This window comes from Chrysoperla carnea, chromosome 4 (assembly GCF_905475395.1).
Source record: "Chrysoperla carnea chromosome 4, inChrCarn1.1, whole genome shotgun sequence".
Taxonomy (NCBI): domain Eukaryota; kingdom Metazoa; phylum Arthropoda; class Insecta; order Neuroptera; family Chrysopidae; genus Chrysoperla; species Chrysoperla carnea.
In genome coordinates this window covers 13,530,831-13,602,919 of record NC_058340.1, presented here as the reverse complement: position 1 = coordinate 13,602,919, position 72,089 = coordinate 13,530,831, and positions in this window count along the sequence as shown.

Below are 72,089 nucleotides of genomic sequence, written 5' to 3'. Positions count from 1 at the left end.
TGTTCTCCTATCTTTTTTCAGTAAGAAAAATTAGTTGAGATTAAACTAATCTTGAAGGGCAAGCTCTAATCCAAGGTGTATAAAATGCTCCAGCCTCCTTAACACGAACAAAATGACGTTTCTTAAACATGCATCTGTATCGGATAAGAAAAACCTCAATAAAGAATGGCTAGGAATGTGGCTACATGGACATACAGTATATCTATTCTGGGACATACTGTGTATGCATGTAGCATAATTATTATAAGCACAATACATAATGTTTATATTTTTACAAACATGTATGTAATATTGACTTACCCTTTGGTGACTGAATTCGCTATCTACGTAAAGTAAATATTTCTACAGAGTATTAAAAAGCCTAGAACAAAAACCGTTAGTCTAATTCTATGAATATGGCTACATTCTTATTTTGATAAGCAGATAGCTACCTAAATTCAAAAAGTTAAATTCGGTGGTTTAGCCAGCACAGTACGCAAGCCAGCATGTCAGTAAACCATCTCACACAATGTCAACAAAATTGATTTGACTGTCAGTAAGCTAATACAAAAACAAGATGCTAGGGTAAAATGCAGAGTAAAATTAAACGAGTTACTTCCGTGCCCTTCTACTAAAGTTATACTTAAACAATTAGAGTGTAGATTGGGGAATAATTATTCAGTATAATTACCTAATGCATAAATAACAATCAGCCGACCTATTTTTTTTAACCCGTCAGCAAAATATTTTGCACGTTAAATATTCTTTAATTCATGAATTTGACGACTACAAATTTGATGATTTTATATAGAAAATAAGTACACTGATAGTTTAAGTACCTGTAAGAATCCTTTCAATAAAAATTATATTATGAATAAATCATAAAAAAAATTACTTACAACTTAATTAAAATTTTTTATTTAATATCACAATTAATATCACTAAAATTATTAAACACTAATAAATATTATGACAGTCCAATATATTTGACAAGGAAGTTTCAATGATACATACCCCACAGACCCGAAAATCCGCAAACATACGAAAATACACAAACAGGTCCGAAAATTTTCGTACGTAATAATTTTTTGCTTACATTTTTAGACTCGTGACGAGAAAAATTCTCATAATTAATAATTCAAAACAGATAAAATTATATTAAAATAGAAAAAGTGTCAACCACGTATACCACTTGAAAAATAAAAGTTATTTATGTTTTAAATCGAGCCTGAGAAAATGTTCTAAGCGAGAGTTCTGAATACAATATTGAATGTATTCACAAATTTGGCTATGTTAATAAACATTGCCAGAGCAAACAATGAAAAATCTAAAAGGTTTTTCAAAGACAATCAGCTCTTGCTACTCATAAAAAATTAAAAGTGTATAAAAGTTATTTGGAAAATAATTTAAATTTATTCTCAAGTATTTTTAGAAACATTTAAATTTTAATGAACCTTGAATAAAATACACATAATATACAAAATGGCCCGCGTAAAATAATAAAAATTAGTCAGAAAATCCTATTCATGAAGTATGTTTTTAACCCCTGAACTACAAAAAGGGGTGTTTATAAGTTTGACCGCTATGTATGTGTGCCTGTGTGTGTGTCTGTCTGTAGCATCGTAACGCCAAAATGGATGAGCCGATTTTAATTGTTTTGGTTTCGTTTGAAAGGTAATTTAACGGGGTTATAAGTTCATGAATGTAGTCGAAAAATAAGAATACATTTTTTCGATAATTCATTAAGGTTTCGTCTTTAATTTACATAGTTTTTATTTTTTTTTATTTTCGACCAACAAGTTTTGAAGTAATCTATGAAAATATATCATCCATCTCCCGTTTTCCCATCAGACCAATGTTAATAAGGCCTACTTTCTAAGTCATTTATTTATTTAAATAATCGGACAACCCCTCTAAAATTTGGATAGTACAACTTCATTTAAAATAAATCAAGCCTTTTATCCAAAATTGCCCTGGTACTCGTACATCCTTCAGATAGAAAAATACACCAAATTCGTGTGAGTAAATTATGACTTATAATTTATTATACTGTAGCGGGCTTAACGTAGTTAAATTCGTGTAATGAAAAAAATGAACTGTCTATACTCAAACAATTATACGAATTTTTATTGTTAAGCTTTACTAAATACAAATATAATTCACAACAATGTTATTATGATGGATGAGTTCTTTACTTCACTCGTTTTGTATTTGAATTTAAGTTAAATCAACTCAAAGAGTCTGTATTTTTATCTGACGGTATCGCACCCTATGCTCCGTTTACATAGTTACAATCAACAGTCTAGCAAATTCTAGAACTGTTACGTATGTTCTAGTGCGCATATATTGTATATGTTTTCTATCTTTGTTTGCGTAATATGAAACGATATTGTTGTTTTCTTATTAGAATTGTCTAGATTACATTTGTTGTTAATATAGTACTTTATACTATGATTTATCCATTTCTAGCAATTATTATTATTTATTTAAAAATAATTTACAACGAGTCTTTTTGGTTCATAATCCTTAAATTAAAAAATTAATTCAATAGGTAAAGATTTTTGTGAACCCACTTGTATATAAATTCTCAGATAAAATATAATAAGAAAATATATTTCTTGTATATTATATAAAAGTTATAATTAAAATCAAGTAAAATACATTACATTATACATTTCTTCATTACATTGATATTATAATATACATATAAAAAGAGGTTCATATTTATATTTTATAAACTTTACCATTCATTCTAAAATAAATGTGTTACAAGAGCATAAAATATTATAAAATTGTACCTACTTACATTAATGTTGCTTACATAAGCCAGATGTTTCTGAGGAAACATCATTAGATGTTTCTACTTGCTGTTCAGAGAATCAGAGCAGTGGTATAAATGTTTCACGATTGGAAAACTTTACCGTGGTGCGGAATTATTTTAATTGATTTTTGGTGCAGTTAGGAGAATATTTTAATAGTTATTATCCAACTCTCATAATTGTATGCCGGTTACAATGATTAGAACATAATATGCTAGATACAAACCTTGAGTTCTAAGTCTTCAAAATCGTGCTTATAGCTTAGTTTCTTTTCTAATTATTATTTTTAGAAGAAAAGTGCAATTCGGTCACCTCTAAGAACTACGGTAATGACCGTTTGGAGAAATTACATAACTTGAAACATACTGCATTGCTAATTCTTAAAACCAATTGTAAAATGTGACCAAATCCGGTATTTATTTTTTTAAAGTTTATCCCTATTATATTATAAATGTGAAAGTAAGGCTGTTGTTTGTTTGTTTTCACGCAAAACCTACGGAATGGATTTGAGTGAAACCTGACAATAAGATAGCTCATACATCAGAGTAACACGTAAGCTATCATTTATAAGAATTTATTTTTAAATAAAATTTATTATTTTGACATTTAATAAAACAGGATGAAGAAAATACAATTTATGGACACCTGTTCAACCTTAGTTATCAGACATACTTTTTACATTTAAAAAAAAATTGATAACTTATTATTTGATACATATACTTTTATCTGTGTAAAAAAATCGAAAAAGTGTACTTTTGATTAATGCACATTCATTTATTCAAAGAAGTAGCTTAGAAGAAATAATCATTTTTACATAATACACAAAAAAAATTGTTAGTTTACGGTTCTCTTTATCTATTTCAATTTTTTTAAGCAATATTCAAATACTATTTGGAGACCATACTAGCTTTCGGGAAATTTTCTGAAGTACCTATGCGGATCAATTATGTTGGATTACCACGAAAAAAATTTATTGAGCGAAATAAATTCTGTGAGTTACTAAGACGAAATTTGATACAATTGTTTTCTATGTAAGGTCAGTGTGTAGTTAGTAATATTAGATAGTATATAATTTTATTATCTGGAAGGAAGTTGTCTTGGTAAGCTCGTTGCCTAAATTATTGCACTGCAACATTTTTTTGTATTGACCAGTATAATTAATTTTTTTTATTTGTACCGGTATTGAGCCCCAATCGTGGCCTTTCAAATTATAGAGAGAATCATCATGTTTATTATTGTAAATGAATAATGATTTTTTTTTTGTTGTTGAAAATATGACAAGTGGCTATTTAATCTCAAAAAGTGTTTCGTTATGATGTGCGATAAGGACACAGTAACGATTATCGTATAGTTTTGATAATTCATATAGTCAATCGGCCCATTAGTTTTCGAACTGATCGAAGCTTCATAGATGACTGGCAGTTGTAGATCCTAAGACCGTATTATTTGGAGTTCGCGTTGAGACATAAAAACATGACGGCGAGCTATTTTGCTTTATCAAGTAGAAATTCGAAACAATAAGTAGCAAATTTGGACTTTTTTTTTATTCAATTCAAATATGATATGAAAAAATTTTCAATCGATTCAGCATATACAGTAGAATCTCGATAACTTAAACCTCGGTAACATAAAAACCTCTGTTACTTCAAAAAATACTATGTTCCCTTCCCATCAGAGCCCAAAACCTCTATAACTTAAAATACGCAACCTCTATAACTTAAATAAATAATCTCTGTATAGACCCTCAGTAACTACATAGAAACATGTATATACCTCTATATTAACTAGGGTACATAGAAACATGTACATACCTCTATATTAACCTTTACCTAACATAGACACTTGATAAAACCTCTATAACTTAAAATATTTTGTGTTTCCCTTGGACTTTAACTTATCGAGATTCTACTGTACTTCGTCTAATTCCGAAAATTGGGTGAAGGACTAACTTTGAAGAAATTTATATTTAAAATTATTTATACTTCATCTAATCAAATACTAGCTTTTATTTCTCGAGGTTTTGCTTTGTAAAGATGTATTTGGGTTTCTCATATTCTCTTTTTACCCGGGCAAAATTTAAAAGTATGGCCAACCTTAAGGACCTTCCCATACACATATTATTATTACATGTATGAAACTGTAAATATAAATGTAATTTAGTTACTATACTAGTGGTCAAGGATAAATTTACCCAATGGATAAAACTGACAATGAAATAAACAAAAGACTTTTGTATACTTCATTATCAGTTAATATTCCATAGTATGGTATTATAGTTCAACATAAATTAGAAATAGTTTTTTTCTAATAACTACTTATTATCGTACAAGCTTAACTGACTATAATCAACAGTCTAAACTAAAACTTAATCCGTCTGTTTAAATATAGTTTGGTAAGGTTGTCAGGGTCAGTGGTTGGCTTATATTATTAAAATGATTAAGCGGTCCAAATTTTTTGCTTTTATAATAGGAATTATTACTTTGTTATACTTTTATTATGCGAGTGAGTTAAGTTGTAACTACAACGATGATTCGTTTCCCGGACGATGCACCAAATTCGTAAGAGTTTGCTCTTACGTCTGAAAATGCTGAAATATAAAATACGAAATAAAACCTTTTATGTTTGAGAATTTATTCCACAATAAATTGATTACAAACAACAGGCGTTGCTTAGGTAATATTTGTCTACGAAGCAAAATCGTATCTATCGAATTACATTCGATAGAAACGCATTTGCAATGTCGTTACAAAGTGTACAACCGACATATCTTCACATTTCTAAGAAACTGTCATCCAAATAGATCATAGTAGGTTTAACAACCACATAAATTTTTGATAAAGATTAATATTCGATACGATATTAACCGAGTAAAGAAAGATTCGATCTTTTCGGTAGCTTTTATGTGTTAAAATCCATAAAGATAGCTAATACATGACTTACCTGATTTATTTTTTGTAATTTTAATCGAATTCCAAGTTAATTTCCTACAAAAATTAATATGCCAACCTTGTTCATAAATACCCCAACCAAACGTTATCAGATTCAATTTATTACTCGCTTGGCACATTTTCAAACATAAACCGCATTATACATTCACCACAATTACAGTGACGATTCAAAAATCAAAAAAATTATTCCATTTTAAATATTTACATGATAAATGAAAAACAGTTAATTATTCCAGTTTAAGTAATCTTAAAGATCTAAAAATGAAATTGACATGAATTGAGTAGGCCATACTCTGCATTCTTAACCAGATAATATTTCTGGCACAATAAAAACAAATGAACCATCTTCTCATTTATCAAAAACTATGTTATTTTTTTGGCCATAAGTTTCCATACAAATTCTAGTTTATAAAATGATTCAATATAGAATAAATAAATTTGTAACAAAATTTATCGTCTTGATGGAAAGTTTTATTAAAAAATCTATTCATATCCTTGGAAAATTCATAACACAGGTCTGAAACAAAAAGCTGCCATCGTATAATATATTTTTAGGTGATTCTTATTATTTTTTACTCACGAAAACTGGATAATATAATAACAAATTTCTATCAAGTCAGGTTTTCTTGTAAAATACATTTGAAAATCGAAAATACGAGTAAATGGGTGGGATACTTAAGATCTGGACTGGATTTTTTAACTGATTCTTATAAATTTTCACCCCACTTAAACTGAATTACATATTTAAAAACTTCGATCACGTCCGGTTTTGAAGCAAAACTCATTTGAAAATAAAAAATTTTAAGAATTTAGGAAGACAATATGGAAAAGCTAAACCAAAATTTCATTTTAAATAAAGGAAATCTAAAATTGTGTATAAATCAGAAACATGTTTTATTAGTTGTAGGAAAATTTGATATTTTTAATTTCATTGTACCTAATAAGTAAGTGATTTTAAGATTCTGCGAAGTTTAAAATATTTAATTGAGCAAAAATATTGCAAGCAGCTGCAAAAACAGACCTGTGATTTAATCTTCCGATACATCAGCTTATATATATATACTCATTCTGTTACTAATTATTTCCAGGTTAATGTTTAATTTTCCTGGATTATTTCTATACTATTTATATGTACTATACATATAATATTTGTTTAATGGAAAGAGTTGATTGACAACAGATATAGCATATAGAGGAGAATAATATAGATGCTTTTGTTTTTCATGATTATAAAAGTATGATCATCATCATATCAGTAAGTAATTCAGCAGTAAAGTTTCAACTATTTATTTATGAACAAATGACCGCTTTGTATACATATTCATCTGTTATTAATACGCTTGGACAAAAGACTTACTATATTATATTATATGGAATTATCAGTATAAATAAACAACATACCTTGTGTATAATATAGGGTGATAAATTCAGTGACTGGACACTAATAAAATATTATTTCACTACACTTTCCACTCTCGTTGCTTCCAATTTTTTGTTACATTTTTGTAACTATTGAAACTATTGGTTTACTAGTTGAGAGGTAATGCCTAAACTGCGTTACCTAAAACCAAAACTTTTTCAACCGATTCAACTTGCCATGAACTTTGAGAAAATGCAAAAATATTATTATTTTGTCAATTTGTATTTTTATACAAAATTTTATGATATAAAAAAATTAAGTTAAGAAAGTTATTAGAAGTTAAAGATAACAGAGATAATTAAAAGAAAGTACAACTTCAAATTAGAATCTGTAGTCGATATTGAAACTGTATAATACCTGTGTATTAAATTAAAATTTAGTTTATGGAATTCTGTTTTTTGTTAGTAAATATAACGTATTAGAATGAAGCACCTTATCCCACGTTATACATTTAACGGATGAATTAAAAATTTCATGATTTTCTGCGAAGGTGTACTAGCTACAGAACTATCCGGGCTCTAAAAATAATAAAATTATTATCTTTTCATAACTTTTTTAATAAAAATTTTTAATTTCTGTTTCGTTACCATTCCTTCATTTATTTTGAAACCATTATATTTAACTACTCTCAATCGTTGTTAATTTATTTGTTATTTACTGAATGACCAACGAACTTTAATGTACCTTTTATTTATTTATTTAAATTTGAGACTTTTGCTTTTGTTCGAAATTAACTCAAAAACATATGTCCCTATTTATTTTTTTTCACTTTATAGATATAATTTTTTCTTTGACCCCAGACATCTCAAAAATTGTTCATTCATAGTTGAAATTCATTGATACTTTTGTACTAATTTTTTAAGGTCCTTTTTTTCCTATCCCATTTACAAAAGCTTAAATTTTTCCTGTGCTTTTTTTCGAAAATAAAAAATGGTAAGTTAAAAATAGCATTATTTTTTGTGTTGTTTTACTTGTAATCATGTATACGTTATTTACTTACATCAAAGTCTCTCGATTATAATTAACGATTTAAGTATGATACATACAGGGTAAACTAAATATTGACAAATTTCTTTTCTAGTAATCTTAAATAAAGAGAATTGAAAAAAATATACTCGAACCAGGACTCGAACCCAGACTTCTTGGATTCATGCCAAGCGCCCTAACAATTGGGCATTATTTGTCAATATTTAGCTTACGCTCTATGTATCATATTAAAATCGTCAATTATAATCGAGAGACTTTAATGTAAATAAATATCGTATGCATGATTAAAAGTAAACAACACAAAAAATCCAATGGCCCAATGGGTAAAACGCATGGTTGCTTACATGTCCATTAAGTGGATTAAACACCCTATATAATCACTTGCTCTGAAAATATATAATATGAAATATAGTATTCATCCCTTTGATAAAGTTTTCCATCATAATTGAATAAACGAATTACCTTGTACATATAACATTTTATCCAATATATAACCTATCTATATCGTATTAGTTAGCATTTAAATATGTTATGTGAAATCAATTTATTGGAACAAGAAAAAGGGCTACTTCAAGTAATGTGTAAGTAACGAGACTGATATGTTTATGGTAAGTAATAATTATAGAAGATGATGACAGGTAGTATGGATTATTGATCAAGGAAATTTTATTCATTTACACTTGAATGGTTGAAAATTACACAGTTGAAATATTTTCTGTTTATCCCTATATGGTTGATTCATTTTATATAATAATTTTTTTCTATAGCTGTAAATTTGAACTAGAAATTATTACTGATTTAAGTATTTAAACGTTTAAGAAAGGGCCAATAAAACGTGTTTTATTTGAAGAGTTGCCATCTCTCCGGTATTGCACCGGACTCTTCGGTTTTCGAGGTCTGTTCTCGGTCTTCGAGCACCTACAAAGATATCAATTCTCCTACGAAGGTATAAATTATTCTTACTTTAGTATCTTTTGTATAGAAAACGTGTATTTTTAACTTCCTAGGAGAAGTTAATGTAATGGGACCGATTATGAAAATTTAAAGTTTTACTGGTTCCCGCGGTGTCCGTGAGTACGTATGTGCGTATATTCGTTCCGATTCCTTCGCCTCGATTATCTCGCGAATCAGTTATGACATTAACAAGTGACTGGGCTTATTCGACGCGTAATCGAGTATGTAAGAACTGAAAGAGTTCAGCAGAATTAGTTGAGCCTTTTTGAATGGTAATAAAAAAACTGGAAAAAACTGAATTAACAGAATCTGAAAAGTGAATAAAACACATCATTTATCTATGGACATAATGATCGTTCCAGCATAAGCTGCAGTACATATTCGAAGAATAATCTATGAAGGCTAACAAGATCTTTTTTTAAATATTTTTCCCCCTCTGGGAAGTTAGTCGTGTGGACTACAGGGGTCGCACTCACACGACTTTAGAACCACGCCGATTATGTACTGCCAATTTTATCACTAAGCTACATATCTCTGTTCGAATATAATAATTATTGCTGTATTTTAGGCAGTTAGGGAAATTTAATTTCATCATCTCAGAAAGTTGATGAAAGCATCATAAGGGTCGCATCCTCAGATTTATTTTAAGAAATTCATTTATAATTAATTTCTTTCGTTTTGAATTGAAATTGATACTAGAGATCATTTACATGTTACACATGTGTTTGATAGAATTATAATTACTTTCGAAGTACAAATAGCATACAATCATTCTATTTTCATCTGACATTTGTTGAATAGTTTTAAGGTAGAGAATACTGATTCTGGTAGATAGTTTAAATACTATTATATTATTGACTGTTGTACATAGTTCCTTACAAAATTTTCATTCGATAAATCAACCTTGACATAACTTTTGATATACCTACAACAAACACAATATAAAGGTTGTCCTCAACTATGATAATAATTTCATATCATTTTGTTATTTACTTGTTATGACGTCCCAACTCTAAAATTGTATTGTATTGTACGTTTGTATGTTAGTATGTATGAATTGTACGTGTGTATATTCCTTTTTAATTCTTTCATAGAATGAGATTGTTATTACTCCGAAAATTGAAATAAAAGATGTCTTTAATGAGGTTTAGAAAAACCAAGACCAGGGCTAGAATTTCGTGGACTTGGTCTGCTGTTGTAAGCAAAATTTTTCTACCAATAATGAGTTTTAGTCATACTTCAAGTGAAGTATGATGCAATTCCAATTTCCTTTTCAGAGTTACCAGTTCTTGATAAAATTCTGTTTTGCTTGGGGTGTAAGTACAATTTTATCAAGAACTAGTAAAACTGAAATTTTATTTAATAAAAACAATAATATTTTTATTGGATCTTTTTTCTACAAATAGAAACATTTATTGTTTTTTTTCAAGTTCAACGTAAGGGCGAACATCGGAATTTCTACTGAATATGTTACAAACGCCTACCTGTATTTATAAATACATAAATAAAATGAAATAAATAAATAAAATAGATAAAATGAATAAGTTCTGCCAAAGATGTTTCAAGAGTGAACATGTTAAAACCAGCGATTCAACAATAAAGAATGATAACAAATAACAAAATTATAAAATAACGGTAAAAATAGATTTTAAAAAGCATAAATAGAAAGTAATAAAAGTAAAAGATTATATAAAATTAAATCAATTATTGTAAAAGTAAAACACTTCAAAAATGATGAAATAAACCACTTTGAAAATAGGAAAATCATCACAAAAAAAGCTTTTTCATTCCGAAAAGTTGTTGAGTCGAAGCTGTAAGTTTTTTTTTTTTTTTTTTTAATTTTGAGATATTTTTTGTCGAATGCAGAAATCTGTTCGAGCATTTATGGAAGAACATATTGTTATTTTGGGGTGGTTTTCGAATTATTTCCATTTTTCTCTGAATATGAAATTTAATTGATTCAAATGACGATTGAAAAACCCACATTCTTCCAGCATGCATAGAAATAAAGACAGTAGAAAATTAAATAATTTCATGTCGTATTAAAAAAAATGAATCATTTTAACAAGTACAAAAAGTAAGCAGAGTACATTTGTGGGAATGTTATTCCTATTTTTATAGGAAATCCACCAATTTTGGATGGTGATTTTATTTTTCATTCTACGCATCAAAGGCAAATTTTACACAAACAGAACTTCGAAATCGAAATCGAAATAAGCATATATTACTTTAATTAATACAGTCACGTTCCATTAATCAAGAATTTTCCTTCAGCAAGCAAAAATATTTCTTTCCTTTTATTTCTAAAAGAACTTACACTAGAAAATTAGTATAATAACAATAAAAATTTTGTTAGAAATTTATGAGATTCCAATTTCCTTTGTAAAGTTTCCAAATTCCAATTTCCTTTGCAAAATTTGAAAAACTCTAGAGAAATGGTCTTGGTCTGACTTGAGGTGGTGTAATCCTCATAGTAGTCTTGTGTTTTAGTCTTAGCGAGATCAGAGAATTGTTGATCTAACCCTTAGAGACCATAGCCATCATGTGCAATCTCATACACTGTACGTTTGATAGTAGCGGTAGGAGTGGTGGGAGTAGTTTTGGTACTTAGCTAGTAGTACAGTCAGTAATAGATAGGCATTGTGTGTAGTAGCAGTGACTATTCTTAACTACAATATTCAATTGTGTCATATCAGTATACTACAAAGTTTATCTATGTCGTTGCACATTTCCCACGGAAAGAGAACATTGCTTAAAGGTGTTCTGTATATCTTGTATGCTACATATTGTATACAGAGTGATCAAAGAACAACATCTAATTTTTATTTAAAAGAACAAGGCGTACACGGTTATGTTCTGCTTCAAATGACTGACTTTGTCTACAACTTAAGAGACAAAATGTGAGTTTTGTGATAATTTAAATCGAACCACTTTGAACTAGGATAATTTTCTTGTCTAATACGTAGCCTCAAATAAGACATTTACCAACTCACTCAGCAGCACAATATTTTACTGACTAGTTTCTACAGAAAAACATTTGACAAAATGAGGTTGAATAGTGATGAGATGGTTAGCTGGTTTCAAAGGTCATTAATGAAGTAGGACATGTATCTATTGGCCATAGGTAGCCCACGAATTTCGCTCAATCATCTGGTCAATTATCAGTTATCGCGAAATACGACTAGGTAAGGTTAGGTTATATTGACTGTCCACGAAAGACATACTTATGGGCTATGGAGCCCATTGTGATATCATATATGTGTTTTACCACCTTTTTTGATAGTAATTTCATTTATCAACTCCTCAATTATTTTGAGACATCATACCCATCACAACTATTAATTAAACTAATTTTTGTTGCGACGGAGGGAATCGAACCCGCTACACTTGGCATACCGCAAACGGAATTGGTTACTACCAACTGAGCTACTAGGATTGGCGAATCTATTTCTCTAAAACTTTAAAAGATAGAGACTCAATAATTTGTGGGAAATTTCAAATAGCGAGTCTATTCAGTAATATTTCCTATCCATCGGATATTATAAAGGGAGCCAAAGGGGTCTTTTTTCGGAAAAACTTTTTGTTTTCTTCAGAATTAGTTTCAAATCATGTTAATTTCACAAAAATGTTTTTTTGTGTGTTAAAACTGAATATATCAGCAATTAACTCACTTGTGTTTTATTTCTTATTTGTGACAGCCTAAGTTGCCGAACGGTCCAAGGCGATAATTTTGACCGTTTGTCTACTTAGACGGGTTCGAATCCAATCAGCGGCAGTGTGAACAATTATAATTAATGGGGGCGGTAGAATTGATCACATTTTCGTCGCTTGGGCAAGAACGAAGCAACTAATTTCACCCACATCAAAAATGTAATTGTAAATATGGATGTAGTTGAATAAATAAAGATTAACAAATAATGATGTGGGTGGCCTCTGTTAGAACAGCGTATATGTCAGAGAAACGGAGGCTAAACCCCCTAATTATTATTATTATTATTTCTCATTTTTCTCACGCATTCTTACATTTATTTGCTATGAGCTTTTCTCTAACACCCTATAAATGTACTTCGATAGAATTTTATTATCAACGAAACTAAACTACTACGTGTGTGAATGATACGGGTATCATGATTACGGCTTATGTTTCTATGTTGTGTGTGTGTATATTTGTATTGAAAACATATACTGACTGGATTCATACTTGCTTGTAGTATCAATGTGAAATAGTTATACTATGTCGTATGCGGGAATAATATAGAATGTTTCTTAAGCGTGTAAAACGGCATTCGTTTTATACAAATTTTTTAGCTGATGCCCCTTCAAGCTTTATTAGAAGATAGTGTTGCCTTTATACATTTGGAAAATATAAGACACGGAATATAGTTAAATTGGAAAAAAGTTACCAGAGTTATCGTATTGGCAGACGGACACCTATACCAAAATTTTATTCGTAACTTCAATATTTTGCAGGATTAAACTTAAAATACTTTGATACATATAACATATATGCAGGCTATAAAATGAAAAAATTGACCCAGTAGTGGGTTTCAAAAAAAATTTCATTCAGATCGGATAAAATTTGGGAAAAATTTTGAAAAAAATTGATATTTTGAACTTTATTACGCCATCAAAATCCAAAAAATTGAATTAACATCCAAATTATTTCCATATTTAATAAACTTAGTACGGAAGTAAACTATTTTTTGTTCATAGTTTTCAAATTTTTGGTCTTTAACCTACAACTAAAATTTTTGAAGATAAAAAACGCTATAGTTTAGGCGGAAGTTAAAAAACCAGTTTTTTTTAATTCCGTTGTAGAAATAGCGTGTAGATGCAGCTTTTGAATCTACATAAACCAAATTTAGCTCTAATGTATTCATGCCTTTATAGTTTAAAATTTTATTCTAGCCTATAGTTACGTAAATATTCGACATCTTTTTTTATTCTTGTATCCTCTCACTTTTTCTATGGTATTGTACAGTACTCTTCTGTACGTAATATAGTTCCTATACATACTAAATATTTTATTCTACCAACTGATGCCCCATATTGTACATTTATATAGATTTCCAACGGTTGCTCTACATTTTGCTCTATTCTACATTCCAGTCAACAAAATACATTTGCTGTGTATTTTCTGTTGAATGACAAAGACAAAATGAGCTATAAAAGGGTTGTGTAAATAGATAGAACAGGAAATCATTGTATCGAAAATATATCATTGATCCCTAAGAGCCCAATGTATTTTGATAACTTATTTTATCAAAGACAAAAGTTTAAAAAGCTGTTATCCACTTGGAACTATAAGGATACTTTTAAACTTTAAAGCGGATAACTTAGTATCGAAAGCAGGAACCAATTTAGCTTCTTGGCTGATTATGCTCCTAGATTACCAACAACTACAAATAAACGACAATTTTGTTTGACTGAATATTAAGTTTATATTTTAGCAGAACTTTTTATTTTGTTCTCACAAGCAGAAGCTATACTGCTAAAATTTTCGATATTTTCGAAAAAAAGTGGTTATTGTGTAGTAATATCTGTTTCTATTATCAAAATATTAAAAAGTGCAAGGTTCTACCAATAATTTAAGGATGTCAGGGAAGTTTCTGAACAGCAACTATACCAAGTCCTGGCCAATAAGTAATATCCCTAAATGATCATTATCAAGTATTTTGGGAAAACGATCCTCTTCACCAAATTCTCTCTCTCTCTCTCTCTCTCTCTCTCATGACCTAAGAGCCGATAATTTTCGACCATGTGATTTTATTTGTTTGTTACGCTTTCACGCAAAAACTAATACACAGGTTTGAGTGTATCTTAACAATAATATAGCTCATACATCAGAATATCTCATGAGCTATAATTTATAAAGATATATATAAAATTTAAAACAAAAAAAAATAAATTTAATCTGACATTTTAGTGCTCCGTCTATGATTATCATTTTGAACTATTAATTAAAAATTTCTGTAAAAATTTACAGTAGTAAATGCAAGACAATTGATGGCCATCTTTTCTGATATATTCCGGTGATGTGATCCATTTTCACATACTGGTTCCAGTTGGGTGTAGTTTTAAATATCGCTACTTCTTCATGACTACTAATATATTGGATTCAATAATTGAAGACGACCGGGCTTTTTGGAAATCGAGACACAAGATAATTTTTTTATCAGTATTTCTGTTAATTACAGGTAAAATCGTTTTCCGGTTCTTCCTTCACAACGATTTCAAGAGCGATAAGCTCCTGTTCTAAGAAATGTGTATAATACTCTGAATAAAACAGAATACACATGTAGTGGAATAATATATAGTAAGTATAAAGTTTTTTGTGTTAAAAATCTTTATATATATTAGGAGTAAACCATGTTTTATTAAATATTAAATGAATATTTTACTTGAGAACTGGTTACAAATGTTGTTCTGCAACTAAATATTAAAATAATTATTTACAATCTAACATACTTACATATACCTACATTAAATTTCAATGAAGCAAATAATGTTGCCTACAACAGCTCTGATTTCCCAATCCAGAAAACCTAAACATGGTGTCCTAAAAACAGTGACAGCAAAATGGAGAATAAGTGTTGAAATTCGAAGTCCCCCAAGGTTTTACGATCGTTAGCACTGCTAACGAGTCGGGGTTTTCTAAGTTCTTAATTTTATTTATATATTTATATGTATATTACGAAAAAAGAAATTTTCATAGTAACTAATTCTTATTTTACACAGGAATTTACGTCGATATTCTAAAAATTTAAATCCATTTTCGTATAAAGTAAATTTCTCTCTGAATATTAAAATTGGAGAAAGATAGGACTGATAGTAAATTGTAATAAAATTTATTTCCTACTTATTTATTTTTATTATATAAATTTCGAATTTCCGGAAATATAATATCTTAGAACTTTTCGTCGAAAAATACTTGAGAACTTTTCGTCTTAGAATTTTAACTACTATTAACGACTGTTCGGTTTTTCACTATTTTTAACACGCTTTTATTAGCTTCATACGTATGTTAGTATGTTTGTATGTTAGTATGTAACGGAAACTTCAAACATGATTTTGACCCCCTTTAAATCGTCGGATTAACTCGTAATTTGGAACACTTATCAAGGAATGATGAAAATTTAATTATTTCATATTCCTTAGTTTATTTAATTTTACTGATTAGGATTTTCAGGATTCACGTTTTTCATATCTGAAAATATATACATTTATTTTCGCTCCCACTATAATATTTAAATATTGAATTTTTTATAAATAAATAATAGTCTAAAAGTCTAAAAGACACAAAATAAATATTAGTTTAAAAGAACTAAAAACGCGCTTTTGTTACTAGCTGAACTAAAAGGTAAGAAATAATTTCTTTAAATTCAAAATATCATTTTATCTTAAAAATAGTTTTAAGATAAAGAGTTTTTTTAAGATATTTTATAATGACTTTACTTTCACCAATATCTGTACATAAAATATTTACAGTAATTGATATTTAGCACCCCACGTTTTGTTTTACCATAATTTGATTTTTTTTTTTTAATTTAAAGAAATTATTTTCTACTTGTTAGTTCAGCTACTTACAAAACCGTGTTTTCTTGGTTTTGTTAAACTATTACTTTGGGTTATCCTGTATATTGCATTGTTGTACCTATAGCAGTAACATATTCATTTAAGTGATCATTGTGGAAAAACAAATACATAAATGTTTTATAGATTCAAATAATATTTCATATTTAGCGGAGTATAAGGGAAGGGGGATAAGTATTATGCCAACGTATTTTTATTTAGATTATTGTCTAGAAAGTGTAGATGAATACAAAAATTTTTCCGGGGAGACTGTGTGCATTTAACGATAGAGGAGAAATAAAGCTTGAGGCGCTCAACGCGTAATTGATCCATTGATGCAATTGATCTAAACTTCACATTGGATTTTCAGATACTTAAACAGAAATTTTTTTTTAAAGTTTTTGGTAATTGTCAGTTCATTCCATCGACTCTAACTTGATTTTTCGTAGGAAAAAAGAGGATAAATTACTGTCAGTTTCTCGGTGTACAATGGTAGAAAAACGTAAGTATTATTACCATCTCATTGTAATATCCAAAATAACATCGGCTTCAGGTTGTGCTTGGATAGTACAAATGATTGCAAACTCTTAAGTGTGCATGGTATATGCATGAAGGAGGTGCACTCAGCCTCTGTAATTGAGGCGCTGATGAATGAAATTATCAACGGAAAAGGTGGTAAAACACATATATGGTATAACAATGGGCTCTATAACCTTAGTGTGTCCTTCGTGGACAGCAAATACAACCTAACCTAGCCTATTCTAATCTGAGAACATATTCATAATCGATATAACATGCTTTTACCATTAAACGCTAGGAAACAGATAATTTAGTTCCTTTTTTTTAATTTCACTACGAAACCATTTGTATATTTTAAAAAGAGTAGAATTAGTTTTAGAAAATTACCACTGTATTTTATATCTAAAGTTTGCCTCATCAAAATAACACTCAACAAAGCTCCGGTACCAACTGCAAACATTGTATTAAGTTTTCAGTTCCCAGGTACAGTTTATTGAAAAGTAACACGTTTGACCTTTCTTGTCATTGTTTGAGCTTTGTGGCCATTTTTCAATTACAAACATTTTAAATAATTTTATCGATAATAGTTGTGTGGGATACTTGCTGTTTTTCATAAATAGGTTTGCTATATAAAGGAAAATTTCGATAATCGAAAAAACCATTAATTATTAAATAAGATACTGGAAATAGAAGAAGATTTTCAATTGATTCCTACGAATTAAAATGAACAACAATATGATCATTGAATAAAGAATTCTTGAACTTTTTTTTTTAGTCAATAAAACAAATTAAATTACAAATATTGTTTTAAGGATTATATCAAGTACGTGCTTTAATCACACATTCCGAAAATTATTATAAATACCAATGATTGCGCATATTAAATTTATTGGTTGAATAAAAGAGATTTCCTCTCGAACGTACATTATGATCCTTTCGATTTGACAAGATTTAATAGCCCCCAACCAACACTTATTGTGCTTATTTTCATTCAAATATTTTCATTGGCTTTGTATGGGTTATATATAATGTTACTAATGAAATAAACTATAAACATTTTCTTAGGAATCCGTAATAAGGGTGCTTTAATATTAGGAAACCAACATAGGAAAACCAACTACATATAATACTTGATTTTTCTTCTTAGAAGAATGGATACTATGTTTACGAGTAAACACAAGTCGATTCATATCTTTACAAATTTTTGTAGGTTTGCTCGTTTTGTGAACCATCAAAGTGGGGTTATTGTCATCACAAAACTTATGTTATATTCATAGGTTGCCAGATTTTTGTAGGTTTGCCTTTCTGTGTACCATTACTTTGCAGTAGGAATATTGATTCAATAAATTTTGTGCATTTTGTTTGTGCATGTAGGCCAAAGTAGAAGACAAATTATCACAAGATTCAAAGAACATATGGGCCATTTAAAATATGGAAGAATTGACAAATCAAACCTTAAGCTCCTGAAATCAGTACCCAATCCTTGCGAATTAGACGCTTATGAAAGCATCTACATACAAAAGCTGGGCAATGAAGCAATGAACTTGGACAAAGGACCTATTCTAAATTCGGATTTAATAAAAATTGCAAAATCAAGGTTGAATTTCTAAAATTGTTAATACGTTGTAAAAATAAAGGATTATTTATTTTCATGCTTTACTATGAGCCGTTTTTGAACGTATATTTAGAATAAATTTTTTTTTAATGGGCAAGAATTTTATTATTTTCAAAATAGATACAGTAATTTTTTATGATTTCTTAAGAAAAATTCTTCTTGCACACGTCGATTGGGTAATAAGAACCTTTATACAAAATTTTAAGTTTTTAGGTATTAGCGTCTCGAAAATACAAGGCACAGTCAGACAGTGATTGGATTTTCGCCAATATATTACCGATGGTTTATGAAGAACCTTTCATATATCTATCTGTTCATGCTTGACCCGATGTTTTACTATACTAATAAACCTTAAATAAAATGTAGAGAGAGAGGGAGAGAGATTAAGTTTATTCCAATAAATTTCTTGTTTATCTATATATTTTAATACATTATCAAACATGTTTGAATGAATGTATGTAAATTATTTTAATATCGATTTTTAAATAAAATTCAAGGAGTTTTTTTTTGCTATTAAACTTTTCAATATTATGTCGATTTTTTATAGCTTATTTTCAAGATTCTTATTAATATCGATTACTGACTGACATTTACAATAATAGGCCCTGAGCCCATAATGAAGCGAAAATACCACGATTCTACTAATCTACCATTTTAAGACATGATAAAGCTTAGGTCCGAAATTATTTGTACCGTATTTTCTGATGATGAATTTTATTATAACTTCATGAATGTAGGCAAAAAATAAGAATAAAATTTTTCGATATGTGCCTTGATTTTCAAAATATCGAAAGCTAAATAGTTAAAAAAAAATCAATTTTCGATATTTTCAAAATTACTCGGTATCGAAAAGTTGTAAAGTTATTACATATTTTACCATCAAAATTGACCCAACGGGTTTTTTTTTGTTTTCAATAATTGACTAAGGTTTTAACTTTAAATAGATTTTTTTTTAAATTTCCACCTCCAAATTTTGGAGAAACCTATAAAACATATCATCCATCTACCATTTTCCCATAAGACCAATGTTAAATTTGGCTACTTTAGAAGTCGTTTATTTCTTAAATAACCGGACAACCAAATTGATTTAGACATAGTCCAGCTTCATACAAAAAAAAATATTTTATCCAAAATTGTTCTGGAGCTCGTACATCCCTAACTTTGGCTTGTGTTGACTTAAATGAAATCGAGTTTTTCCATTTCCAGGTTTTTTCGGCCTTTTTTTGTCGGCTATTTACGATAAATATAAATAATTTATTGACAGTAGCATTTGTGAAAAAAATGGAAGCAATTGTAAAAAATAAGCGTATTTTTTAAGTCTTCCTCAAACTCAAGCAAAGCTTTATCAAGCCTGAAAACGGTAGATAAATAAAATACGGTAATTTTGCTTCATTATGGGCTCACGGTCTATTAAACTATCTTCCAGATAATACTCTGTATGTCTGTATGTGTATATATATTTCTTTTTAATGCAATAAAAGTAAGTTTATGTTTCTCCGATTTCCACTTTTATTGATTTCCATTTTCATGTAAATAATAAAATTTTAGTAGGTAAAAATTTTTCTCTATAATAATAAACAATTTAAAAAACCGATGTCTCTGTTAAATGTGGTTCGAAAGAAATGTAATTGAAAGTGAATTGAAAATTGCAGTAATTCTGAATATTCTATTTTCACACAGAATTATTGAGCCACTCTACTGGCGCTCGATAAACGCTGTGATTATTTTTCTATGCGCTTACTGTCATAGCTTTGAAGTTGAAAACAATAGTTGTCCAGGGTTATCAAACTAGAGAACTTGCATTAATTTTTTTTGGTCACAAGTCCATATATAAATGAAAGAATAATTAATCTAAAGTATATTTAAGTAACTTTTTTTTTAATTAATAGTCCATTTTTTTTTTTATTAATTATTATTAAAAAGTAGTTATATTTTTGAATAAAATAAGCGGTGTTGACGTATCTACACCCGTTTAGGCAGTGAAAATCACGGTAAATTATGTTTATTTCTATGGTAAATTACGTTATAATATATTAAAAGCTAAAAAGCTGGTAACAAACTATTTATCATTCTACATGTTATTTTATCAGTTCTTTGAGCGGTGGCGTTGCTACAAACGATGTGTTGACGTCATTGACGTTTGAATTTATTGTTTAGAAAAACAATTTTCAATTGAATGAAAAAAAAATTTTTACTTAGTAATTTTGAGTAACAATTTTTTTTTTAATTTTTCTTAGTAATTTTAAGTAACCAGAAATTTTTATCTTTCGAAAAAACTAAAATTAAAAACATGCAAATTTTCATCGATTTCAATACATAAAACTTCAACGAACAAAGTGCACAAAAATGAATGAAAATCGATTCTACGAATTCGGAGATAATTTCTGCACCCACCACTTAAAAAAAACAATATTTCGCCTTTAAAGTTTTTCTTATTACATTAGGAGTTACGAATAACTTTCTGCATTACGTTCCACGCGTTACGAAATTTGAACTGAAAAAATTTTTTTCCTGTGCACCTCTTTTAAGTATTAAACAATATTAAGTAGGAGATTATATTGAATTAACATTCATAAACTGGAAGAATAGGAAAACAAAAAGATAATTTTTCCATATAGTTAAAGACAACATTTTACCCAAAAAAAAAAAAAAAAAAAAACGTAAAAAGTATAATGAACAACCACAGCACGTTTTTCTATACAATTAAGCGAAGAAACTGACTATACATATAATTATATTTAATGGCTCCCTATCGAGAAATATTTATTTTAAGTTTTATATACAATTTTTTTATTCCAAAATATGCTTTTCTGTATAATGTACTTATTATTTAAGAAATTGTGTGATTATATTTCGTTATATCAACTATAGTTCGTTATTTTACAAGGACGTTCTTCTTAAAACTTGTTTTCTTAGGATCGTCTTTAAATCCCAAATTATATTGTTATTAACTTTAGAACAGGTTAACTTTTTCAAGCTCCTTGCGTTACTCCATTTTTTATATTTGAGTTTGATAAAAGTTTGCATTTTTAACGTCAAACCAATAGTAATAGTAATTCAAATAAAAAAAGAATCAACATAATCGGTTTACAGTCGAAAGTTTTGAAGGTACAAACACATTAAAAAAAATTACAGACGAATTGAGAACTTCTTCCTTTTTTGTTTGAAGTCGCTTAACAAAAAGGGTGCTGCTTCGCGGACTACTATCACAGCATAGTTAAAACTTTATAAAAATATTATAAGAACCTTACAAGTAATTTTTAGTTCATAGACAATTTTTTATCAATAAAAAAGAAATAAAGTAGATTAGTTTTTAATAGCTTATTATAATTTGCTTTTTATGTTATTAAATAATTATTAATATAATTAAAAAAGGAGAAAACTAAACGAAACTAATTTATATATAACATATAATTATAAGCTATTTTTATAAAAAAAAGTTTTTCCATTGTTTTTAATATATAAGTACGTTGTTTAATAACATAGGTAGGTAAGTGTACTTGATATTACACGTAAACGTTCCAGCCAATATTTTTTCCGCATGATTGCGGTCTTTAGAACTTTAAAATTGAAGAATAACTCCTGTTAGCATAGTGCTGCACAAGTGGAGCGGGTTTGTTAACTTCGAAACTGTATAAAATATCCAACGAGTCTAAATTTAGTACAATAAAATTTGGCACAGTCATCAAATAAACAGATTTAACCTAACTTATTTTTGTTCTCAGTATGAAAAGTTTCAGATTGATATCTCTTTTTGTTTTTAAGTTATCGTGTTGACAGACAGACGGACAACCAATCGAAAATGGAATAACTAGGTGATTTTATGAACACCTACACCAAAAATTTGTTTTTAGTATCAGTATTTTTAAGCGTTACAAACCTGGGTGTATACACTTAGTATATTTTGATATTAAAAAGAGCAAAAAAATACTCGATGTTGAAATAGGCATATCTCGGGCAATTTAAGGAGCTAGAAAGTTGAATAAATAAGGAAAATGTGCTTTTTGTTGCGTTGCTGCATTTATTTTTTAATTTTCAAATAACTGAATTTTTTTAAGATTTTAAAAAGTAGATCTAAGCAGTTCCCCCCATGAGTAGTCGATTTTTCGGTATGAAGTTCTTATAAGCCAATAAATTATTAATTTAAGAAATGATTTTCTTGATTTGATATCTTCTGTTTACTCCCAACTAAAAAGAAGGCTGTTATAAGCTTACTATGTCTGTGTCTGTGTATCTGTTAATGTGTGTATTTATCTGTGACATCGTATCTCCTACATGAAGGAACCGAATTTAATTTTTATTCCTTTGAAAGGAAATTTAATGGAAAATGTTCTTATTTGATTCAATTTGAGGGTTCCAAACCCGATAACAGCTAAAAAAGAGGTGATGGTCTTCAAATGGTTGAGCAGATTTACTGGAAACATAGCTCAGGAGCTACGATGACACCAACGAACGAACCGAACGAATTTTGTATTTGGGATTTCTATAAATTTAATATTACATTAAGATGTTTTGGTTCAGGACTTTATGTTCACTTTGTATGATAAATGAGAAAAAATGAACGAATGATATGATAATGTTTGGTCTTCCAGGATTTGTACCGGTCGAACAAACTTTTAAGATTAAATTTTGCATTTGACCTGCAAATGTTTTTTTTTTTCTGAATAATTCATTTTTTATACAGATAAAGATTTACTTTAGAAATTTAAATATAATAACATGTTTATTTAATATAGGATTTTGCACGCTGGAGAGAAAACTTTTTTTATGTAATAAAAATAACATTTTGATTCGTCTAACTGTCTATTTACAAGCAGGCCATCGTATATTGTTTCATAAAACATTCTCAACGTAGACCATTGGTTGTTGGTAAGCTACGATATTATACAGTTTTAAACATTAATTTTGAGAAGGTAGTCTCAAATAATCAGAGTCGTGTACCTTGAATCTAACAGCATAATATATCATTAAAACATGGTAATATGAATGTATTTTTGACAATTTTATTATAACCAGTATAAGTTTGCGAAGTATAATCTTTAAGCACAATGAAGCTCGATAGACTTTTGTGCATGTCTATGATCCCATACAAGTAAGAAAATCGCGTGTGAAGCCAAGAACACCAGTTAGTTTTGTGCCCTTTATAAATTTTGAAACCTTGCACATATATAATTGAATGTTTAATTTTCGTCTTACGAAAAATGATAACAAGGAATACTAATCGTATAAAACAACATTTTTATGGGCGTAGGATAACCCCTTCATATTTTACCTGAAGGACCTTACTGAACGTCTTTTGTGTATTTAGACATTCTTAATAATTATAAACAGTTCAAAAACTGAGAGCCAAGTCCATGCAGAAATAATTTTTAATATGTAAGTTCTTATCTTTACTTGTTTTTCTAACTTTATAATAACTGGGTACTTGTATATTAGCATGTGAACAGAGAGGTACTTTTTATATACTTTCACCGTATCTTCCGATATATTTTTTTACTTCCTTGTACTATAAAAAGTTCAAAACAAAGTTTTTGCACTAGTTAACATATTATTAAATAAAATTAGTAAAAAGAATAATAGGCGATTTAAATGGTTCAATAAATCGATGTAACCTTTTCTGATTTTAAAGGCATGAAGTATTTTTAAAGCGGTTACGAATAGTCTTATCGGTTCACCAATAAAACGTCATTTTATATAATTTATTTTTAATCGATTGTTTTGACCGTCGTAACCGTTGTTTGATTTCTTCCATGTGGAATTTTCGGGGCGGTTTTAAAAAGTTTCACAGAAAGCCATTTTCCCAGTCATATACTAAAACTATATTATATTCGTAGCTTTTATCGCCCGTAGCTCGAAAACTATTCGTTGATTATAATGGTCCAAAGAACATTTTAGGGTGGTTAAGAAAAACTTTTACAGAAAGCCACTTTCCTTTCTTATATTGCAGGGTTCTTTCCGACTGTTTAAATATATAAGATTACAAATAAGTCGTGTGGAAGTCAACGTCAGATATAGTTTACAAAGATTGTTGTGATAATATAACTTTGTATGTATTTGTTCTCTATTTGAAAAGTTAGATAGTATTGATTTTCCACAATAAGTGAAAATAAAACTCTGAACATATTAAACTACTTTTATACATATACGTATGAACCATGTGTACAGGTGGTATGTGTCTACTTTAATTTAGATTCTCAAACAAAATAATTCAGGGGAAACAACTTTATCGATGAACCTATTGAACTTTGTAATATATAAAAAAAAAATATACATAATCTCTTCAACATTTTTATCTTCAATTTATGAAATACGTTCTGTATCTATAGGTAAAAACAAGCTTTCTATAATATATTTCACGTAATTTCTGGATAATGTAATTTAGATTTTCAAAACTTAAAATATATTCCTTTAAGGGAAGGGGTATGAACTGAAGTACATAAGGCATATTGCATCTTGTTTTCATAAAGTTTACCAAGCAAATGTTTTAGTATCAGGTTTGAAGCCCCACGTCTCTAATCGAGATCACTTGAGTGTGCAAGAGACTGAGTGCACCTCCTTCATGCATATACCATGCACTACACCAGCCCACCATAACTATTAATTAAATTAATTTTGTTACTACGGCGGAAATCGAACCCACTACCTTATGCATACCGCGGGCGGAATTGGTTACGCCTTAACCAACTGAGCTAATAGGGCGACTAAAAATATTGATACTTCGTGCAAAATTTGAGCATAGGTGCTCATAAAATCGTCTAAAGGGTCATTTTCGGTTGTCTGTTTGTCCGTATGTTAACACGATAACTCAAAAACGAAAAGAAATATCAAACTGATTTTTATACCTTGCTCAGTGCGTAAAAAGTTAGTAAAAGAATAAGACAGGTCAATGGGGTCTTGGGTCCATAGAGTCCATCTTATAAACCGTTAGAAATAGAACAAAATTTTAAATGTAAAAACTGTTATACCTTATGAAAAATAAACATCTTTTGTTTGAAACATCTTTCGTAAACGCCAGTGTTTAAAATTTTGGGATCCATTTTTTCCGAAACTATAAAAGATAGGGAGTTTAAAACTTGCAGGTAGCTTTAACTAGTGATATTGTGAAATATTCTTGGAAAACGAACAAAAATTCTAGAAAATACTTCCAAAAGGCCGCAATAATTGTGTTGGTTTTTTAAACTCTTCTAATTTATAAGAAAATAATGCAAGCAATGATATTCAACACATTCTAAACAGGGTATTTCCACAATTAACTCAGTCAATCGTATTTTTTCATTTTTTTTTAAATTATCACAGTTTTTTGTTTGTGCGTCGTGTTCGAATTTTTTTATGATCATACTCATATTTTTTTTTAAATTCAAAAGTTAAGCAATAAGTTTTTAAGTGAACAAATTAAATTTGTTATAGTCACATATGCAAGTTTTTGAAATGTATCTAATTCTTAACTAATTAACTTTTGTTGTTATCACCATATATGATTAAAAATAAAAAGTTAAATTATTGACGTATTAAGCGAAGGTATTTTGGATAAATGTGTTTCGAACTTATGAGAATTTGCTACATGTATACATAATGTTGGCTGATAAGTCCCCGGTCTGACACATATATGGCGTCGCTAGTATTAAATGTATATTATTTTTATATAGTACCAACCTTCAAATGATTCGTGTCAAAATTTGACGTCTGTAAGTCAATTAGTTTGTGAGATAGAGCGTCTTTTGTGAAGCAACTTGTGTTATTGTGAAAAAAATGGAAAAAATGGAATTTCGTGTTTTGATAAAATACTGTTTTCTGAAGGGAAAAAATACAGAGTCCGGAAACTCATTATCAAGCCAAGTTTTTGCTTCCACTGTATTTTTTCCCTTCAGAAAACAGTATTTTATCAAAACACGAAATTCCTTTTTTCCATTTTTTTCACAATAACACAAGTTGCTTCACAAAAGACGCTCTATCTCACAAACTAATTGACTTACAGACGTCAAATTTTGACACGAATCATTTGAAGGTTGGTACTATATAAAAATAATATGCATTTAATACTAGCGACGCCATATATGTGTCAGACCGGGGACTTATCAGCCAACCTATTATGTATATAAACTAGCTATAATGTACCCGTAGTGTTAAAAAGGATACCGCTACCATGTTATAATCATCTGCCTTGTCCCTACTTATTCCCCTTCCGTAATACTTGCAAAATAAACAATACTAACTTTAAAGATAATCCGCTTTTGAGGTCGCCCATTAAACGCCAATCATTTAACGTTTCTTTAATTTTATATAAAAAACGTTACTTTTTCCTACGTATTCATTATTATTTGAGTCATTGCATACTTGACGAATTATTATTTTTTTAAATTTATCTAATTCATTTCATGAATACGGACATACATAGTATAATATTATCCTTCTTGTTCCAATATCAGATTGTTATCAATATTCCCGCGTTATCGCGGTATATATATATATATCAACGTCATGTGTTATATATGTACAAGTAAATCATATTTGATATTATTAATGATTATGATAATGACACACTCATACGACCTCTATCTACAAACTATCTTTATTCTATACCTCTATATCACGTTGTCGATTAAAAACTAGTAGGTGTTTGAATCAGCTTATGCCAGAAAAATTGAAATATTGAAAGGATTGCCATTACTTTGTGGATGATATTGTGAAGCATTAACTGTATATGGTTTTACTTAACCAGAACAATTGGTTACAAGTGTTAGACTAGCAAAGAAAACATAAAGCAACGAGGTTATATTATATATTATTTTATATAAAATAATGAATATGAATTCAACTTGAGAGTTATTGTGCCCTTATATGATTCAATTCGAAATACCATACTCATATTATGAAAGGTAAGTCCACATCAAATCTGAAAGGAATTTAATATTATAAATACGAAACAGTGCTAGATTTAAGGGTGAGTCGAGTAAGCCCATGTTTATTTTATTTAATCCTGTAGATTAAGAAGTGAACAAATTTTGATTGGAGGGCCAACAATTAGCAAAGGGTACCACGATGGATTACGGTGACTTACAAAAATATGAATGAAGAAATAAGTTTTTTTTTTGAGAGGCTATAGTCGAAGAACAATTTTTCAGCTTTCATTGTACAAGAATAAGGCGCTCCGCTTCATTCTTGACATTTTAAATTTTTACAACGTGCTCGGGGCGTAAAAAGTGTGGTCGAGTTCGTAAATGAGCAACATAGCTTAATTGGGTCTCGGGTCCGTAAGACCCATTTGTAAGCCGTCAGAGATAGAACAAAAATTTAAATATAAAAAGTGTTACTTATAAAAAAATAAACAACTTTTGTTTGAAACATTTTTTCGTAAACATCACTGTTTCATCACATGTATTAAATGGGAATATTAGTTATGTATAGGTATGTGTGACATGTATGTATGTGAAATGTGACATTGTAATCAACACTGTCTATACATAGTATTTCAACAATTAACTCAATCAATTGTTTGTTTTCACTTGTTTTAATACCTAATTAATTAAGTTAAAATAGACAACCCATATCTCTTTGAAAGGAAAAATGTGCACACTTGAATCGAATATCAACCCTAAAGCTTTATTATAGTACAAAGTGTATATGTACAGAGGTATGCAACCACACCTGTTTGCAGACAATAATTGATAAAGTTTTGTTTTAAAAATTAATTAACAATGAAATATTTGTATATTATATAATATGTTCGTTCTATTATTATACTTCTATAAATGTTAATATAAATTATAATAAACATTTTTAATTTCCCGTAGGCGTTTATATTAACTTTAGCATCATAAATGACACCATTTATTTTACCAACTATCAGAATATATGTTCTAAAAACTAAGTGCCCTGTACACTTTGATTTCCTAAAATAAATTTGATATAAAAGAATTAATTTAACAAAAAAGAAACCGACTGCAATAAAACGATATCAAAACAAATTAATAGGCACTTAAATGTAAAAAACTAACCATAAACAATGTAGTTACAATTAGTGTTATTTTTGGAGTTGGTGTCAGTCAAGTGACAGAACAGTTTGCTACATTAGCTTGGCTGACATGACTCCAAAAATAACAATATCTTTATAAAATATAGCTCATGTGTTATTCTGGTGTATGAGATATATTGTTCTGCAGTTTCATCAAAATCCATTAGCTAGTTTTTGCGTGAAATCGTAACAAACATTTATAAGGAAACATATGAAATATATAGGGATAGCAATTGGTTCGGGTTAGTTAGAATGATCTAAACAACCCGTTAAATTATATATAGAGGGAAGTATAGCCAGTATAAAATCGGGATTTTAAGAAAACAGTTAAAGAAAAAAATAGCCGAATTATTGTAGCTCTCACATGTGACATGCTCTGTATGTATAAAATATATACCTATGGATTACAAGTTAGAATTAGTTTGATTTATCCTCACAAAATTTAACATTTATAATATATTAGGATTTAGGTTAGGTATCCATTTTAATGTATCTTGTAAACCTTCCCTTTGGATCTTGTGATTTTGTACAGAAACAACGAAGATTTCGTCCCTTTATAAAAGACATATTATACTACTTAATTATAATATTACCAACAGTAAAACGATGTGACCTGTAGAGCGTTTACGAAAAAGTTTGATACATGCATCCTAAAAAAAAAGAAACATCTGTTATTTAATAAAAATAACACAAACAACAAGGTACAAAAACATCACTTGTCACTTGTATTTAGTTGAAAATTACTTACATAATTCCTAACAAAAAATTCTATTTCTATTAAAAAGTTGAACTGCAGTATATCAAATGTAACGAACGATGTAAAAGAATTGACATTTTTATACTATAACTTGTTCAACTGTTGCATCACCACTGTTATTTATGTTGATAATACTGTGAAAGCTTAAATGTAGTAAAGCAATAGGTGGTCTATATAGAAAATCCAACCAACATTACCTACTTGACTAATATCCGTTTTGAACTCAATAATATGGATGTCATCAGATATATTCAAGTTTATATAGATAGATAAACGACGATCATATTTTATAAATTCATGTTTAATGTTTTGAAATGAAATTTAATGATGTTTTAAGATAGTCTATGAAATTAAAACTGACATTTATTTTTTAGTCCAACATGATGGGAGTGCAGCGAAAATTTGTTTTCATTCAAAATTTTCTGTACAAATTCAATTTTTAACCGACTTCAAACAAAAACGGAGGAGGTTATCAATTCGACTCCATTTTTTATGTATAAATCTCAAAGTTTTCTATTTCCTGGCAATTTAAATTCTGTACCGTACTTTATTACAACCGTACATGATTCTAGTTTATTCAAATCATTCGATCAACAAATAAATTAACAAAATTTACTATCTTTCTTTTTCTCTTTCTTTTATCTATTAGACAATGTTCGTTTCTATCACTTTGGTACTCGAATTATACCAAATACCAAAGAAAGTAAACTACGTTCTTATCTTCCTCCTAAAATTGATATTTTTTACTAACAGACTAGAAATTATCTCGCCCAATACATTTTATACCACTATTAGCAGTTACCCGCTCGTGTCGCTGGGCTCTACCATGTTACTTGCCGCTATAGGTGAAAGAATTAAAGTGGACTCAAAAAAGACGGATTTTCCTACAAAATTTCATCCTCTATTCACCCCTTAGGGGTAGAAGTTTGGAAAAATTGGATCTTAACGGATGCCTAGAAATATACCATTACAAAGAACACACTGTAGAAGTTTGAGGTCTCTACGATCAGTCGTTTAGGCTGTGCGTTGATCCGTCAGTCAATCAGTCATTCAGGACAAAACATTTTATATGCATAGATAATCAAATAGGTCAAAAAATTTAAACCTGGTGAGGTACCTAATTCAAAGGACTACTTTTGAAGAAATTTAAAAAGTAATTCCAACTAAAAAATCACGATTGTGTCTTACGATGCCTCAAAAATAGGGACTTAATCGTCATGCTTAAAGATAAAACTACGTATATGTTTAACTTTTTGTTGTGAAATAAAAAAGTGGCATGAAATAAAAGTCTGTAATTTTGAATACTCATAATACAAATAGTTTTTAGAACAGAATGATAAACTATATGCTGTAATAGTTCTTAATGCAGGATCATTTGTATTACAATTTTATTCTTTATTGAGAAAGCAGCTTTATTTTAAAACTCTATATTATCCACATAAGAGAACAAACAACTTTTGTGCGAAACAATTTTCCGCAACTTTAATAAATAAGGCGTAAACCAGATGCAATTTCCATGCAAAAATCTTGTTTCCGACAAATATATTCAATTTACGGACAAAGATAAGTAATATTTTTCATTCAATTTCCACTGTACATATCAGTAGAAGCTCAATTGCGAACATGAGCCATTTTCAGCCTATAGCATTTTGTAATAGGTACGATCAGGTAAAAAATTTAAGATTAAAACACGTTCGAATCAACAGTTGAGTACGCCTTTACCGGGCTGGATTTTTTTATTCCTTTATTTCTGTTAAAAGTGGCATCCATCTGTTTCATACTGATTGTATGACGCTTATCACTTCATATTCACGGCTTCTTCAATCAAATATATATAAAACAAAATCGAGAAAATCGTAGAAGTGAAAAGAGATATGGAGAAGTTAAGAAAGGCTGTTACAAGAAAGCAAAAAGAGATGATTCGGGTTAAATTAGAAGCTGAAAATTGGCACCAACAGATTGAAGAAAAAATAGTATACATGTTTTACATGAAGGAGTTTACGTCAGTTTGAAACCTAAAAATGAATCAGTGAAAAAAACAATTGACTAAGTTAACTGATGAAGTACCTTTCATAGAAAGTGTTGAATACTCTATCACATTACACATTCATACATGTCACACATACATAACTAACTACATATTCCCATATAATACAAACTATGCAATTTACGCCTAATTACGAAAAAATGTTTTAAACAAAAGTTGGATATTTTTTTATGAGGAATATTTTTTACATTGAAACTTTTGTTCTATCTCTAACGGTTAACAAGATGGGTCCTACGGACCCAAGACCCAATTGACCTATGTTGCTCATTAACGAACTCGATCTCACTTTTTCATTCTTGAGTATGCTGTAAAAATTTCAGCTTGATATTTTTTTCCCTTTTTGAGATATCGAGTTGACAGACGGACGGACACCTCAAATGGACTAATTAGGTGATTTTATAGACACCTATACCAAAATTTTGTGCGTAGCATCAATATTTTTAAGCGTTACAAACTTGGGACTAAACTAAGTATACCTTGCATATTACATATATGCATGGTATAAAGATATAAATAATAACTATTGTATAGAACACAATGAGTAAGAAGAATAAATATATCATCGTATAGAAAGTGTATCACTTTGGGAAATAGATACTATTGTTTTTCCATGAAATTGAAGTTCTTGAAGCACATTGCAAAGAAAAAAAAACAGCTACCATTAAAACAATACTGGCCTAATAAAAACCATCAAGGTTGAATCCTCTAGCCTCCATACTAAAATCTTAACATAGAGCGTATTACAAATACAGCTATTTTAAATGCAAATCCATGCAAATCCATGCAAATATTATATATTATGTGGTATTCCCAGATAATATGCATGCCTAGTAACTCTCACAACAATAAAGAAAAATCTAATATGAAATATTTTTATAAAGAATGTCAGATGAATTGTTGAGTAGTGTAATATGAAACTAGTATTTCTATTGTATATTTATGTATAATATAACCGCATTGAAATTCGGTATACGGCAAGTGAGATTGTAGTACCAGGAATCAAAATTGACGTATAGTTTTTGTAACTTTCTACTTTCAGCAGTGTTATTTCTTCCTATATATTGTGTATGTTTTTTTATTTTTTTAGAATTTATCTATAAATAAAAGAGAGTAAATTTAAACAACTGTCGGTAAAAACTTGTGGTTTATGGTAGAGGATGAGTAATTTAACCAAGTGTCACTCCTACAGACAATATTTGAAGGAACTCTTTTCAACTTGTATCTTAACAGTTTAAAATACACGTTTTAATTAAAGAGAAAAAATAATTGGAAAATATTATATCGTATAGCCGAACTGGGTAAGGCTCTTTGCATAAATCCAAGAGATCCAGGGTTGTGTCCAGTTTTTTTTTTCAAGTCTCTTTAATTAAGATTACTGGACAAGATACTTGTCGATATATGTTTACCTCATTGTATCATTAATAAACATCAACTATAACCGAAAGGCTTTGAAGTTTAAAAATTGTATTCAAGTCTAGTAAACAAATCACAAATAATAAATACTAGGTTTAATATAATCATTCTAAAGGTTTATTGCCTTTTTTACCCGACTGTCAAGGGGTGGTTGTATTTTTCGAGCGTATCTTGTATATACATTTGTTTGTAAATTTCTTTATTACCTCTTATCTTCCAAACGGCTCAAAGGATTTCAACGTTTAAGGAATCATTATATTTGTCTCGAAAAACCATGTGTCCTAAGATAGGTATTAGTTATACGATAATAAAAAAATTTAACAAAACCTTTCGAGTAGAGTATCAAAAAAAAAGGTAATTAAAAGGGGATTACAAAAATATATATAAGTTATATATGTTTAAAATTTATTAGGAATATTTAATTGGTTTGAAAGTTTTAATAAATTAGAAAGGTTTTTATAGTGCAGACTAAAATAAAATAAATAATTAAAAAAAAAAAACCGAGTAGTAGTTGACAAAGCGACTTGTATCCGGGGTACTACAAAATATCCTATATTTAATATATACATTGAAAATATGTGACAAGTTTTATTTTTACAGTTACATTATCATTTATTCATTGTGGTTTATTCTTATTTGAAAAAATGGCCATTTTTTAACTGACCTCAATATTGCATCTAAATTTATTAATTTTTTTTTCATCTACAATGTGTGTTACCACCATCTAGATATATGAATATCACTAGTATGACAGAATACATGCGTTAAGCAATGCATCTAAGTGAGAGGTATTATATACATGTGTTGATCTTCTGTTGTGTGAATGCAGAGAGTGGGAGTTTAGTTGAATACAAATATTTATATATATTTTTATATGTCTAGATGTTACAAACACACATTGTATATATTACTATTTCAGTATCTATCCCTGTTTGCGCATGCACTGCTAGCATATTTTTTTCCCGTACCCACATTCACTCATATTTTAATCTAGGGAATTTATTTTCGATAATCTTCAATAAGATCTCAAAAACAACAATAAAAGGCAGAGGTAGATGCCATGGACGCTTTTTCTGTAGTTTGCAAAGTCATTGATTATCACTGACTATTTTCAAATAAAAGGCAAGATAATCCAAGGTTTAGGTTTGTTTTGACTATTTATAACACAAAGAAAACACGCAAAGGTCAAAATTACAAAATTTATTTTAAAAACACTCAACGTGAATAAAATACAAAATTTACATGAAAAACACTTGTCAGATACTTACAAATATCAACAACATCAGGAGAGCAATATATTTAAATAACGAAAGAAATCAGCTGTCAAAACTCAAAAGTACGTTTTTAACACAATAATACAAAGTTTCTACAAAATAAATAAATAGAAGGATCAATGAAAATGCTCAGCTGGGTGAATAAATGAAAATTTCATTTTTTTATAATCGCAGCGCTGAGATTATAAAAATATACTCGGATACGTATGTAAATTTCAGCTTTATTTTATATAAAATAGCATGAATTGTTTACTTTTTTGCGATTTCTGTCATGACTTTTGTATTGCCATGCCTGCCCGTTATAATTTTTCAACAATACTAACAATAATAATAGCAGAATATTTTAAAATATCCAAGTGACAGGCTTGTTACTACAATGTTGAAATAAAAAAGTTTTATACTTTTCTAACTTCAAAATGTCGTCCGTCTGACCAATGAGTTCAAATAAATAGGGTTTGGATATGCAAAGAATTTATTCAAAAAGTTATTGGATGCATTTCCATTGATTATAATTTTACTAGCATGACACATAAAATCAAACTAGATTTTATGAAAATATAGCAGAAACAAACATCTCTGTTAGATTACTAAAACAGCATTACTAATACAATGAAACAACAAATGACTATCCGACAAAACTGTAAATCCATTCAAAACATTTACATAACAATGGTCCGTTCTGGTATTTGTTTCACATAATAATATTATAACAACATTAGATCTCAACAGTTTGCTATATAAATTCCACTATTGAATTGGTTACTCAATGTTAATACATATTATGTAGAAACTGGGCATTTAAACTCAAATGTGAAAATATATTTATTCTTTATCCGAGATATAATGCTGAATTTGTCGGTAGACCGAGTAGGTTCCTGCTTATAGCTGCACGTTCTTTTTTATACTATGTATATATGTAAAATGCAAGGTATACTTAGTTTAGTCCCAAGTTTGTAACGCTTAAAAATATTGATGATAATTAGTGATGATGATAATTAGTCCATTTCCGGTTGTCTGCCAACCCGATAACTCAAAAACGAAAAAAGATATCAAGCTGAAATTTTTACAGCGTACTCAGGACGTAAAAAGTGAGACGAGTTCGGAAATGAGCAACATAGGTCAATTGGGTCTTGTTGGTAAACCGTTAGAGATAGAACAAAAGATTAAACATAAAAAATTTTCCTTATCAAAAAATAATCAATTTTTTTGTAAACATCACTGTTTACTTGTGAGAGCGCAAATTAGGCGTTAATTGTGTTATATGTATTATATGGGAATATCAGTTATGTATGTGTGTCATGTATGTATGTGTAATGTGATAGTCTAATTAACACTGTCTATGCATGGTATTTCAACAATTAACTCAGTCAATTGTTTGTTTTCACTTGTTTTAAATTGAATTTTAGTTGGATAAATCTACCGGATTTTGATTATAAATTCGAAAAATTTTTGAAAATTGCAAATTATTTTTTAGAAGGTTTCTTTTGTTGTAAAAACGAAAAACTTTTAATAAAAAGAAAACCGACTTCAAAAGAAAAACTATTCCAAAACAAATTAATATGCACTAAAAAGTAAAAAAATAACGATAATATTCGCGATTTTTATCAGATTGAGACGAATAAATGGTTTTTTGAGAATTTTTCCATCGACCTTGCTTACTTTCGAACCCCCAATATAGCAAAATAACCTTAAAATCTCAAGAAAACCGCAGTAACCTTATATTTTCAACTTATTCTGATAACTTCTCAAAAAATGTAGAAATTGAGTGATAATTCCGGAAAAAGATGTAACTTATTATCGTAAATAAGGGTAGCAAATTTAAGCCAGATACATAATCTTAGTTTTGAGAAATTTCAACAGCTCATACCGTTCAGGCAAATCATCGGACTTTAACTTTTTTTTGTGCCTTAATACTAAAGATTTATTAGCGCTGGCTTGCCGAGACTTGGATAAGGACTGACAAACCATAGCTCGATATATTCGTCACGACTTGGGCAAACACTGGAAGTCATCATTTGTTTTATTAGACTTGGTCAAAGCTCGGGCTTGTGCTTGCAAAATAAAGATTGGTAAACCAATTACATCGTGGCTGGCACCTTACCTTCCTTTTTTCAACAATTACGTTATTTGTCATTTTAAGAAAAACATAAAGAAAATTCAACTGACGAAATTTTATGACAGTATCACCAAGTCAATGCTAAAATACTCTTTCGTGTAAGTATAGATAAAATTTTGAAAGTCAATTGAAGAGACACTAATACATTTATTTTCATAACTCAAAATGATGAATGATAAAACAGTGTTTTTTTTAGTAAAAGCCTTTATTTTTTTTATTGAATAATGGCAGCTAGACAGACAGGCTTAGTTTCAGAATGAATTATTGATATGAACTTGACATCTTATGGGTGGCTTATTGGTAGATATTTGTGAGAACGTTAACTATCATTTACATATGTCTTATTATGTAAACAACACTATTAGTTTACAGTAAAACGTATATCATGTTTGTTAAACGCCCCTATTTAAATTGTTAGGAATATGAATAAACCACCCGTATTATTCTAGATTTTGTTCATGATAAAATTACATAATCGAAATTTATATGACAGTTTGATAATTTGGCTGAACAATTTTATTCTATTGTGTATTCTCCTTTAACCCAGCGAAATAAGATAAAGGAAAATTTTCGATATCTGTTGAGTTTCCGTGCTGTATTAATTATACTTCAATAGACCTTTTTCATGAAAAATTGAAATGCTTTTTGTTAATTTTTTATGAAAATCTAGGTCGAGTAGACCCTGTATGTCAATGTTAATTATTAAGTGTTTCATATTTTCAAACACTGTTTTAAAATAGTTTACATTGTTTTTATTAAATATCTCGTTTGTTTTCAATTATACGCGAAAAATGGTTATACTAAAGTCATTTGAAACTAAATTTCCTACAATTGTGGTTCTTATCAATTTTATCCTAGGATCGATATTTTTCGAATAAGACCCGAAAAAAGGTGGTTGTGAATTTTTGTTTGTTGCATAACTCGTTTATTTTTAATTCGCCAATTTGAATTTTAATGATTTTCATTGCTTGTTTCTTCGGTTATATGGCTCAATAGAAGTCGGGGAAAAAAATTGCCCCATTTATCGAGACGTTTACTTTCCTTTAAAAAAATAAATGTGAAAAAGGTCTATTAATGAAAACAGCCAAATGCCAGTTTCGCATCCGAAGCCAGTACCATCAATATTTCTTTGAAATAAGCAATACCGGTATACTTTATTAAAAAAAAAGCGCTACATCTATAATGTACAAAGTTACGAAAGGAATATAATTCCTACCCGGTGTACTGCGACACCCCTCGTTCTCTTAATACCATGTATGTATGAAATATATATCATAGTATATTAAGTTTAGTCCCAAGTTTGTAACGCTTAAAAATATTGATGCTACAACCAAAATTTTGGCATAGGTTCATAAAATCACCTAATTAGTCCATTTTCGGTTGTTTATTTGTCTGTCCGTCTGTCCGTCTGTCTGTCAACACGAAAACTCAAAAACAAAAAAGGATATCAAGCTGAAATTTTTACAGCGTTCTTAAGACATAAAAAGGAAGGTTGAGTTCGTAAATGGGCAATATAGGTCAAGTGGGTTATGAGTCCGCAGGACCCATTTTGTAAACCGTTAGAAATAGAACAAAAGTTTAAATGTAAAAAAATTTTCTTTATAAAAAAATAAAGAACTTTTGTTTGAAACAATATTTTGTAAACATCAGTGTTTACCCGTGAGAGCGCAAATTATATAGTATGTGTTGTATGGGAAAATCAGTCATGTATGTGTGACAGGTATGTAATGTGACGGTGTAACCGACACAGTCTATACATGGTATTTCAACAATTAACTCAGTCAATTGTTTTTTTTTTCACTTGTTTAAAATAAATTACGGCATAGTTTAAGTGAGAAAACTAACAAAACCAAGCTTAACATAGAGTAGTTAGTTTATTCATTCATTAAATAAAATTTTGTGACAAATGAGAAAGAAAATAAGCATCAATAATAAACATATACGCATTATAAACGGTTTATAAATTCTAAAAGGACACAATATATTAAAGGGTCAGTTAGTTGTTGGCATATATAGAAGTTAGTAAGTACATAAAAAAAAATTTTTTTAACACTAAATATAGTAAACAATTATTCACCCTTTAGTGGACACAAAATAAAAGTGTTAGTGATGTGAACTGGATGGACTCTCACTATTCTAATAATAATACTATAATATAGTAACGTTTATTGTGTGTAATGTACTGTAATTAATATTCACTCCTCTGTGTAGGTACATATTCACATGTAACCACATATTATTTTATGAACGAAGGTGTTGTTTTTCTAACAATAAACCAATGAACAATAATATATTTTGTATCTAGATATTATTTTTACAGTGTGTATAAAAAAAGGATAATCAGCCATCACTGGGACTGGACTGTCGGCGGAAGTAAAACTTAAAACTTTGAAATAACTGGGCTTTTTTTAAAATTTTTTAGTTTGTTAAAAAAGTAATTAAAAAGAGCCTAAATGGCCGAGCGTTCTAAGGCGCTAATCTTAGAACGTTGTACTATTTAGATTTAGGTTGCGGGTTCAAATCCAGACAGCGGCAGTGTGAACAATTTATAATTAATGGAAGTGCAGAATTGATCATAATTGTCGTCACTTGGATAAGAACGAAGTAACCGACTCCACCCACATCAAAAATGTAATTGTAAATATATTTGTAATGGAATAAATAAAGATTAACAACTAATGATGTGGGTGGCCTCTGTGATTAGGCATGCGTCACAAAAACGAAGGTTAAACCCCCATTGTTATTATTATTCAAAAAGTAACAAGAAACGGTGTTTTCAAGCGGTCACCCATTATAGAACTAAGTGTGTACAATGTTGCTTAATTTCAGTGGTCTGGTGAATCGTTGTTTTCAATGTGGTATGCATTTAGCGTGACGCGGCACGTGTGACGTGATTTTTGTTCACCCAAAAAGTGCTCGACGCGCCTAAAGAAGTTTTCACTTCTAAAATTCGAAGAACGTTGGGCAGAAATTTACGTTTCCATATGAGTTTCAATATATGTGACAAAATAGAAGAAGCAGAGAAAACAAGATAAAAAATAATACATGATAATATCGATATCAAGTTTGATAACATTGTTGAGGAAATGTAGTAGCACCATTCTTCCAAACTTGTTGTAATAGTCATATAGTCCTAAATAATAAACGTAGAATACATTTTTTCATTGAGTAAAACACTTTTTTATAAACTGCAATTTACAAAATTTAAAAAACCCCTATAAATAATTCGGGTACGGATAATTAGGCTCGCACTTGAAACATACCTAAGAACACCCGCTAATAAATTACCTATTTCCCTAAAGCTTTCTCCTGAATCGATTTTGTAGATCATCGCATATTTTTTAGCTGTTTCGTGTAACGAACCCTAAACTCGCACTTGAAACATAACTAAGAACTCTCTCTGTTAAATTACCTTTCAAACGAAACAAAAAAAAAAAATCAAAATTGGTTCATCCGTTTAGGCGCCACGATACCACAGACAGGCAGACAGGCACACTCACAACATATAGCGGTCAAACTTATAAGACTCCTTCTTTTGGTTCGGGAGTTAATAAAATGAGAAGGAAAACAACATTCATACCAGAGGAATAAAATGCGAAAAAAAAAAATAAAAATGGCTAAATCTCACAGTTAATTTTGTATCCAAAAAATTTTTCAACATACCATTTAAAAGAAAATTTTATCTTTTTTTTTTTTGTCTAGAGCAATGCCTATACCTATCTCTACCAAAAAAAAAACAAAAACAAATAAATACATGCTAAAAAGCAAAATACCACAAAAAATGAAAATTTTTCCTAATTTTTCCTGTTTGTTTAAACTGTTTTAGCATGAAAATTGAATCCGATGGGAAATTTGATTCTCTACAAAAAGTTTATTTTTAAAAGTTTATCGAAATTTTAATTTTTTTTACGACAATTTTGGAAAAAAACCATTAGGAGTACTTTTTCACACTTATTTCAATTTCCACTCTCTTATTTAATAGGAAAAATAGTATATTATAGTATATTACACACCAAGACTATTTCCCCTCTCGAATTTTATAGAAACAATATTGGGAAAAATATTAAATTACACACCTCGGCAAAAGTAAAGAAAAGTTGAAGAACGAGCCAAGCCCGAGCAAAGCCCGTGGAGTGTATACTATTTTCCACCCCGACGGAGGCGGAAAGCGGTAACTTCGTTTTTCAAAGTGGACAGAAAGTTGACACTTTCTGTCAAATAATATTTTCGATAATGTCGATAATTAAGAGAATTTGAATATAGACATTATTAAATATTACCCATTAAATATTTCATTACCGTAACTGTTAGACACTCAATAGGTTTTTATTGAATGAACTAAATCAGCCATAATACAGAGGTACTCATTAAATAAATAAATAATTATAGGATATAAGCAAATACAAAAGGTAAGAGCTACTGATAATGATTTGCGGTCATTTGATTCTTTTGGTTAGTATCTACGACTATATCCTATCTCTTTTCAATCTCTGTCACCCTATTAGTTCCTATTTATAATTCAATGGATTATACTCGTGTGGCTGTGTGTGTGCCAATGATGGTCAATTGTTTGTTATTCGTTTCCAGTGTTTTGAACACATGTATTTAAAAATAATTATTTTAATGATTATTATTTTTTTTTTTTGTAAAATTATATATAACTGAAACGAGATAAACAGAGAGTCAAAAATAATAATTAACAATAAGTCCGGGGAAATGAAATGAACGCCAGTTGAATATCAAGTTTCTATACATGTACCATACAAATTGCTTAATAATCCGTAGGTGTGCCTTGAAGGGGTTCTAATTTACATAATTTTCAATAAATGTATTCGCAAAAGAACGATTCTCGAAGAAATCTGATTGTTAGTGAGTACGTTCTTCTATTCGTCCTCCCACAAAATGTTCTTCGGATCGTCCTGATCAAAATTTCGTTTTATCCCGGAATCCGATGAAACTATAGGACTTTTATGCCTTCGTTCTTGGTGATATATAAGTACCGTTTTTTTACCATTACTCGCCTAGAAATAAAAAAATTGTATTTACTTTAAAAAACTCGAACCATCAATCCGAGATACTTTGTAACCGACGAATTTTTATGTAACCGAATTAAGTGATATAGTAACTTTTTTCTTCCTTTTTTCTTCAGGTAATAAAAAATTCTGTTTACCGAAACTTTTAGCATAGAAACAATTTTTGGAATAGATACCTTTTTCGTTGATATATTTTTACTTTTTATGCATATTTTATGCGTGTTTCTTTGCCCCATGAATATAATACTATTCCTAAAATTTGTCTTGAGAATAACAGAGACGTTGGAAAAAGATTTTTTTAGTATTGAAAAATTCAAAGGAAAAAAACAAACGTATTACTGGAACACAAGTTCTTGCAATTAGGAGATCGAAGTCGTAACTACTTGTCTTCTGATTGAGTGTGGAAATAAAGGTGACATCAGTAGAGACTATTTACATTAAGAAAAAATTGTGATAAAAAAAAGCCAAAATAAATTGTGATCCAGTTACGCATACTTGTTAAATTTAAAGTGCAATAATAAAAGCAGGTAAACCAAAACTAAAAACCAATTTATTCTAACAAAGCTCTATTTAGATAAAGCTATAAACAAACTAATCCAATATCCTGGTTAGATTTATTATGAGTTATTGTAATACAATATTATAGTCTTAAATATAATTACGATGAAATCTAAATGGCTATACCAAATGAGACTATATCCTATTAATTACTGTTAGTGTAATGAATACTATTTAAACAACCAGTCACATTCGAAATCAATACAAATTTAAATGCATAGAAAACCATGTTTTACATTTAGACCATTGATTAAATAACTAATTTGGAACATGGCTTGATCGATGTTCAGAAATTTCTGTTTAACTTTCAATGGATACTGGATAACGTCATGTATAAAATCCCAGGACTTTACCTCCAAATCAATGTGCTAAAAAGAAATTGAACTTTGATACATACAAAAAATTGCGTCACCTAAACACTCTCCATGACGTAAACAAACGACTTCTGATATCGGGGATAAATTAGAAAATAAATAAATAATAGTTTTAAAAAACTAAAAAAACACGCTTTTGTAACTAGCTGAACTAAAAGGTAGAAAATAATTTCTTTAAATTCAAAAAATAATAATTTTATCGTAAAAACCGTGGGGTGCTAAATTTCAATTATTTTAAATATTTTATAAACAGATATTGGTAAAATTTAAAGTAATTATAAAATATCTTAAAAAGCACTCCAAGCTTTTTTATGAAAAAATGACTTTTTTGATCTTTTAGTTCAACTAGTTACAAAAGCGTGCTTTTTAGTTTTTCTAAACAATTATCTATTTTGTGTTCTTTTAGTTTTTAGACTATTATTTCTTTATCAAAAATTTTGTATAAATGTGGTGGGAGCGCAAGTAAATGTATATATTTTCAGATATGGAAATCGTTTATCCTGAAAATCCTGTTAATAAAATTTCGATTGAAAAACGGCGTTTAGAAGGGGTTCAAAATCATGTTCAAAGTTTCCCTTACATACTAACATGGTTTACCAGTCCCGTCCCCTATTTACTGAAACTATTGAGGTTAAAATTTTGAAAACAAAATGTTATGGGACATTACTTACAGTAAAACAAAGATCAAGTTCTTATTTTCAGGGTTAAATTGAGCGTATAAATTAGAAAATTATAAAGCTTTTGTTTCAATTTCGAGGGCTTGTTTTGAGGAATTAATATTAAATTAAATTAAATAATTAAAATACATAATGATTAAAATTCATAATAATAAAAGTACATATTTGATCATATAAGATATCTATGAAAATTAGTGTAAAAATGCCCAACTTTAGGAAAATTAAATTTCGTTATAAATTTCTTTAAAAAAAAAGTTTTAACATCTCTTAAATAGAAACTTCTTAAATAGAGCTTTAATGTGACAAATATAATGCATTTTTTTCTATTTGTTATTTCATTACTTGTATTCTATAATAATCAATTTTACGATTGTGACACAATTAAAAATTTCCTTAAATGAAAATTTTGTATTTAACGATTCTAGAATTTCCCACAAAAAAAAAAATGTTTATAACAACTAAAGAGTATACAAAGTATCCCATTGTGAGTTATCACCTATGGAAAAGAGATTGGTGCTCTAGACTATTTTAAATATTCGTGTGGAGTTCCAAATTTAATATTTTTTAGTGATATCAAAATTTTCTCTACAATCCCATAAAATTGAGTTAAAAGGTTCAAAATTTAGATGTAGAGTGAGCTTATGTTAAAGAATTGCCTTTTAATGGTGTCAATTTCTCAAAGCATCCAATGAAGGGAAAATATGACATTAGTCATAAGCTCTGCTGCTTACTCTTTTTTTTTCTCTTTAATTCATTTTTTGCGAATGATTTTATCTGAAATTTAACAAACAATGAAAAAAATTTAATTACGCAGTAAGTTATCAAAATAATTAATTACTAAGTAATGTGCTTATCGTTAAAAAGATGTAAATTTTTAAGTATCATATACTTGAAACGTAAGGTTTTTAAAGTTATTATTATTTAACTAAATATTAAACTAATAAATAATGAGTTAATAAAAATGTAAAATATAATGCTTTGTTTAATGAATGTTTCGTTGTAAACGATTAAAAAACTTATTAAACTTTATACAGCGTTTATTTTAAAGTTATTATCGTAAATTAATACTCACTTGACGACATGACGACATGAAATTTATTTTTACTTTTTGATAGAGGGTATACTAGTAGTTACCTGCTCACTTTTCTAGGTAAGTCCAACTTCTACAAAAATAATCGTCATGAGTATAAAAAAAACAAACTGTGGCTTGTGCGTCTCTGATTTGTGTGTCGTTTTTTTATAATATTTCATAAGATATTATGTGGTGCACCTATCTTATTCCACCAGTGGCGTAGCTATCATAGGGCTAGCTGGTGCAGTGCTCCAGGGCCACAGAGGGTCGTTTAAAAATTGAAAAGAAAGGAACAGTCAGCTCTCGAAGCTAGGAAACGTCGAGCCTACCCATAATATTTACTTATGATTTAAATGAACATCTTATATACATAAGCGATTTACCACTGATTGACTCATCAGGAAATCTCCGAAATTATCGGTCCGATTAACTTCAAATTTCGCATACTTACCTGTTTCATGGCATAGGCGTCAACTAACGGATTTAACGTAATTCCTATCCCAACGGATTTTTTTTTCAGAAAAATTCGTTGAAAATAAACAATGAAAAAAAAAGTCCTAATAGGTCAATTTTTTAAAAATTTCTGTTTAATAAAAAAAAAAATATAAAATAAAAAAAAAAAGATAGATTACTCTTATAAATTAAATAAATAATATTTACTGAAAATAAAATACTATTTAATTACAAAAACGGGAACGCATCCTAATACACAGTACTTCATGGGTGAAGTGGAAATCCGTGTATGCACTGACTGGCACAATATTTTCCTATTAAAAATTTGAAAAATTTACAATAAATATCAATTCGAAATTAAACATTTCGTTAATAAGAGAAGAATAAGTAAAGAATGTTTTTCTAAACTAAAGTTTGAATTGACAAATGGCCTATTATAGAAACTATAATATCTTATCATGTACTGATATTGATTTTAATTGCGATAGAAAACAAGATGGCATCAATCTTGTGTTTGAGTGAAGTTATAAACGAATTTTCAAAAATTAAAGCGCACAAGAGTTTGTAAATTTGACTGAGAATTTTGTTGAAAATCTTTTTTTCCCGTCTATATGATACCATCAGTATAGCAATTATTTTATATTGTCATATGCATCGTTGTTTGGAACGCAGACAGCCGGGGAGGAGCCCGCCTTTTTTCTCTATATACCGGAACCTTTGTGAACGTAGCTACGGCACTGTATTTCACATAAACCTATAGAGATTCTGTTTGAATTTGTACGTAAATATCACATCCAACATCCCTAATGAGACACCCTTTATTGTGAGACTTTAAGAAATCGAAACAATAGAACGGATGAAATCAAATAGATGGTGATGAGGAAAGAAATATGTGATCGAAATGATTATTATGACTAGTAGGTTACAACGGAGATGGTGTTGTGATCACTTCCGCACAATATATAACGGATATGTTACAAAGATTCATTATCTGTTTCTGTTCATCACCGTAAATGTTCTTTTTTTTTTTTTTTTTGATCATAACGTATTGGTGGTGGTTTATGTTTAAGAAAAAAAGTAAGACAATTCATCTATTATATTTTTATGTTGATGAGTTAATTTTTAAACTAGCACATATATCAATTTATAGGGTGTACCCAAAAGAGCTTTACAACGCTCTACGACTTAAAGCTTAGCTCAAATAAGTCGATTTAGTTTAATATGCTCCGTTTTTGTGCTATAAGCCATTGCAGTTTAGAAATCACTTTTCTTCCATAACTTTAGAACGGATATAGCGATTTTAATAAAATTTGTTGTGTTGATGTTTTCCATACAAAACAACTCATATCATCCTTATTTACTGACAACCTTATAACTTTACAACCTTACACTGATTAAAGATATCCCCATAAAAATAATCCAATGGATTAAAATCAGGAGAACGTGGTGACTACCTTGTACAAACCTGTGGATCGTTTAAACCAAGTTTCTGAGAACAAACTTAGTTTTATTTGAAAACCTTAACCAATCGAAAATACTCATGTGTATATTTCATTTACGGGGACGTTGATAAAAAGCACCTGTCAATGGTGTACTGGGTTATCGAGGTGTAAAGTTGATCAACCTGATTAAGAGTTGCATGTGCTTTTCATTCGGTTTCACCATTCTACTCTACATGAATCAACATCGACTACCAATGACAGTTTTTCGTTTCCTGATAAGAAAGACATTTATCAATGATAAATATATTTAGGACATTTATCAAGAGACATTTATCAATGTGAAAGCTTTTTCGTCTTTTTTTTTTCATTTCTAGCCCATAAAAGACCGCACACCTAATAATTATTCTTGATGTTTTGTAGGCTAGACAAAAGTTTTATTTTGGCCCAAGCATTTTGTTTCTCAAGGGCAAATCTTTTTAAATAAATGTTTTCTATTTTATGTGTTAATGTGATGTAATGCTGAAAATCTGATCGGTTTGCGATAACCAGACGCCACATTGTGAAAAAGAAAAAAAACCAACTGTATATTCAGTGGGTTTTCTAAAAAGTGCAAAATAAAAAAAATCAAAAACCTAAACTGCGTAATTATGAACTTTAAATAAAAACTCTTAAGTTTAAAAAGTTTAGTTTAACATATTCGAGATTTTGATAATTATGGTGAGTTAAATAACGATTACACTTTACACAACAAAATATGATATTTAAAACAATTATTTTAAACACCGAAAAAATAATTATCATCGTAAAAAATTATTCTAGAAAAATAACTATTTTAGCTATACCCTGTGTTATATCACTGTGTAATCATGATTGTATTGTTATGGTGGTTTCCTGAATGTATGTACTAAATAATTATCATGAAAATGCTGTGAATAGTTGTACTTTGATGTTAACAAAAAAAAGGCAATTATTTTCAAACTATATGAATGTCATATCAAAAATATTTAGCGCATATTTCGATAGCGATTATAACACACACATATTACTTTCAATTCATATAGGGTGTCCAATCTCCTAGCTAAAATTAAATTGAACAAATGGCTTTCGGAAAAAATTACCCGAATAAACGCAGTTCTACTAGTGAAGTTTCAGTGGATGTTCTATTGGACGAAAGAATGTTTCCATCGAAACTGTTTTTCACTTTATAAAGAAAAATTTAAACATTCTTTCTCTCTCTTATAATTTATAAACATGAGTTGAATATTTAACGAACCTGAAAACCTACTCCAAATAGGACTTTCAAAAGCTAATTTGACATTTCTCCAAAGTCACCTTGATTTCGTAGATATTGAACGCTAAACAAGTTTTGAGTTTTTTATTAGATTTCTATCGAATTTATTTGGCTTAGTTTTCAACAAATTCGATGTCTTCGTAAGATATCCTTCTCCAAGTAGAATTGCTTTTACTCGGATCATTTTTTTTATACCGCTTTGTTTAATAAAAATTTAGTTAGGGAAATTATAATGGATATCCTATACAATCAAATTAAATATATATGTAAATGACGGCTTGCAACATATGCAAAGCACCAGTTTTTTTTTTTGCAAATTTGTATTCCCCAAAGAAACAAGCTTGACGGTTTCTATGTTATATCAAAAAACATTAGTTCAAGCTAATTTTAGATTGTAATAAGTGGCCACTTGGTCATAAAGACTGGTTTCGAAATAGAATGGTTTAGACTATGACTACTTGATAACATACAATTATAATTATTAAACAATAAAATATTTGGCCCGACAAAAAAACTTCACCGAAGAGCTGACCTACCTACTAAATTTGAATGTTTTTGGTTTGTTACCCGCCAGTAACATAGCAAACGCTTAAGAAAAGTACGAAGCAAATAGTTTGAAGCAAATTATACAGTACCTAGGTTCCTTAGCTTCTCTCAAATCAGAATTATTTTCAAGGATAAACTAGATTCAAGAAATAATTCAAAGAAAAAAATTTTTAGATTAAGCATTGAATTTTACTTTGGAATTCAATTGTAAAAATCAACTCAAGTTCGAAACTGATAAAAAAAATCACACTATAAATCAGAAAGTTGGAACTATATGTAACAATTTGTTTTAAAAACATTTTTGAAAAAAAAAAATCGATTCCGTAAAACTGCAATGTAAAATCATATTTATAAATTCTAGCCTAGGATTTAAAAAATTACAGAATTAAATTTATTACTTAGCTTTTTTAAACGAAGCTTCGTTATTTTACAAAATTTTCCTTTAACTACAACCAATACATTTCTGGTCAAACAATTGTTACGAATTTATTGTTAGGAACTTGGCTCTTGGACTATAGAACTTTACAAAAAAATGTTTCAAACAAAAGTTGGGTTGACAGACGGATGGATGGACAACCGAAAATGGACTAATTAGATGATTCTATGAACATCCATACCAAAATTTTTTCGTACCATCAATATTTTTAGGCGTTACAAACTTGGGACTAAACTTTTATAGCACTGTCAAAGATTGTTGAAATATATTCAGGAATTTTTGCAGCTTTCTTGTAAAAAAAGATGTTTGAACGGATCACATAATCTTATGTGTTATACTTTGAAAACACACTGTAAATAATTCACACACCACATATTGCTCAGACTATGCCGGATATTTTAGATAGTTATAACATTTCGTTCGTCAAAATTTCAGCTTTGATATTTTAGGTTATCTCATATTCATAACATTAGCATTATTAAAATAAATGCATGTCTATGTATACAGGATGTCCTTTATAACTACCAACAATTCTAAATTGAATTCTCACCCAAAAATTACTTAACAGTTTTCGGATCCTATTTATGAGGGTTCGTGAATTATCGTTTTCAATTTTAAAATTTCTTGCTAAATATTAATCAAATTGAAATTTAAATAATATATAAATATACAGAAAGCTAGCAAAACGTGTCATATTTAATTTAAGTAAAAAGAGTAATACATATTTTATTTGAGAACTTAATTATCATTTAATTAGCACTTAATTTTTCAAACCATTTAAAGTAGTTTGGTCGTCACATGACTAGCAACTAATTTATATTCATTGAGTTTAAATCTAAGTTATGAATAAAATTTATGTTATGAATAAAATCCCTATATCCCTATATTTATATTATAAATGTGAAAGTAAGGATGATTGTTTGTTTGTTTGTTTGTTTGTTTGTTTGTGACGCTTTGACGCCAAAACTAGCGAATGGATATTAATGAAACTGTACAACAATATAGCTAATACATCAGAATAACACATGAGCTATAAATTATAAAGATATTTAGAAAGAAAAAATTAAATTTAATCTGACATTTACTATTTAAAATTTTTACAGAAATCTTTAATTTATGGTACAAAATAATGATCATAAATGGAGCAAAATGATCATTATTTTGAACCATAAATTAAAGATTTCTGAATTAATTATGACTATTTTACTCTTTAAAAATTGAAAACTGTGCATATCTTTTAGCTGCGAAAAACAATCCCTTCAAGTTTTATGGAAGGGGGATAAGTGAGATCAACAGAGTTGGAGGCTATAAAGCGGAGGGTTTTTCTTTTAAGCTCAGTGAAACGAGCTGGTATCAAGCTAGTTATGAATAAAAATAATATTATTAATACGCAAATTGTGTTTAATGCTTTAAAAATATCGTAAAAGATAAAATTTATGCGTCTATTTTTTGACGTTTAAACCATAGTTTTTTATCTTTTTAGAAAACGCCGTAGAGTATTATTCTAGAAATTTTCCAAAATTACAAACGATAAATAACGAAGCCGTATCTCGTTAGTGGTGGAAGGACACCCTATATATTTGGTATATAAAAGTTTTGTATTATGTAAAATTTTCATTCAAAATGTAAATTCCAAATCCTACACACTTGTACGTTCTTATCCTTTTATGTTCCATATAATAATATATTGTAACCATTTATTATTTTAATGTTACAAAAATAAAAATAAAAAAACAGAAACCTAGTGTTGACAACGACAAAGATAAATATGATTTATAACACAATATGATAGTGTGCATATTCAGCTGAAATTTTATGAAAAAATACGTGAATATCGGAATTATTCAGTTCAATAATAAAAATGTAGTTTTGAATGTTCATCTAAAGTAGGTTCTTTTAATAATAACATTACAAGTGAAATTTGCAAAATTTAAAATACCCCCCGATAATTTTTTCGGTTACGGAACCCTTAACTCAAACTTGATAGCTAAAAACACTCTCCGTTAAATTTCCAAGCGAAACCAAAAAAATTAAAATCGTCTCATCCGTTTAGGCGCTATGATGCCACAGACAGGCACACACACACACAGGCACACACGCATAGCTGTCAAACTTATATCACTCCCTTTTTTTTAGTTCGGGGGCTAAAAATGTTCTCAATCGAGTAGGTTCGACCATTTAGTGGTTATACGATGCCACTGAGAAACACACAGATGTTCAGATAAACACTTTAAACTTATAACACTCCTTCTTAAATCAATATCAAAGTGATGATCAAGGACATCAGATAAGATGAAGAGGATACTTAGAGAGCTATCAATTTTTTGGGACAAACTTTGGGAATATTTTAATTGAAATATTTTTTTTTGAATTGAATTATTGTTTTGATTTACTTAATTATTTTACCATTTCACTTTTTGAAATGAATGGAGCCAGGTTTATTTAACCATGTCATGCCTTTTCCAAACTGAATCGATTTTGAAGATCATCGTCAATTTTTAGTTATTTCGGGTACAGATCACTAATCTCGCACTTAAAAAAACAGCTCTCCATTAAATTACCTTTCAAATGAAACCAAACAAATTAAAATCGGTTCATCCGCTTAGGCGCTACGATGCCACAGACAGACAAACACACAGACACACACAGACACACACATATAGCGGTCAAACTTATAACACCCCCTTTTTTTTTAGTTCGGGGGTTAAAAACTGAATTCAGATTTCATAATTCAGTTTCAAGTTATTTAAAAAATGCTGTTTTTCCAAGAAAATATTAATCTAAATATTTTTTCAATTAATCCTAGAGACTCATAAATGTTGACAATGGTACCTTTTCGTTGGGTGCAGAATCGAATTAAGTAGCGTTAAAAACTGGTCACCCCGTAGAAATAATATTATTATTAAATCTAGCTAATATTATTACATAAACAATGAAAATTATGCGACGCATTTTGTTATGCACGCAACACTAAATGAAAGAAAAAACCCGAAACAAAAATACATCAAATTAAAAAAAAAACACACAAAGAGAGAAAATACAAATATTTTTCATTTATTTGTATAAACATTCTTGAAACTAATAATATAATTTGAACGGGTATAAATTTGGAAGCTATCGATTTATCAATAATATCTTATATTTAATTTTATCGATTAAAGACCAGAATCATCGGTGGACTAATCAAAGTATAAAAATATATTTAAAAAAAGACCTGGGAAATGAAATGACAATGTTGGCTATGTTTTTTTTTTCCAACTTTATTATTAATGGAGGTATCTCTATTAATAATTGAATTTGAACAAAAATTGAATAATGACACATTTCTTGAATAACGACACTGTGAATATGAGTGAATATTACTCACTTTCTCATTGATTTGATACAAGAACGAAGATCAGTAGAAACAATTTCAACAAACCTGAAACAAAAATAATTCAATTAATTAGTTTTTAATAGTAATTGATAATCATATTAAGTGAGATGTCGACCAAGTGCTAATTAATTTTTTTTTTTTCAACATAAAGTGATTATAATAATTTAACTTGATTTAATTTTTCTACAAATTAATGAAGTTTTTCATATATTAGCGACTTGCCGAAGGAAATGGAGCTATTAGATTTGTACTGATGGTGGAATTTTGGGAAAATTTCTTCAAATGTTCATCGATCCTATCTACCACCTGTCAAAAATGACCATCATTAAAATTTGTATATATATATATATATATATATATATATATATATATATATATATATATATATATATATATAGTCCGAGCTATAGTCCATTTTAATCAAATATATGCTTAAAGTATGTGATATTCGCAAGATAGGTTGCTTACAAAACTTAATTTACAAAGAAAGAGAGTGTAATAATACGTATTTTTTATAATACGTAATAAAGGTAGTCAAATAGAGTTTTTTGTAATAATTTTGCATTTAGAGACGCATTCCACTATGATAAAACGCATCCTCTGTTTAAGTAGTGTTTTATTGAGTGAATGATGTTGAGGAATGTATTTTTTATTAACTTATTATGATAACGGTATGATAATGATTTCGTTAATTAGGCCTCAGATCCAAATTTGGTAAAGAACATTATCTTCTTTTTTTTTCAGTTTTTTCAGGAGGCAATAGTTCTACAGTCAATAATAGAAAACCCCGTATAAAGCTGGTATATGAAACACTTTATATAAAACAGCTAAATGATAATGACATAGATATAAATGATGAAAGCACTGGTTGAACCTATTTTCATTATTTCTATCATAGCTTGAAATGTATACTTCCTAGCCAGCATCAATGCAACTGCTTGCTTGGTCTTACTTACTTCTGCAATTACATTTGATACATTTTATCAAAAAATTGCATTTTCTCTTTCCCATAGAAAGTTCTTTGTGTTCACACGAAAATCGAAAATAAATTTTTTTAATATACGTTTCGCATATTTTATGTCATTGTCTGAGTGCGTGTTTATGGTTTAATTATGCGCAAAAACACTGCATTGGTTGTAGAATTTTATTTTATGGTTTGTAGAAGGCTAATACATCAAGCCTTGGTTTGCTCCGTTACACACAATCCAAGACGAATGAACCTAGCTCGTTGTTAATTATTAGTAATGAATTTTGCTTTATAGAGAATGGTCGTGCAAATAAGGGCGTCTTATTTACAGTAAGCAAAACTTAAATCTGAAGACTTAAGTCTGAAAAAATGACTGTTTCAGTGAATCCATTTTCCATAAGAATAGCTCGAGACTTTTATTTATTTATTCATGCTTCAAGTAGCTTACTTAAGCAAGAAGTTATTATTTTTGCTTATACAGATCAAATCCACCACCGTTTCCATTTATTTGCATACCAACCAACCACCAACCTAAGAGTATCATATCATTAGCAATTTACCTCTTTTTCTTCAAGAAAATAAGCTATTGGTTTTGTACCAGTGTGTAATTTTGCAAACTTTTGTCGATTGCACTAATATTCCTCGTTAAAACTTGTATATAGTTTTGGTTTGGTAAAGGGAACAGAAGTAGACGGGTGTTGTCCATTTTATTTTTACTACTCCCTTAAAGCTGATTTTGGAATTGGATTTTTTACTTTTTTTTTGGAATTTTAAATATTTTGTATAAAATTATTTTTAACAACTAAGTGTACATCTCCCCTTTTGCACTTCCTTGAATCGAACATTTTCGATTTTGAGATTTCGATAAAAATAAGTATTTTTATTCTTCTTTAATATATTTTGACTAGTTTTCTAAATATAAAAGATGGTTATGTGGTTTTCACATCCGATGTTATTCTCAAAAGAAAATTCTGTTAACTGCCGCAGTTTCTTTGTGATGAATTTTATAACTATTATAATTCACATTAAACTTATTTTATAGAATTTCATTTTATGTTTTACATTATTTATTATCCTTTACAAAGGATAGTAAAAAAATATATAATAATCATATAGTTATTATATCTTGTGTTATAAAATATGTTTCAAACTATTAAAAGTATATGTCCATTATTACTTTTTTTTACAAATGCTATGATTGTTTTTTATCCTGAGGGAATTAATTTCATATTTAAAATCAGTATTCGTCGTTAAACATAAATTGAAACAAGTTGAATGTATGGAAAAGTGGGGTTATCTAAATTTACACCTGTTCACTTTTTAACAATAATAAAAGCATCTATCGATAGAATAAATTTTTTTTTATTCCACTACAAAGATTTAAAATCCACGTTAGCAATGGAGATTTTGCGTAAGACTTTTTCCTTTGTTTTGATAAAATTTGACCTGTTTACCTCACAGATTGGAAAAGTTTAAAACGTATTGCTGATAGATAATGTTAGAATATGCTAACAAACGTCTTTTTAAAACGGCTTTGAATCTTACTCATTTAAATAATAGGGCAACTCCCTCTAAAATTTTCAGAATTGATATAAAAAAATAATCAAGCCTTTAATCTAAAGTTTCCTTGGCGCCTGTACATCCTTAATTAAAATAATTTTCATTGTTTTCCACAACGCTTATTTACTGGCAATTATTTTCGTAATTAAATTGTTTTTCTTCTGTACCAATTTCGGTTAAGAGATCGGTGTAGTTATCTATAATGACTTACCTGTTCATAACGTATGACTTTTTTTAAACAATTTCAAAAATATCAATTTATTTAAAATTTTTTTTGGAGCCATATTTATTTGACATCCGATATACATAAAATGTGTGTCACATTTTCTCATTTTTAGTTTATAAGTTTATATTTATTCAAATTTTTGCATTTTGAATTCATTTCAAGATGAATATGCACATAAGTCAACAAGAATAAATAATCCCATAATATTTAAACTTTAACAAAATTGTAAGTAAAATAAATTAATAAAATTTGCATAGAGATTTTAGAATATCTGACATTTATTTAAAAAGTTTACAATTCCTTTTGTGTAAGCAAAACTACTATTAAAAAAGTAATAGTAGTAATAGAAATAAATAAAGTAAGTAAATTTATTTATTGCAAAATTCTATCAAAATTCTAGTCAAATTAGGCTGAAAAATATCTGACCTGAAATTATTAATTTTCGAGTTTTTACCATATTTACCTTTATTTTTGATAAAATTACATGATCACAATGTCAATTATCAACGAATATCAATTACATAGACAAGTTATTAATTTGAAAAATTCGTGTTTTACCATATTTACCATTATTATTAATTAATTTCCAACTAATATCAATCATATAGACAAGGTATTAATTTAAAGTAAGTTTTTTGAGTTTTTAGTTTTACCATATTTAAGTTAATTTAATGGGGCCGATTTTGAAAATCTCCAGTTTTACACATTTCAGCGGTTTCAAGACCGCAATATCCAAATCAAACCTTTTCAATGTGATGTCTATCTGTGTGTGTGTGTACGTATGTGCATATGTTCGTATGTTGGATAGTGGATAGTTTGAAAAGTGGATAAAACACATCATTTTCAGTACATGTTCGAAGAATGGCTCAAAAGACCTTTTTTTAATGTTTTTTCCCCCACTGAGAAGTTATTCGTGTGGACTCCAGGGGTCGCACTCACACGACTGCAGTACCACACCGACTATATCTTCAGTATCACACCGACTATAAGTTCTTTATCTGCCTCATTTTAAAGAACAAATTTCATTCAATAGTGGCTAAGAACTTATAGGACATACTGTATATTATGTAACCTCTTTATCTTTTATGCATTAAAAAAAGTACAAAGTATATTACAAAACATGATATAATAATTTTATATCATTTGTTATGTTTCTACTACGAAATGTACTACTATACACGTATATTTGAAAATTATAAGACTGGGTTCTAGTAAAGCAAATAGTATTAAAGTTGCAACTAGCTCTACTCCCTCTACTATGAACAAGAAAGTAAAAACTATAATTTAATAACTTGAAAAATATGACAGTGAATTTATGCTTGATTCCATGATTCCGTCACATTAAGTTTTAAACTAAACGAATTTTAATTTTCCTGTAAAGCATGTCAATCGACAGTATACTACCCCCTTTTAATTTATAGCTATAACCTTGAGGAAATCTTTCCAATTGACGTAAATCATGTCTTGAGTGACGTCAATTGACAGTATGTACATTTCTACACTTCTGATTTATTGCCACGGCCTTGTGCAAAACTTTTTGTTCCTGGCAAATTCAGTCATGAAATAATTTTAGTTAAAATTCCTGATCGACTAGTACTTTATGCTACTACTACTTTGAGATACTACTTTTAACGATTTTTCCAGATTTTTAATTATTTAGAAGTAAGGGCAAGTCTAAACTTATTTTTTATACCATGTATATGAAATTTTTATACCAAGGTATACTAAGTTTAGTACCAAGTTTGTAACGACTAAAAATATTGATGCTATGAACAAAATTTTGAAATATATTTTCATGAAGTCACCTAATTAGTCCATTTCCGGTCGTCTGTCTGTCTGTCAGCTGTCCGTGATAACTCGAACACGAAAAGTGATCTAGGTGAAATTTTTATGGCGTGCTTAGGACGTAAAAAGTGAGGACGATTCGTTAATGAGCAACATAGGTCAATTGTGTCTTGAGTCTGTAGGACCCATCTTGTAAACCGTTAGAGATAGAACAAAAGTTTAAATGTAAAAATGTTCCTTATGAAAAAATAAACAAATTTTGTTGGAAACATTTTTTGTAAACATTACTGCTTACCCACGATGGCACAAAGTAGGTGCAAATTTTATAGTATGTATTATACAGGAATATCACTATCTCCACAAAGTGGATATCTTTCTTTACTTACGTGGACGTCAAAAAACAAACAATTGCTTCATGAACACTATGTATATATGGTATTTTAACAAATAACTCAGTCAATTGTTTTTTTTTTTTTCACTTGTTGAAAACATTTTCTGTTCATGAATTTACTAATTATGATCATAAGTACTAAAGAAGTATCTTACATTCCTAAACTTTATAAAATAATACACAGTGTGATTCATAGTATAGAATGCCATATTGTAAATATATAGGTAAGGTATAAATAAATAAGGGTGAATATTTAATTAAGTTTACAGTTGGAGACAGCAATAAATTTTGGTGTATAAAAGAAAATTTCGATACAGATGTTTATAATATAACCTGGTTAGTCTCAATCACCTGTCCTTTATCATAATAACTGTAACAAAAAAAGTATAGATGAGACTAGCTAGATACCCACTCGCTTCGTTGAGCTTAAAAGTAAAGACCACCGCGTTATAGCTACATCCTTTTTAAATAAAATGTAATTTAAATACATGCCACTAGAGAGTATTGACTTCAAATTCGATGCAAGTCACTCTCAAAATAACTTTCTTCGCCTTTTGAACCCCGGAAAGCAATGAGTATCAATCAAATGCGAAACACGCTTTCCATCAATTCAATTAAAGAAAATTTATGCAAAATTTGAATTTGTTCAGATCAAGATTCAGAACCAAAAGAAAATGTTAATAGTTTTGATGGGTTAATGTAGTGCATATACTATGCACCCACCATAAATGAGAAGCGACTAAAAATAAATGAGCTGAAATGGTCAACCAAAATGGGATACCAAAATGGGACCTGTGGTCTTAGTCACTTAGTCTGTCCCAGGTGGACAGCCAATATAACAGGTTAAACAGTATTATTTTTGCCAAAACTCGATTAGTTTTCACACGAATGCCATCGTACCTAACTTATTTGAAAAATCTTTGCACGTATGTCAAAAAAAATCACATCAATTTAAACCGAACAATAGTTAATCGTTTTTGATTGTATATTGATATTAAAACTATTGTATTGATATTACTATGATATTAAAACATTGATTACTTCTGTTTTCGGCAAGCGAAGTATTTTAATGAATGAGTAATAATTTGGAAAATAATACCTACTTTAACTGAAACGCAAAACAAAGCAATCTCAATATCTGAAAATCACTGTTCATACATTACTGTTCATACGAAGTATTCTTCATATATTTATAAAAGAAATTTAGTTTTAAATATCTTTGCGACATTAATGATGCGTTTTGTATGAACGTTTTGTAAAAGGTATTAATTTTACAAGATATAGGTTCAACTATATCAAGAAATGCAAGTAAGCAAACTAACCGACATGTTGGAAAGTACAACTTTTGTGATACGAATTCAAAGAAAAGTTGAAAATAGATATTTTCAAACTAAAAACTTTTAATACATTACATACCTAGAATACCAATCAGAAGATCTAAATTATAACATATATTATTATTGTACAACAAAATTATTTCCTTCCATTTATGAGTAAGTTCGTTATTATATTACAAACCAGTAATCGTAGGAACGGAAGCCTGAATAGCACACTGTCAATTTATGAGAATGTGACGCAACACTAGCTTATTTTTTAAATGTGTTCTACCCACATTTTAGTTCAATTTAACGTAGGTAAATTCAACGTAGGTACTGTATTCAATTTAATCGTAAAGAATATTTAATATTTACCTACGATATACAGATAAATTATTTTCTGTGTGGTTTTTCAGTTTCCATTATGAATTTTATAAAAGTTAGAATGAACGTACAACAACCATTTATAAAATTATGAGATAACATAACTCAAAACATGCTTTGGTTTTTCAAACATGCTTATCGAAAAAGTTTTTTGTTTTTTAACAAACAGAACAGATTGGATTACGTAATCTATGTGTTAAGTGTTGTATACGTAGACTTGTAGCTCTAGACTATACGGTATCAAATAAAATAAATAATTAAAAAATGAAAACCCCACCCCGCTGAGTTTAATAAAATTTGAAAGAAAGAAACAAGTCCAGTAGTTTACATAGCGACTTTAACAGTCGGGGCCCATTATTGTTAAGATTTGAGCCGGTATATAAGCTACTGAATTTTTTTCCTTCCTTTTCAGATTTTATTAATCGCAGTGGGTTTTTTTATGTTTTTATGTTTTTAATTATTTATTTTTTTTATACTTTTTAGTGTCCCAGCACTAAAAAACCCTCTTATTGTACTATATTAAAACTTTTAAACCAATATATTATTCCTAATTAAATTTAAACTTATATCTTACATGTATTTTTGTAATCCCCTTTTAATTTCCTTTATTTTGATACCCTACTCGTTAGATTTTGTAAATTTTTTTAAATATACGTTTTACTATTTCTCTTCAAAAATTCGCCTTTGTTTTTTCGAGAAAGAAATTTCTTTTGTACGATATGCAATTTTAGCAGAATTTCGGTATCCAGATTGCCAAAAATTTCCTGTGTTGACAAGTTCCTGAAGTGTTGACAAATTCTCATTTGAATGTAGTGTGGATCTTAAGTGGATATACAGTGTTTTCGAACCGATTTGTAATCTTTCTTTATATAACCATATTTATGTGCATGTTGAGCAAATCCAAGAATGCTCAGCAATCATTTATTTGCGAAAATAATGTGTATTATTATATTTTTGCTATGGTCTTCCCTGAAGCAACGCCAAAAATATAGATTATTTTTGCAATCCTCTCTAAGAAATTGTTTATAAATATTGAATCCGATGATAAAGTTCCATACAACCCCAAAGTTAAACATTTTTCTAATCGATAGATTCAAGATATGTTATAACGACTAATAATAATGAAATCAATAATAATTTTTATTATAACTAAGTATATACTCAATCAGTCTATTCAGAAAATCAATGAAGGATTACTTGAAGTGAAGTGCAATAAAAATAATAAAAACAAATGTTTTTAAATATTTAAATATACGTATAAGTACTTGAAATCGATTTTATTTATTTATTTATTTCTTTTATTCAATTCAAAGTTAAGTTAGTACAAAAAATACTTTTTTCAACCCATTTATGCAACATTCATTGCACGTATGTAATTGTAGGTATTTATTACGTTTCTCTTTTATGAAAGAAATAAAAGAATTTTATATTCAATTTATTTTTTTGAAATTTATTAGTTTTTATACCATGTATATGAAATATACCAAGGTATACTGAGTTTAGTCCCAAGTTTTTATACCATGTATATGAAGTATACCAAGGTATACTAAGTTAAGTCCTACATTTGTAACGCTTAAAAATATTGATACTATGAACAAAATTTTGGTATAAGTGTGCATAAAATCAGACCATGTATAGACAGAGTAATCAACACTCTCTATACATGGTATTTAAACAATTAACTCAGTCAGTTAAAATGATAAATACATACTTGAAACTTTGTGAGTGGCAATTCTTCTTGACGAGTCTACCAAACTTTCCTCTACGATTTTTGTCGAAACAGTATCGTTTTGAAATGAGCATGATATATTTGATTTATCGTTCTGAAAAAACGCAGCAGGGAATTTATCGCAGAATATGACCTCTTGATAACATTAATAATTATGCTGCAAATATTATGTATTTTCAACGAATCAAAAAGTGTCTCGTTTTATTTTTGTGAAGTGTATTTTAGACTTTAACGTTACTAACAATTTAATATTAAATCGAAAAGTATGTTTCGCTAAAAACATATATTTTTTATAAAAAGAAAGTTTTGTTCAACTTAATAATGTACTAAGCAAACTTCAAAATATCTGACAAATTATCTTGACATAATATTTATTATAAGTCAGTAGAATATGTTAGCTGGGTACGCTGGTTTGTTCAAATGTACTTTACTTCGTATATTTACCTTGTCTTCTATATAATAAACAGACGTTGTGGGATACGGTTGTCAGGTTTTAATGTCGAATACAATAAGAAAGAAAAAAATATATAAAAAAAAAGAATACAGAGTCAGTCAAATTGTATTAACTTTAAAAAATATTTTTTTTTAGTCATGCCGAATATATGTCGTTACCATTTCACTTTTTGGATGACAAAAATCCAACTTCTTATTGTATTCAACTAGCAAATATATCTCCATAAACAGATTAATTATCCATCAATCCTAATAAGGTCGACATATCCATTACTGGTTTGAGTCAAAAGCACTTTGTTCTTGCCTGCTTACCTCCTAGGCAGCCGATAGAAGAATTAATAAGAATTATGTCAGATATTGCGAGGGGGTCAACGTCACGATCTGTGTACAAGCCTGAATGTTTTTTTTTTTAAATTCGGGTTTCGTGTTTTTAGATTTATTTATAATAGGCAATTTAGCCAAAAATCATTTCACATAAAAATTATGTAGGATTCCAAGTAGGATTTAGAAAAGAATACGATTGGGGGTCAAAACTTGCGAACGGAATAGATCTAACCAAAGTTCACTTGATATATCACTTTTTGTTGATGAATAGTGATGAAATGTCATCTTAATGCAGGTAGGATGTCATTAGTTTTAAAAACAGTTTCAACATTCCTTCGATTTAGCTAAAAAAAACTCAGAACAGCAAATATTGAATGTTTCGGTACGACTTGTACCGAAAATGCCGAGTCTTAAAGAACAATAAATTTAAACTTATTAAAAATTTATGTAATTTAGCTTATTTGTATGTCCTTTCATGCTGCTTTAGTAGCTTTATATGTGCATCAATGATTGAACCATCATCAGCTTACACCATGCATTCATTTATTATTCAAATTCGTTTTCAAGCAACATGAATATGTATGTACCTAACAGCTAAATCTTATTAATAATTCAATATCTTATAATTCCATTTATTGTCTTCCTGATATAAGGATGGTATATTTTTTTTGTATTGAAATTTATAATTTAATTAATATTTATAAAGTAAAATACTTTCAAACTGCTACTTCGCAAGCTTAAAGTAGATAAAACTACGGAAGTAGCTTATTTTTTAAATGTGTACTACCCACAAGTATAAAACCAACTTTAAAAAAAGTTACTAGTTCACTTTCAATAAGTGCACTTGTGACTTGTGGCAATATGGAAACGAATGTTTTTGAAAATGAAGTTTCCCTTTCAAACAAGAAATACAAAGAATAAAATTAAATAATTAATAACTAGAATAAATACAAAAAATAAAAAATAAAAAAAATTCTATGAAATTTCAAGGAGTAATATTTTGTTATCATTAAGCAATTATTATTAAAATTAAAATGCCTTTTTTTCAACATTGTAATAATAATACCTTCTATCATTATTATATTATTTAAAAAAAATAGTTTTAAATGATAGACAACAAGTCTTTTGAAAAATATATATACACGAGGCTATTATTTATAATTATATTAAAATACACGCTGTTCCATTATAATGTTCGTATTAAATATCAGTTTGTGGTTCGCAAATAAGAAACGGCGGAACGCTTCCAATCCATCGGCTAACTTAGGCTGTTCAAAGTAACTGAAAATAAGTGATTTTATAAATTTATTCAAAGGAAAATAAATAAAATAAAAACTAAAAAAAGGAAGGTTTTGGCATCTGGTTTAAGACCCTTCTAACGAGCAATCTCAGAAGTGCTAGAATTACGTGAATTAACGCTTTGTATTCATCAAAAATCGATTTTTGGACAATATCTCGGAAACCATCAACTTTATGAAACATAGTTTCAAAAAAAAATTTCCAGAAATTTTTTTACCTAAAAAAATAGAATCAAAAATTTTGATATCTTCAGCCATTTTTCCGAAAATTGGGAAAAACGGCCAAATATATCTATTTATATGCTAATTAACAATATCTTGAAACTATTGAAAATTTACTATATAAAAATTTTCAAACGAAAGTTTTTGAAAAATTTGTTTCCTAAAAAAATGCTAAATGAACAATTTCAATATATTTGCCGTGATTGCGAATATGACGATAAAAAAGATCCAGAGTGCACCTGGAGGTTCGTGTGCGCTGGTATCGACAGGTGTAAAATTTAGGTTCCTATATCTAATTATCTACATCATCGAATGTCGTGAAGCAATAGTACTGATATGTTCCGTATAATCAAGTTTATTGATTTGTCAAAATTTCTTTTTGCTCTCAGTTTTAAATATTTCATTAAATTTTTAAAGGCTATGGAATAAATAAATAAATAAATTTTAAACACTATTTTTTTCCATTTAAAATTTATAATTAAAACATACCCCTGAGTGAAAAATTGATCGTTTTGAAAACGGAAAAAGATCCTAGCACTTTTGAAACTGCGGTTTTAAATTTGATGCCCGAAACCGTAGTTTGTTTCTAGTTTTTTTTTTTTTTTTTTTTTTTTTTTTGCCCCAAAACATTATAAAATCCTGAAAAAATCAAAAATATATTACACAAGTTGGAAACACCGAAACTTTCTATATACATTTAAACTTTTTAAACGGCGATACAACCACTGTTACCGTCTGTACTTTTTTCTATACTAGCAAGAAATTCGATATTACACTGACTATTTTTATTTACAATACTTTTCTCTCTCATTATTTATAATAACTTTACAAAACTTATGTATTTTATTTAATAGATATTGCAAAATGTACTATTTATTATTTGTGACTTGATGAGAGTAAATGTTTCAATTATCCTCAATTTTGCCGGTTTATTTTTTCATTTGAATGTTGAACAAGTTTTACATAAAAGTTCCATTGGTAAGTTTTTTTATTATTCCAGAGCAGTTTTCTGAGCCGTTCGCTGAAATAATTATAACTTCCATAACGTTCAATATATTATTAGTTTGAGTTTTCACACAATAATTTCATCATTTATGTAATAATATTGCCTATTTCTAAAGATAAATAATATTAGTATTTAAAACTAGAGACTAAATTATTACATTAACGATACAAACATGTGTATGAAAATGGGTTGATTTTTTTAATGCCGAGTGTATTTTTCATCCAAAAATTTTTTTGAGACACTCTATATAGAGATTAGTTAAATTTGCTACTTAATGATTTGCATATCATATGTATTTACAGTTCCAATATTTTAACTCGAGATAAAAAATCCTTATATATTTACAAACTATTTTAACAACGGTCGGTATCACTAGTTCCTGCAATAACATTTTTTGTTAATCCTTATATCCAACAATTAACGTGATTAATAAGGAGCTGAGCTTCAATTCAAAAACATAATGAGTAGAATCAGAATAGTTTTCAACATATTCCAAAACAAATATTATCACAATATAATGTGGGGAAAAGAGTCATTTTATTATTCAAGTTCTTCATGACAAATAATAGTCTAGAAATGAAAATTTTAGCCAGTTTATCCTTTAAAACATTTGGGTATGGATTACATACTTTGTTTATCAAAATTGGATAAAATTTCGATGTAATAGAGCAAAATTAAATATTTTGTATTTTGATGACGTCATAAAGTTCAAAAATTCGATTTTTTTAATAACACAGGCAATTTTGATCCGATCTTATTGGAATTTTTTTTGAAACCCACTAATTTTGGGTCATTCTTTTCAGCCATGATGTCAGTTTTTCGCTAGCTATCACTTATGTGCTTAATTCCGGGACCAGACCTCCACATTCTTGAAATCTAATAGAGCTAGGTTAATTTTGATCATACATTTGAAAAATATGGGCCAAATTAAGTAGGATTACCTACTTTGTTTATCAAAATTGGATAAAATTTCGATGTAATAGAGCAAAATTAAATATTTTGTATTTTGATGATGTCATCAAGTTCGAAAATTCGATTTTTTTAATAGCACAGGCAATTTTGATCCGATCTTATTGGAATTTTTTTTGAAACCCACTAATTTTGGGTCATTCTTTTCAGCTGTGATGTCAGTTTTTCGCTAGCTATCACTTATGTCCTTAATTCCGGGACCAGACCTCCACATTCTTGAAATCTAATAGAGCTAGGTTAATTTTGATCATACATTTGAAAAATATGGCCCAAATTTAGTAGGATTACATACTATGTTTATCAAAATTGGATAAAATTTCGATGTAATAGAGCAAAATTAAATATTTTGAATTTTGATGACGTCATCAAGTTCAAAAATTCGATTTTTTCAATAACACAGGCAATTTTGATCCGATCTTATTGGAATTTTTTTGAAACCCACTAATTTTGGGTCATTCTTTTCAGCAGTGATGTCAGTTTTTCGCTAGTTATCATTTATGTGCTTAATTCCGGGACCAGACCTCCACATTCTTGAAATCTAATAGAGCTAGGTTAATTTTGATTATACATTTGAAAAATATGGCCCAAATTTAGTAGGATTACCTACTTTGTTTATCAAAATTGGATAAAATTTCGATGTAATAGAGCAAAATTAAATATTTTGAATTTGGATGACGTCATCGAGTTCAAAAATTCAATTTTTTTAATAACACAGGCAATTGGAATCCGATTTTATTGGAAATTATTTTGAAACCCACTAATTTTGGGTCATTCTTTTCAGCTGTGATGTCAGTTTTTCGCTAGCTATCACTTATGTCCTTAATTCCGGGACCAGACCTCCACATTCTTGAAATCTAATAGAGCTAGGTTAATTTTGATCATACATTTGAAAAATATGGACCAAATTTAGTAGGATTACATACTATGTTTATCAAAATTGGATAAAATTTCGATGTAATAGAGCAAAATTAAATATTTTGTATTTTGATGACGTCATCAAGTTCGAAAATTCGATTTTTTTAATAGCACAGGCAATTTTGATCCGATCTTATTGGAATTTTCTTTGAAACCCACTAATTTTGGGTCATTCTTTTCAGCCGTGATGTCAGTTTTTCGCTAGTTATCACTTATGTGCTTAATTCGGCGACCAGACCTCCACCTTCTTGAAATCTAATAGAGCTAGGTTAATTCCGAAACCAGACCTCCACATTCTTGAAATCTAATAGAGCTAGGTTAATTTTGATCATAAATTTGAAAAATATGGCCTAAATTTAGTATATTTAGATACTTTGTTTATCAAAATTGGATAAAATTTCGATGTACCTAATTATATTGTAATTTTCTTCAAATTACTTAAAGTATCGTATCTAGAGCGGTGTGCAGCCCAACAAATGAATGAAACTCTTTTTTTTTGTTCATTTACTATGTTCTATATTTTTATGTTCTATAAGAATTTTTCGTCTTATATTGTCAAGTTATAACATACATTGAAGTTTTAAGAATAATGGGTTAAAGTAGACAAAATATTACAATTTACCAGTGGGCTTAACGTAATCAAATTTGTGTAATGAAAAGACTGTCTACACACAAATACTTATACTAATTTTTATTGTTAAGCTTTTTTACTACATACAAAAACAATATAGTTAACAATACTTTATTTTAATGTTATTTTGATAGATGATAAAACTAGACTGTAGTTAACTTGAAGTGTCTTTATTGTAATCTAATCTCCCGGTATCGCACACTGTGCTTGGATTATATAGTTACAATCAATTGTACCCGTGCCGCCTAGCAAATTCTAGAACTGACACGTATATTCTTTTTCATATATTTTATTTGTATATGTTTTGTATCTCTGTTTCAGTAATATAAAACGATATTGTTTGTTTCTTTTTAGAATTGTCTAGAGATTATTTATTTTGTCGGGTTAATTGCTAACACCACAGCAGTATTTACGGTGATTGTTTGAAAAATGAATCATTTTTTTTATAGATTGTCCACGCGGTATTGTACGAATTTTAAATATGCTTCACATTTTGTTTGCATGCATCATCCATGTTGTTGTATAATGTATAATATACTTACTCTAGGTATCATGCAATGTATTTGGTATATATGCACTTAAAAGGTAAGTGTCTTTAGGTGTATCTCTGTTTATGGTATTTTATTTATATTGCAGATCACTTGCACAAATTATAATTGTTTAATTGATGTCATTTTACAGACGCGACTTTAAATATTATTTATTATTATACCTATTATTTATCTGTATAGACTCATAATATAATAATTTGATGACTAGGCGTCATCAGATTAAAACGATCACAAATTGTAGTTTATGTTTTTTATACCATGCATATATGTAATATGCAAGATATACTAAGTTTAGTCCCAAGTTTATAAAGCTTAAAAATATTGATGTTATGAACAAAATTTTGGTATAAAAAATCACCTAATTAGTCCATTTACGATTGTCTGTCTGTCTGTCATCACGATTACTCAAAAACGAAAAGAGATATCAAGCTGAAATTTTTATACCGTGCTGAGGACGTAAAAATTGAGTGCTGAGGACGTTGAAATGACCATCATAGGTTAATTGGGTCCGTAGGACCCAACTTGTAAACCGTTAGAGATAGAACAAAAGCTTAAATGTAAAAAATGTTCTTGATAAAAAATTTTTGTTTGAAACATTTTTTTCGAAAAACAACACTGTTTACCCGTGATAGCGCATATTATACGCAAATTGTATAATATGTATCATATGAGTATATCAGTTATATTTGTGTGACATGTATGTATGTGTAATGTGATAGAGTAATCAACTCAGTCAATTGTTAGTTTTCATTTGTTGATATTATCAAAAGTTGTACACATATTCAGAAACAGTGGGTTTCTACAACAATTGATAAAGATACAATTTAGTTAAAGACCAAAAAATGGTTTGATAAATTTATTGATAAAATAGCTTCGTGGCCATTTTTTGGCCACATCCTTTTCGAGAAAATCACGAAAAATTAAAATAAATTCCGTCTCTTAAAAATATATAATTTTTACAGGAATTTAACTTTGTTAAACTTGGTGTTTATGGCTTTTACCAGGGCTTATTTTAAAAAAGACGAAATGGAGAGGAAATTATAAATTATAAATTCTAGATTTTATTTTCAAACCCTTTGACATATCGTCAGTAAAATCGACGACATACGCCTGCACATTTTTTACGATTTTAAAGGCTCTACTCATAATGATGAAGGTCATTTTCGACACCTACTATCTAGAATCGATATTTAAAGAAATTTTTGCAAAATTTTATCAAAGGAACATCGGAACATATGAAGATCATCAAAATTTATCGTCAAAGTTGAAAATAAGGTACAAATAATTTTAGCCACAAGTCTAAGCATACCTTAGCGCTTAAATAAATATTTCCCCCCAATGGCATCAAATTTTAAAGTAGTTATCGTCGTTCGTCCTCCGTCCTCAAAAACAAACCAAATTGTATTTAATACTAAAAATAACCGATGTAATTGTAATTGTAATAGGTATACAACAATTGAAATTAAATAACAAAAATATTTTTTCTTTAATACTGAATAGAATAAAATGATAATATTTTGTGAAAGAGACACACCTGTGTACCCTATCTTATTAATAACATTACTATTAGTCAAATCATATTTTCACATTAAATATTTTCTAATATGTTTTATCCACCTGCTGCAACAAGTTAAAATACATAATAGAGTCGAATAACATTCATAAGTTGTGTATCTACTTGCTGTAATTAGCCGAGTCAACAAAGGTTTTACCTCCTGAAAATTTAAATAACTTCCAGTATTTAGTCAGTAATAATGCTGCTACAATAAAATATGCTTTTATGGAAAATTTTTCATACATTTTAGCTTTATAATTTCAATTTGTTATGCCCTGGAGTTCGTTACCTGTGGAAAAAATATAATTCACGATATAAATGAAACAATTGTTATCAGTTGGGTTGGGAGCAACAAGAGATCATTTTCCTCAACTTATAACCTTTTCAATTCGACCAATAGTCGGATAAAGTAAAACATAAAATAGCCATTCCAAGGGAGTCCTCAATAACAGCTTCGCTTTTGATGAGTTATTTTTCAAAACGAAACATTTCAGAGCGGGGAAATAATCTAGAGGGGGAATAGGAAATGTTTCTGATTTTAAATAATATATAAAAAGAATCATTTAAAAAAAATAATCAAAATTGCTGTTATTGAGAACTCTAGTGTAAAGACATTCATTGATGCGATTAAAAGGCATAAATTCCTAGATAAGGATTATATTTAAAGGTTAATAGTGTTGACAGATCGTCAGAGGAAAATATAACATTAGAATATAAGGTCTAATTAGTTAATTTTATGAATTTTTGGGTATACTAAAATTTTACTTCTACTATCTATGAACTTTTCAAAGTTTAGATATCTTATTATCTACCGTTTTTGTGTATTAACGTCAGTTAAATGGATATACAGGGTGAGTCGTTTTAATCTGTAATGGCAAATAGCTTCTTTTGCAGTTAATCGTTCAAAAAATAACAGAACCAAAAGTGGCTGGGAAAACTTACAAACACTATTAGTTTTTATATGAGGATCAGCTTTCTAATTTAAAGTGTTATTCCGCCTCTTGTCGTTTAGGATCTAAATTGGCTACTAGAGAAACCCCAAATTTGATGTCAGAACATGGTGTACCCCATCCAATTTTGCAACTTTTGGTACAGATATTTTTTGATTGGTTTGTTATCAAACGAGCTATTAATTGATTAAAACCCTCTGTGGTTCACCTTGTACATATGGTACTTAATTTCATTGAATAAAAACAAAAAAGGGTTTGGTTCTTTAATTTGTAAGATACTTAAACCTCATTTGGTTATTAGAAAAAATTAAATTTTCGACGAAAAAATCGACCTTTTAATTTTCATAAAACTCGCAATTGTTGGTACAGAACTAGCGTACAGAAGTTACTCCAGTTTGACTGTTAGCTAATTTTGTAATTGTAAACTGTTTATAAAGTTTGCTACTCATTGACCTGATTCTTAAAGCTGTATAAAATCATTGCATCGCATCGCTTGTAAATATCGGGATGTTTATTTGAGTTAATAAATAAATGCACTATAAAATTCAAGTAGTATAAATCTACTGACCCAAAAAAGGTTTAAGTTCTTAAGTGTTCAAAAAAATTAAAGTATTAAATACACACAAGATGAAATAATAAAATATCGATCTGTTGCATTCGTATACGAGGTTTGGTAAAAAATTTAAATTTTGCTCAGGGATAAAGTATCTTTGTTACAATCTTTTATTTAGTTTCATCTGTCCCGTTGTCTGTCTACTTCCCGGTTTCCGATTCAGCTGAAATTTTACATGCACATTTATTTTGGATGACAATGCATGATAAGTTTTAATAAAAAATACTTTTAATTTCACTTTCAAATTTTTTGATAGTATCGAGGTTAATAATACATCATCAATTTTTTGGACTGACCATTAAAGGGCACAACTACCACATGTTGGTTGAAAAAAATTCTATGCAACAACAGAAAAAATATATTGTGTATATTTTTAAAACTCATCATCATTCTAGGTTAAAAGTTATCATTTTCTAATTATCTATTTTATGTAACAACATAAAAATTCATTCATAAAATCTTTACATTAATAACCTTGAAATAAACACACAGATGATTTTACATAAATTATACTCGACTCTTCCTTGAACAAAAATTAAATTAATAAATAAAACATTTTCATTTTACATAATAAATATGTTGTTGTAAATATTATGGGAAGGTTCTCAAGGTCAGCTATATACTTTTAATTTCTATCCATAGTTTTCGTTAAATGTTCGTGAAAAAAATTTTTGAAAATTATTTACAGAGGTAAATGATTGTGACACAAGGAAGTCTTACACAAATTCACCACACAATCCAAGGGTAGAAAATACAATAAATATATTTTGAAAGCATAATATGAATGATATGAATTCATTGCGTCACACTACAAATAAACACTTTATGGGATTATGTAATCGCTTTGGCATATTTTCAAATAAGAATCTCATTTTACATTCACAATACTTAGCATGATGAATTAATTTATCTGTTTCATTTACAAAATAATTTGAAAAACTTCAAAAACTAAAAAAATTCAGTACTGCCTAGAAAGCTCTCCCCTTCTTAATGAATAACAATAATGAAAATGTTATTTTTACCTACTTTTAAAATATTCAATAACGATAGAACGGAGTGTAAGGATCTAGCCTTTTTCCCAATAGAGGAAAACGATGTGGATAAAGCCTATATGTGATCAATGTCTTTTAATGACGTTAAACTGTTATTATATTTTTAATCATTTGTTCATTTTCTAGATATCAATTGGGGCATAAAACAGAAATGTGAAAATACGACCAACGACAGGAGGTAAAGTTTGTTTATTAACAAAATGTTTAATGACAATAGACCAAAGGCAGTGGCGTGCGTTACATATAGACAGAACGACACTGCCGGCATAATTCAGAAAAATATGAATAATCTTGTTCTGATACCAAATATTATTTATCTACGAGTACTATTAGTAAGCACAAAATCTTCACGGGTAGTATCTGTAATTCTATACGGCATGTAGATTAAGTCACATCGATCATAATTGAATTTTAAGTAACATCGCATTGGGCTGCACTACCGCTGCTGAGTGCCTCCAGGCAAAGACATGAACTATTCTTGCCTACATAAACACTCATAATAATATGTGTGTGTGTTAAGAACTCATAATCATACATGTGTGCGTTCGTATAAATACAATAAAATGCCTAACATGCGAACGCATAAAAAGACCGTGTCTCTTACAACACGACAAATTACGACATTAACCGAGGTAGCTTCGTTTCTTATTCATTTAACTACACCTACACTGGAAGTTTGATTGATTGGTACAATGGAATATAACAGGAACCTCTGCCACACCAACGCGTGACCGGGTCTGCTAGTAATATATAAAGGTTAATTAAGTTATAATATTAGATTTTATTTGAAAGTTAGCATTCGCATTCGCTTCGCGAATATTGGAAATAAACTTTCACATTGTACAATATTTAACATTCGCCTCATCACTAGTATATAACAATCCAATTATATATATGAGCAATTACATAACTATAATTGCATTATTCAATACACAATATCTAATTATGGGTATACTAATAATTCAAACAATGGATAGCATATGGTCGAGATCATACTCAATTGAGAAATGATATACCATTATCACTATTACACAGACATCAAAGTCTTATGATGAGAGTTTTACTTACCTTGCAGGTCTCATAAGGCAAGAAATATGGCCTCTGTGTTAAATTTTCTTTATTTTGATAACCTACTCGATAGACTTGATTACTATTTTGCCCCAAAAATCCGCGATTTTTTTTTTCAAACATCTAACTAAGAGTTCTTTGGTTTTTATGATGAATATAACGAAACCTTAGATTTCGAAATCCATCGATCTGTTTGGGCGGTAAGAGGTAATTAATAAATTTACAAACATATATATTCATACATTCATACATAATTACAAATGAGATACGCGCGAAAAACATAGCCACACCATGAAAGTCGAGTAAAAAAAATTTTTTTTTTTTTGAAAATGTTTATTTGGCCCCCTATAAATACCAAGCTTAAGCTTTTTACCTGTAGAATAACTAAATAAAATAAATTTGCATACCCGCCAAAACGGTGATTCCGAAAAAAA